The following is a 71,556-nucleotide window of genomic DNA, read 5'->3' as shown; positions in this document are numbered from 1 at the left end:
TGCACCGCAAAAGATACAGTGACCAAAATACAAAGACAATCTACAGAATGGGAAACGATATTCAACCAATACCCATTCGATAAGGGGTTGATATCAAGGATATACAAAGCACTGGTTGAACTCCACAAGAAGAAAACATCCAACCCCATCAAAAAATGGGGCGATGAAATGAACAGAAACTTTCTCAAAGAAGAAATTTGAATGGCAAAAAGACACTATCATCAGGGAGATGCAGATCAAAACCACAATGAGATATCATCTCACACCACAGAGACTGGCCCACATCCAAAAGAACAAAAGCAACCGGTGCTGGTGCAGATGTGGCAAGAAAAGGACCCTCTTTCACTGCTGGTGGCAATGCCTACTGGTTCAGCCCTTTTGGAAAACAGTATGGACTATTCTCAAAAAATTAGCAATTGAGCTCCCATTTGACCCAGCAATACCACGTCTGGGAATATAGCCTGGAGAGGCAAAAAAAGTACAGTCAAAATGACATCTGCACTTCTATGTTCATTGCTCCACTGTTCACAATAGCCAAAATTTGGAAAAAACCCGAGTGCCCGAGAACAGATGACTGGTTAAAGAAACTTTGGTACATCTACACAATGGAATACTACGCAGCTTTTAGAAAAGATGAAGTCATGAAATTTACATACAAGTGGTTCTACATGAAAAGTATCATGCTAAATGAAAAGAGCCAGAAAGAGAGGGACAGACATAGAAAGACTGCACTCATCTGGGGAATATAAAGTAACAGAATGGGAGTTGAACACCCAAGAATAGTTGAGATAAGTACCAGGAGGTCTTCTGCAGGGCATGGAAGCCAGCCTCACATGCTGGGGGAAAAGGCAGCTCAGATAGAGAAGGAAACATCAAGTAAAGGATGTTTGGAGCACTCGCTCGGGATGCAAGATTCGTGCTGAATGTAGACTATAGACTGAACATAATAGCCACTCAATACCTCTATTGCAAACTACAACACCCTAAAGGAAAGAGAGAGCAAAAGGGAATGCCCTGCCACAGAGGTGGGGTGGGGTGGGGGTGGGGGATGGGGTGTGGGGGTGGGAAGGCGACAAGGATCATTGGTGGTGGAGAATGGGTACTGGTGGAGGGATGGGTACTCAATCATTGTATAACTGAAACCCAATCATGAAAGTTTGTAAGTCTACAACTGTACCTCATGATGTTTTACTAAAAAAAAAAAAAGAACAGTAAAAAAAAAAAAGAAAAAGAAAAGAAAGAATCTTTGGTACATCTACACAATGAAATACTATGCAGCTGTTATAAATGATTAAGTCATGAAATTTGCGAACAAGTGGTTCTACATGGAAAGTATCATGATAAGTGAAATGAGTCAGAGAGGGACATACATAGAAAGACTGCACTCATCTGGGGAATATAAAGTAACAGAATGGGAGACGAACACCCAAGGATAGTAAAAATAAGTACCAGGAGGTCTGGCTCCATGTCTTGGAAGCCAGCAGCACATGCTGAGGGAAAAGGAAGCTCAGATAAAGAAGGGAATACCAAGTAAACGGTGTTGGGAGGACTCGCTCGGGATGCAAGATGCATGCTGAAAGTTGACTATAGACTGAACACGATGGCCACTCAATACCTCTATTGCAAACCACAACACCCTAAAGGAAAGAGAGCGCAAAAGGGAATACCCTGCCACAGAGGCAGGGTGAGATGGGAGGGATGGGGGGTGGGAGGGCTACTGGGTTCATTGATTATGAAGAGTGGGCACTGGTGGATGTGATCATTATATAACTGAAACCCAAGCACGAAAGTTTGTAAGTCTACAACTGTACCTCATGGTGTTTCACTAAGAAAAAAAGCTTAGCAAGAGGAAAGAGAGACTTGAATTATGCACTCATGGGGACCCATAAAGAGATAAAAATGGCACGGTTAATTTGGTGTTTCCAGGAAATTATATAGAAATTTTATTTTATTTTTAATTTTTTTATTGAACCACGGTGAGATAGACCCTTACAAAGCTGTTCATGATTGGATTTCAGTCATACAGTGTTCCAACACCCATCCCTCCATCAGTGTACATTTCTCAGCACCAGTGACCCCAGGTTCCCACCCATCACCCCCCTGCCTGCCTCTTTGGCAGGTCCTTTTCTTCTCTCTCTCTCTCTCTCTCTCTCTCTCTCTCTCTCTCTCTCTCTCTCTCTCTCTCTCTCCCTCTCTCTCCCCCTCCCTGCCCTTTTGGGCATTGTGGCTTGCAATATTGGTCCTGAAATGTTATCAAGAAAATCCATTTACCCACTTTTAACCCTCAGATCTTGTCTAGCATGATCATTCTCAACTATTACTGTCATACTGGTCTCTTCTCTATGTTCTCTATCTTACCTACCCTCAGCCCTCCACACACTTGTTGTTAGTTTCAATCATTGACCAGTCCTCCTAACCCATGTTTTACCCTGGCCATGGATATTAGTCTTCTACTATGTATATTTTTATATATCACAAATGAGTGCAGTCATTCTATATCTGTCCCTCTTCTTCTGACTCATTTCACTCAGCGTGATACTCTCCATGTCCATCTATTTATAGGCAAATTTCATGACTTCATTTTTTTCCTAACAGCTGCATAGTATTCCATTGTGTATATGTACCATTGTTTCTTTATCCATTTGCCTGTTCTCGGGCACTGAGTTTGTTTCTGGATTCTGGCTATTGTGAATAGTGCTACAATGAACATAGACGTGCAGATGGTTGTTTCTGCTGTGTTTTTGGACCCCCCCCCAAGATATATTCTCAGAAGTGATATTGTTGGGTCAAATGGCAGCTCAATTTCTAAGTTTTTGAGATGCATACATATTGTTTTCCAAAAAGGCTGGACCAGTCGGCATTCCCAACAGCGAAGGAGAGTCCCTTTCTCCCCACATCCATGCCAACACCAGTTGCTTTTGTTTGTTTGGATGTGTGCCAGTCTCTGTGGTGTGAGATGATATCTCATCGCTGTTTTGATCTGCATCTCCCTGGTTATTAGTGATGAAGAGCATTTTTATGTGCCTTTTGGCCATTCAAATTTCTTCTTTGAGAAAGTTTATTATTTTGAAATTTTAAAAGTGTGGTTTCCAGAAAATAATAACAAAACTTTGGAGGAAAAGACTTTGTACTTAAAAGAAGGAATTTGGGAGTGGGAGAGATAGCTCAATGGGATGAACACATGCTTAGCAGCTGACAGAGGAGTGACCCCAGTACTCAGCAGGAGTGATCCCAAACCAAATCACTAAGTAAATAAATATAAGATGCTGGTTATATTTGTATGACATTTAGCTGATCTCTCTCTCTCTCTCTCTCTCTCTCTCTCTCTCTCTCTCTGTATTGCAAACCCTGGCAAGCTCCAGATGGTAGAGATATGTGTCTCTCACCTAAAGTCACCACCAACATTTGCTTTCTGTTTTTAGGGAGATAATTGGGTAAAACGTCATTCTTGGATTTTCTGTTTTTCCCTTGACTTCGATTCAAAAACAATCTGCATGTCACTTGGGTTCATGGGTGTGCAGCCTGTCTCAACTCAGAGGAGCCGGGGTGTTCTCCTCTGCTCCAATGTCCTTTCCAGAGTTCTACCGAACCCAAGATGATCAAGTCATTACAACTCACTGCTCGTCCAGAGAGGTAGGGCAGTTTTTCTTCGGAAGGCTTGATGAGCAAGTCCATCTTCACTGGAAACTATTTTCTACAGCTCAGATCAAAGCCGGGACTTGGGCGGAGCAGAATGGCACGTTCGGAGTGTCTGAGTAATGCTTGTTCTGCAAGAAGAGCTTCGCTTTAATTTGTAGGAAAACAATTTTGTGTAAAATCTAGAGAATTAAAAATAAACCGCATGAATGAACTAATTCCCAGTTCCAGAAAAGTAATATCGTTTTTCCCAATTTACTATAGTTGGGTGGTTGAAATGGTATTCATATTCATTACATTCCCGACTACCTACTAAAATTTAGTCATGTGTAATAAAGTTTGAGTCAAAAATATATTTAGAATATATTCTAGTTATATATTTATGGGCTATTTAATATACAATGTGTTTTATCTCTTAAATAGTAAAGTTCTATCACATAATACTGAGCTTAATAAAAAAATAAATAAAATTTAAAAAATAATAAGGTAAAGGTAAAGGTAAAGGCCCTCCCGTTGATCGTCGATTTGCTCGAGCGGGCCCAGTAACATCTCCATTGGAGACTTTGTTGTTACTGTGTCTGGCATATCGATATGCAATAAAAAATAATAAAAAATAAAATTCAAAAACATTAAAAATTTTTATTTTTTTTCATTTGGGGGGTCTTTGGGTGACAGCTATTAGTGCAAAGCAAGAGCCTTAACCCCCAGACTATCAAAAAATGAGTTCTTTTAGCACATTAAATCTGTTGTGTGTTTTATTTTTTCTTTTCAGTCATACCCGGCGATCCACAGGGGTTCCTCCTGGCTCATGCACACAGGAATTACTCCTGGCGGTGCTCAGGGGATCATATGGGATGCTGGGAAATGAACCCGGGTTGGCCATGTGCAAGGCAAATGTCCTACCCACTGTGCTATCACTCTGGCCCCAAGTCTGTTGTGTTTTCTTTTAGTTTGGGGCCCACATCAGACAGGGTTAGGGTTACTCTGAACTGAGCATGCAGAGGTTACTTCCAGCAGTACTATGAGACCATGCAATACTGGGACTCAAACTTGGGCCTCCTGAATACAAAGCATGTGTCCAGCCCTTCGAGCCACTGACCCAGCCAGCCCTATTCTGGGTAAATAGATATTTGTTTGGGGGCCACACCCTGCAGTGCTCAGGAATTATCCTCTCTCTACGCTCAGGAATCACTCCTAGCAGTGCTTCGGGGATCATGCGGGCTGCAGGTCAGCTGCATGTAAGGCAAGTGCCCTACACTGTACTATTTTTCTGACCCTTCTTTCATGTTTTTAAGGTGAGGGGGTGGGTTGAGTTTCCCTCCCTGCCCCGACCAGAGCCCTGGCAGCTGGAAACCTCCAGAACCAGCCACAGCCATGCTTAAGACCACTCTCCACATGCCCGGACGAGTCTCAAGCATGAAGGAACTGGCAGAAAAACCCAGGTGTGCGGAACCCAGGACTGAGGTCTCCAAGGCTGCTGGGATCAGGACTGGGCCTCCTCCACCCAGATCCCCCCTCTTCCAGTAGCTAGGCTACTGCCCCCCCACTGCCCACCAACTGCCCCCCCCCCCCCCGGCGCTGTGTAATCCCATCAACGGCCAAGACCCAGAGACTATACAGCCAAGCTCCCAAGGCAAGCTTCTTACTGTCTAGTTCTTACTCTCTGAGAACCCGGCAGGCTACCGAGAGTATCCTGCCCACACGGAAGAGTCTGGCAAGCTCTCTGTGGTGTATCCTATATGCCAAAACCCAGTAACAATAATGGGTCTCATTCTCCTGACCCTGAAAGAGCCTCCAATGTGGCACTTGCTAAAGTCTCAGGGCTGGAACGAATGGAGGGCGTTGAGCGAGCTCAGCTCAAAATAAAACCTACGGGACAAGAGAGATGCAGCAGGCTAAATACAGGCTTTGCGTGCTGGAGACAGAGTTCAACCCCTGGAACTGAACAACTCCCCCTATAGACCCCTGGCGGTGACCCCCAAACACAGAGCTGGGTGGAGCCCCTGGGAGCTGCCAGATGTGGCCCCCAAACAAAAACAAAAAAACAAAAAAAACATATGCCACAGTGGTATGTTTCAGTGGTATGTTTTGGGGGGACCTATCTAAATACGTTGGGGAGTTCTCTGAACTGAGGAATAAACGAGATGAAGACAGGTCAGGATGCAAGACCAGTGCCTAAACCCCCCTCAACCCCAGCACTTAGCCTCTACTTTACTTTATGGGATATGGGATTCCCTCTTTTCTCTCTACTATTTCTTTCTTTTTTTTTTTTTGCTTTTGGGGTCACACCCAGCGATGCTCAGGGGTTACTCCTGGCTCTGCACTCTGCACACAGGAATCACTCCTGGAAGTGCTCATGGGAGCATATGGGATGCTGGGGATTGAATCCAGGTCGGCAGTGTGCAAGGAAAATGCCCTACCCATTGTACTATCACTCTAGCCCACTCTCTCCTATTTCTTAAATAAAAAATTCTTTGTTTCAATTTTTTTTTCTTGCTCTCATTAAAGTTTTGCTTATGTTGGATTTTCTTGTGCTGGAAACCTTTTGTTTTGCTTTGCTTTGGGACCAGACATGGGGGTGCTCAGGGGTCACTCCCAGTGGTGCTCAGGGTACCATGTGGTGCCCGGGACTGAATCTGGTCATCCTGCATGCCAACAGCACCGTCTAGCCCACCATCTAGCCATCTCCCCACCTCCCGAGGGAAACATTTTCATCATTTCCTTTTAGTCAATTTGATTCATTTTGGTTTGTTTCTTGTAAAGATATATACCTTTTGTGTCAGGTTTAGAAAAAATTAGGGCCACTACCAGACCATAGAAACATCACCAACATTTTCTTCTAGCTCGTTTTTGTTTTATTTATGATCTTTTTGTTGATTTGGTTTGGTTGGAGGCTCCCCCTGAGAGTGCACAGGGCTTACTCCTGGCTCTGCACTCAGGTATCACTCCTGGTGGTGCACAGGGCATTCTAGGGCTGCTGGATTCCAAGTCAGCCGTGTGCCAGGCAAGCACCTTACCCACTTATCTCGCTGGCTCTCTGTTTATGATCTATTGGTGTCTTATTTCTTTTCTATTAGTTTATTTTATTTTTTTAAATTTGGGGGGCCACACTCGGCGGTGCTCAGAGGTTACTCCTGGCTCTGCATTCAGGAATTACTCCTGGTGGTGCTCAGGGGACCGTCTGGGATGCTGGGGATTGAACCTGGGTTGGCCGAGTACAAGGCAAACACCCTCCCCGCTGTGCTTCCCTCTGTCTTATTTCTCTGAAGATTGATGTTGATGTTTGATGGAAACGTAAGGTAGAAATCAGCCTTTGTTTTTCTCTTAAGTTGTCTGATTTTCTCACCTTGCATCACTGGATGAGGGCTTTAATGATGCGTATTTCCGTTTAAGGGAACTAGGGTGGCAATTCCCGCTGCAGCCTCCTTCGGGACCCAGGATATTAGAGTTCAAGTTTCAGCTGCACCGTCTGTGCTCCTGGGCACCCGAAGCCACTGTGGTGCCTCCTTTTCCACACTTCCCAGCGATCCTGGGAAACAAGGTGGTGCAGGGGGTTGCCACACCATCGACCCAGCATTAACAACAGCCACACACGGGCTCATCCTTGGTTCTGATTTTATTCAGGGGCCACGCTGGGTGGTACTCCTGGCAATACTTGAGGGGCCATATGTGGGGCCAGGGGTAGAACCTGGGTGTTCTGCATCAAAGTCTGTGCTCAGTTCACTGAGCTCTCGCTGGTCCCCAAGTTGACTATTCCATAAGCCAGGGAGATTCATCCAACAGGAATAACGTGTGTCAGAGCAGTGCAGACTGGGGCGTGGTGGAAACGGAAAGGATGATCCACACGCATGACTGTCTACGACCCAGAAAGCATGTCTTTGAATCAAAGAGAGACTCTCGGGGGGTATGGTGCCGCCAGCAGGTCAATTTGTACCTGTGAGGCAAGTGCATCAGCAGCCTCATGGTGCCTTCAGACTTCCAGATATCTACCCCAAAATTGCTGCTATGCCTTTGGCCAGACCCCAAAAACTTGGGGCAAAGTTTACCCAGAAAGTAAACGGCCAAAAGTTAGGTATGTGAGAAACACACCCACAAACCACCTCCGGCTCAGCTATATAATTAGAGGCATGGCCTCTTTTGTTTCTGATTGAACTGCTTAATGACCATGATCCCAGAGACTCAGAAACAAATCTCGAAATTCAGTGGCTTTTGGCAGAAATGTGTCTGGTCCCTACAGTAGGTTACCGGTGCTGGGCCAACCCAGGTGGGAATTGGTTTCATGCCTTGGCTTGGACCCCCAGGCGGCCCGGTGGCCACCATCCTTCAGAAGCCACTGGACAGTCAGGTTTGGGCCCCCAGTGATGAAACATGCAGGGCCTCATGGGATGAGGGGGGAGCCGCGCCTGTCCTTCCCATCCCAATGAGACCCCAAGTCATCGCCCACGAACAAACGGCCTCTATGGCTTCTGATCAAGCTGCTTAACGGCCATGATCCCAGAGACTCAGAAACAAATCTTGAAACCCAGCAGCTTTTGGCAGAAATGCGTCCGGACCCCACAGTAGGTTACTGTCGCCGGGCCACCCCAGGGGGGAAAGGGTGTTGTCCCTCCACCTGCTCCCCCTTGGCAGCTCGGTGGTCGTCATCCTCCAGAGGCCATTGGACAGTCAGGTCTGCGCCCGCAGTGACGAAACTTGTTGGGCCTCAGAGGATGGGGGTGGAGCTGGTCCTGGTGTCCCTGTCCCAATGAGACCCCAAGTCATCGCCCACGAACGGCCTCTCTGGCTCCTCATCAAGTTGCTCAATGGCCATAATCCCAGAGACTCAGGAGCAAATCTCGAAACCCAGTGGCTTTTGGCAGAAATCCCTCCAGATTTAAGTGTTAAAATTTCGGAATTTCAAAATCACATGGCCCTACTGCAGCCACGAGACATCATATGTTATTCATAACAAGCAATACAACACAAATTGTCTACTGTTGCCTTTTCAGCAGATCTGATCTGAGTGTTGGGGTAAAAACTCAAATAATAATGGTGGGTCTGGTGACGAAATATTGAATGTGATCAAAGTAGAGAGAGAGTAATGTGGAAATCATCTGCCCCACAGGTAGGGGGAGGGTGTGGGATGCAGGTATACTGGGGTTTTTGGTTGTGGAGAATGGGCACTGGTGAAAGTACGGGTGTTTCATTGTATGACCGAGACTTAGACCCGAAAGCTTTGTAACTGCTCTCACGGTGATTCAATAAATAAAATTATAAAAAATGAAAAAAAAAGTAAGGTGGAGTTCATGCACAATTCAATCAGCTAATCAGTGGCTAAATAATAAATAGCAGTACTCCCACATTTAATCACTTAATCACTTAACTTCCCGTTAATCGTCAATTTGCTCGAGCGGGCACCAGTAACGTCTCCATTTGTCCCTTTCGCATGCTAGTGTAGCCCAATGGTGTCTGCTCACTCCAGGAACACGAAGAGCCTAAACCATTCATTCAGGGTCTTGAAGAAGTCTGACCATCTGGTAGGTGGGCGGCCACGCGGTCTTTTGACATCCCGTGGAATCCAGTCAGTAACTGCTCTAGTCCAGCGGTCGTCTTTAAATCTCATTATGTGACCAGCCTATCTGATTTTCGACACCTTGGCAAATGAGACAGCGTCCCTGATTCTTGATCGTCGACGGATGTCAGAACTCCGGATTCTTTCTCTCATTTGAGTGAAACGTGATATTCCAAGCATAGCTCTTTCAATTCTTCTTTGGGAGACTCCCACATTTAAAAAAGAAAAGAGAGAGAGAGAGAGAGAGAGAGAGAGAGAGAGAGAGAGAGAGAGAGAGAGAGAAAGAGACTCTCCAGGGGCTGGGCAGGTGATGCCGTGCGGAAGCCCCAGATTGGATTCCTGGCTCTGGATGGTCTCCTGAGCACCACCATGGGCAATCCTGGTGGTCTCTAGCACTGCTGAGCCCAAGACACCATCTAGACCTTCTGAGCACTGCTTGGGAGACAAAAAAAAAAAAAACAGGAAAAACAAAAAGCAGGATAAAGACACAAGTGTTAACACTGTAGCAGCCTAAACAGCAGGAAAAAAATCAACAGAAAATGGACGACATGCCAATACATGGAGATTCTGGGGTATCAGGAGACATGTGTTTTGCATGTGTTGGCCCAGGTTTTGATCCTAAGGGAACAGAGTCCCCTGAGCACTGCCAGGAGTGTCCCCTAAACCAAAGCCAAAACAAAGTATGTTGTGGAATATACTACATGTATTTAAAAAAGTAAGAAGGGAGAAATGGGGGAGAGAGAGCGTTAACATTATTAAATTAAAAGCTGGAGAGATAGTAGAGTGGAAGGTGCTCTTCTTGCATGTAGCCTACCCAGGTTTGATACCCTCCATAAGGTCCCCCAAACCCTGCCAGGAGTGGAGTATAGAGCAGGAAGTAAGGCCTAATCACCCCGAGTCTGGCTCCCAACCCAATATATACGTGTACACACACACGTGCGCACACATAAACTAAGTTGGAGCTGGAGAGATAGTGCAGGGATTGCTTTGCCTGTAGTTGAACCAGGTTTTTTTTCCTTTGGGTGGGGGGTCACACCCAGCAATGCTCAGGGGTTACTCCTGATTTTCACTCAGGAATTACTCCTGGTGGTGCTGGGGGTAACATATGGGATGCCGGGGATCGAACCTGGGTTGGCCGCGTGCAAGACAAACACCCTACCAGCTATGCTATCACTTCAGCCCCAGTTGACCCAGGTTTGAACCCCAACACCACATATTTCCCCTGGGTATAACCGGGAGACACAACTGACCATAGAGTCAGGAATAATCCCTGAGCAGCACCATGTGGCCCTAAAATCAAACAAATGAAAAATGAACAAGTCATAGAATAATAACAAAGCTCTTGTCTTGCTAAGAATAAACACGCATGCACACACACACACACACACACACACTAGAATATATATATATACACATACACATAAATAATACATAAGTATATGAAACATACCTATGTATACATGCCAATAAATACAAAATATTCAATCCCCAGGTGCTGGGGATTGAATATTTTGTATTTATTGGCATGTATACATAGGCATGTATACATAGGCATGTGTAGGGCTGCATGCAAAAGAGCACCCTTCCACTCTACTCCAGCCCTTAATTTAATAATGTTAAGCCTCTCTCCTCCCATTCCTCCCTTATTATTTTTTGTAATACATGAAACATATTCCACAATAGACTTTGCTTTGGCTTTGGTTTAGGGGACACTCCTGGCAGTGTTCAGGGGACTCTGTTCCCTTGGGATTGAAACCGGGGTTCACACAGGCAAAATAAGAACAAAAATATGTCACGTATGTGAGTATTTTGGTCTATATTTCTAGAAAAGGTGCTGAAGATATATCCAAATGCCACTTTGAAACAAGAGAATGGCGCCGATGGGGGAGTGATGGGAAAAGAGAGAGCAGAAGAAAACTTTTTCTGTTTTGTGCTAAAGCACACTTGAAAATCTTTCATATGAGAAATATTTTCAGAAAGCACTTATGCAATCTTTTAAATAGACAACCAGGAATATATATATAATATGTATATATATATATATATATATATATATATGGAAGTTCCTAGCAAAAATCCTAAACCCACTTAACCAGGGATTCGAGCTTTTCTGGAGTGGTCACTGGCTGGGGTGCAGCCCCCCCGCCCCGTTACCTAGAGAATTTGTCTCTGCAGGAACAGTTGAGGGCAGCCCGAGTCTCAGGGGTGCTTTTATCAAGAACCAAGTGAATCCTCCATTTTTTTTTCTTTGATTCACTGTGAGGTACAGTTACAAAGCTTTCATATTTGAGCTTTGATCATAGTCATCAAATACCCATCCCTTCACCAGTGCACGTGTTCCACCACCAAAATCCCCAGTATCTCCCCCCACCCCATTCCACACTCACCCCCGCCTGTGTGGCAGGCAATTTGCACAACACTCTTTTTCTCTACTTTAGTTACCTTCGTTATTTTGAGACCAGTCCCATCACCACTGATACCTGCCGAAAAGGCAATGCTAGACAATGTATTTTGTATTGCTTGTTATGGACACACTATAATGTTGCCCTGCTGCAAGAGTGGCTTCCCGCTCTAGGGATTCTAAAATTTTAATAATTAGAGCACAGTCGTAGGGCATTTGCCTTGCACGCAGCCAGCCTGGCCGAGCTGGGTTCGATTCCTCTACCCCTCTCGGAGAACCCGGCAAGCTACTGAGAGTATCTCGGCCGCACGGCAAAGCCTGGCAAACTACCTGTGACATATTCAATATGCCAAACACAGTAACAACAAGTCTCACAATGGAGACATTACTGGGCCCGCTCGAGAAAAATCGATGAACAACAGGAGGACAGTGACAGTGACAGAGTCTGAAGAGATCGTTGCAGCAAGTTGCCCAGGTTCGATATTCATTTGTGTGTCTGGATCATGGCCGAGTGGGAGCTTAAGTAGATGGTGGCCGGAGGTGGCGTTCATCTCAGAGTCCCATGGGGTGGGGGGAAGGAGACAGGCCCACTCCTCTCCTGACCCGTGAGGTCTGGCGTTTGCAGCCACTGCACTCATACCTGGAGCTTGTCCCTGACTTCTAGAAAATGGCAGCACCGAAGACCCCGGAGGGCAGGCAGAGGGTCTGCATCTGCCCCCGTCTGGAGCAGCCCAGTGGAAACAGCCTATTGCAAATCCAGGGCCATCTCTGCAACAAGTTGCTTGGGTCCGAGATTTGTTTGTGTGTCCTGAATCCCCAAATTTAAAACATAAAAGAAGTCTGACTTCCATCCAGGTGATGATTCATCATCACCAATGGAACAGCCTCCATGGCTTATTGTTCTGGGTTCAACTTAATTACACCAGGGCATGAAAAAAAAATCACATACTTTTTTTTTTTTGTCTTTTCACTCCCTCAAAGAGGAGAAGAAAAGAAGTGCTCCAAAGTGCCAGAAACTGCATTTTATTTTTAAGCAATTCTCTGTTTGCTATTTTGGCATATCTTATGATGTACTGATTAGATTCCCCAAACTGATGGAAAGACTTAATCTTTGGCTCCTGCTATAATTTCTAGTGGCTGCCAGATCAGGCTAGGAAACAGGCCTGAAAAACACATAAAATACAACTGTCTGGGCCTGCCGGGACTGTGGGTGAGAGCCAAGCGTGTGCCGGGTGCTGGGAAGACCCTCCAGAAGGAGGGAGACAGTCTCAGTCCTCCCTGGTTTGGAGACTCCGACATCAGGATTCTGTGCAGGAGGCGGGGCGGGGGGGGGGGGGGTGGCGAGAAGGGGGAAGAGGACAGTAGGGGATGAGCTGGGCATCTCCACCTTTTCTTTCCATCTTTTTCTCAAAAGCATTCTCTTTCCTACCTCCCCACCGCATGCCTGCCCAGGAATGCTCAGAGATACCAAAAATGACTTGCCTTGACACTTTTTTTTTGTTTTTTTGGGGGGTCATACCTGGCGATGTGCAGAGGTTACTCCTGACTCTGTACTCAGGAATTACTCCTGGTGGTGCTCGGGGGACCATATGGGATGCTGGGAATCGAACCTGGGTTGGCCGCGTGTAAGGCAAACGCCCTCCCTGCTGTGCTATCGCTCCAGCCCCTGCTTTGACACTTTTGGGTGCGGCAACACCAAAATACTTGGGGTGGGACAATCCCCAGGGCTGCTCAGGAGCTAGTCCTGGCTCTGGGATGAGGAATGACTCCCGGCTGCGTGCAGGGGACCACACACGTGGTGTTAGGATGGAACCCGGGTCACTCAAGTGTAAGACCAATGCCTGAACACCTGTGCTGTCTCTCTAGCCCCTGGCCACAGGATTTACAGAGTACCTAAGTCAGGTTGAGGCCAGAAGCTAGGTCCTAAGCCACAGTGGTTGATGCTCTTTAAATAGGGTCAACTGGGCACAGAGACAGCGACAGACAGAGGGAAGATGATGTGAAGACACAGGGAGAAGGTGCCAGCAGCGAAGGCAGCACAAGGCCAGCCGTGCCAGATGGTCAGCAAACACCAGGGGCTAGAAAGGAAAATTTCTTCCTGGGCCCATCAGTGAGAGTGAGAGTCCACAAGCACCCAGACTTCTGGGGTTTCATAGCTATGATCATAAACTTGTTTTCTTCACCCAAATGTTGGTATACTACCATCGTGATCCAAGAAAGCCAACACCTCCCATTATTTCTATCTTTTCATTTATTTATTTTTAGGTTTTGGAACACACCTGGTGGTACTCAGGGCTTATCCCTGGCTCTGGGCTCAGGGATGATTCCTGGAAGTGCCCACAAGACCATATACAGCACTGGACATGGGAACCAAGATCAGCCACGGGCAAGGTAAGCACCATGCCCACTGTATTAGCTCTCTGGACCCTCTGTTGTCTCTTTTGCTTTATCTTGGTTCAGAATTTTTGTCTATTTGTCTGTTTGTCTGCCTTGGTGAGGGGACACACCTGGCAGTGCTCAGGGCTTATTTCTGGCTCTGTGATTGGAGATGATTGGGAGAACCATCCCAGGGATTGAACCCCAGTCGGCTGTGTGAAATGCAAATGCTCTACTCAGTATATTATCCCTCCATCCCTAAATAATTTCTTTTAGGGAGCACCAAATAAAGATGTTGGGAGGATCCTCCAAGGATGGGAGATGCATGCTGAAAGTAGACTAAGACCGAACATGATTGCCACTCAATTTTGCAAACCACAGCACCCAAAGGGAGATAGAGAACAGAAGAGAATGCCCTGCCACAGAGGCGGGGTGGGATGAGGGGGTTGCGGGGTGGGAAGGATAGTGGGATCAGTGGTGGTGGAAAATGGACACTGGTGGAGGGATGGGTACTCGATCATTGTATAACTGAAACCCAAGCACAAAAATTTGTAGTCTACAACTGTACCTCATAGTGTTTCACTAATAAAAAATTTAAATAAATAAATAAATAACTTTTTTTGTTTGTTTTTGTCCCACCCTGTTTTTTTGGAGGTTAAAAAAAAAAACCAAAAAAAAAACCATTTTGACTCATCAATAGTTCTCCAATCATTATGGGCTGCCCTTGGACTCAGTTGTAAGGATTCATCCTGATGAAAATTAGTTACAGCAAATGCTTGGGCTGGCAGAAGCTTCAAATGCTAACTTCTATACTGCCAGCTACATTAATCACATTTCAACTCAAAAGGAATTAAGGTCTCCGTAAATATTGAGGCATATTAAGAATAAATTGAAAACCAGTGGGAAAGAGAACATGGTTTTAGAAATTCCATGAAACCAACAAACTAAAACCAAAGAATATCCATTTTTTTCCTACAGATCAAATTTCAGGATGCCCCTCAAAAGCAATCCTTAGACTATTTCAAGGTCTTGAATTATATTCCTGGGAAGGCAAACAAATAATTGTGTTTAGATCTGCTTTGGACCAAATGTGGAATGAAAATTCATCATTCCCAGGGAATCAATGTATTTTTTCCTTGATTGCAATATTTTAAAATTGCAATTTTGAGAGAGTTGAAAGCATGTTTCCTACTCCTTATTTATTCTCCTTCTTCACTGTGAACTTAGGTTTTGCCTTTAGGGTCATTTAGGTGGTGGGCACTAAATATTTTCAAATATGTCTTCTAGAGAACAAAAGGGAATGCCCTGCCACAGAGGCAGGGTGGGAGGGGGGATGGAGGGTGGGAGGGATACTGGGATCATTGGTGGTGGGAAATGGGCACTGGTGGAGGGATGGGTACTTGATCATTGTATAACTGAAACCCAAGCACAAAAATTTATAAGTCTATAACTGTACCTCATGGTGTTTCACTAATAAAGATTTTTTAAAAAATTAATTAAATATGTCTTCTGGGAATGCATCAAAAACACTCATTCCAATTGCATCAAAAATTCTTTACTCATACTATTTATCTAAAATTAAGAAAAAAAAAGAAGAATGCTCTAACTCTCAGTCATGGATGATAAGCTCATGGCTGCCTCCAGAGAACATATATGACATCACTTATACAAAATCTTCTTTCCCTGACTCCATATGGCCTCAAAAGCAAAGGATCTACCTGCAGTCACTTATAAAATAAAATGTTACCTAGAAAATATTTTTGGGGATCAATAAATAATTAAAAATCGTAGTGGGAGGGCATCGGAGACCTCCTTAGAGATTTTTGTTTGTTCTGGGAAGTTAACATGAAGAACTATCAAAGGAAGAATAGATTCAAAACGCCAAGTAAACGCCATTGGAAATTAGTTACATAAACATGAGTAAGTATCCTCTTGCTCTTTGTCAAAACGATCCTCTGATACCAACAGCCCCTGTTACATGAGTAGTACCATTCAGGCACCATCAGATGGCAGACCTAGATTTCTCGATGATAGCCTTAAATGTGGAAATCTACCGGTTGCTTTGCAATATTGCGGCTGCGTCTGACTGGCAATGACATTAAAGGCATCTAGGAGATTAAATTTGTAAGTTATAAAACATGAGAACGATTAACAAGATCACGCCTCCTGTTACTGTCGTCGGAACCCCCAAATAGGCTAGCCTGCAGGAAAGTCACTATCACCGTTTCCAGACCTCTCTGGATAGATGGAAGTCAGGTTGGTCCACTCAGCCCCGCATCACACGGCAAAGGCAGGAGCCAGGAGGGAACCGGAGTCCTTGGCTCCTCCATCCCCACCTACGTCCTCTGCGTTTCCCCAACCCATCCTGGTGGAGCCAACGCCCCCGGCCCGCTCTGCCACACCATTTGTTCTTTTGCACTTTGCGCGTCTCCCTAGACTGTCTTTCTTCACCAGGAGGTGCCACACTCTTCTGTTGAGCCCTCAAAGCTGCTTTCCAACACTCCCTTCACAAATGGGGACGCGTGTTTCTCAGACCGGGGTGCGCTGAAGGACAGGGATCTCTGTGGTTTATGTCTTTGTTTTGATTATTTATTTATTTATTTATTTATTGGCTTGGGGACCACACCCAGCAATGCTCAGGGGTTACTCCTGGCTCTGCACTCAGGAATCACTCCTGGTGGTGCTCAGGGGACCATTTGGGATGCCCAGGATAGATCCCAGGTGAGTTGCAAGCAAAGCAAGCCCCTTCCCTGCTGTACTGTCACCCCTCCCCCAAGGACAGGGATCTTTGAAGCCACCAGAAAATAATTCCTGTCCTTTGGATGATTTGTGGGTGGGAACAGGACATCTTTAAAATTAAACCAAAAAAATGAAATCATGTATGTAAGTCTGAAACATGAAATCCAATATGTAGCTTCGTCTAGGCTCACTCAGGCCACTTTCTCAGCCTGCAGGAATGTCTCTTTGGTTCCCCAAGCTGTGAGAGACACTTTGGTGGCAATCTTAGAACAGCACCTGCCCAAAGATGCTGTCTCCGGTGGCGGAGATGTAGCTCGAGGGTGAGAGAACACAGCATGAGGCCCTGGGTGTGATCCCGAGCACCTCCCCTCAGCCCCAATAAAGATTTTTCTCCTCAGCAATGGGGCCCACTTTGTCTTTCTGGAAATAAGAGGATGTTACATTTGTATTTGAACGGGTCCTAAGAAACACTGAACTTCTACATAAGTCAAGAACATCTTTACAAATATTATAGTCGTGGGACTAGAGCAATAGCACAGTGGGTAGGGCTTTTGCCTTGCACGTGGCCGACCCAGGTTCAATTCCCAGCATCCCATATGGTCCCCTGAGCACCACCAGGAGTAATTCCTCAGTGCAGAGCCAGGAGTAAACCCCCTGTGCATTGCCAGGTGTGACCCAAAAAGAAGTAAAGTAAAGGCCCTCCCGTTGATCATCGATTTGCTCGAGCGGGCCCAGTAACGTCTCCATTGGAGACTTTGTTGTTACTGTGTTTGGCATATCGAATACGTCACGGGGAGCTTGCCAGGCTCTGCCGCGCGGGCGAGATACTCTCGGTAGCTTGCTGGGCTCTCCTAGAGGGGCGGAGGAATCGAACTTGGGTCGGCCATGTTGGCTGCGTGCAAGGCAAACGCCCTACCGCTGTGCTATCGCTCCAGCCCCCAAAACAAATGTAAAAAAATATATATATATTATAGTCGAAATCAACTCTCAACTATTTTACAGGGCAAATCAGTAGCAGATAAAGGTGACCAGCAAGCAGATCTCTTACAGGGAAAACCAAACCCAGGAGGTGAAATTAATAAGAATAAACTTGTGTGAGCCTGGGAGATAGTTCCACAGACCGGAGCACCTGCTTCCTGGAGCAACACCTGAGGGGAGGGAGCCCCAAGCACAGAGCTGGGCATAGGCCCTGAGCACCCCTGGATGTGGGCCCAAGTCCCCAAATAAACAAAAGAATCGACCAATGTGCAACTTGGAGAATTTATGAATTTTTCTTCCCTTTCCCATAATACTACAGAGAAAAATACAGGAATTCGGGAAGCGGGAGAATGGGAGGAGTCCTGCTGAATCATCCAACCTCGGTCTGTTTCTGCTATTTTCTCTTCTGTGAAAAGGAGATTGGGCTGGGCTAATAAGGGGGGCAGTCTAGAATGCTAAATTGCTGTTTTCTCACCCTTTACCATTTCTTTTGGTAGACTTTTAATGACTGTAACAGATGATAATTAGCACCTAAACCTTTTCCTGCATATCTTGACAGTGATTAATTCCATTACTGGAAATATGCTTACTTCCTTTACAAAAAAAAAAATAGAAAAGAAAAATCTCAGCACATTGATGGGTTAGAAGTCAGCAAATTTGCCGGTGTTGTCAAAAACAGAGCCAGAGGAAGGATTGCAGCTGAAATGAGATTAGAGGCAGGAATCTAAATGCAAGGCAGGGCCTAGGGTTTCATTGTGCTAAGGAACCTCTACAAAACTCAAACAAGGACTAGAGATTAGGCAGCGAAGCACAGTAGCATTATGTCCATTTTCTGGTTTGACAAGCCCGTCGAGTTAGGTGATAGAATCGCGTCTTTCTGGAGTTCCCACACCTCGATTCCAGACACGATGGCGTTGGTGGGCAACAGAGTTCAGGCCAAGAGAGGAGAGTGCGTGTGAATGAGCTGCGTGGTGAAGACGATGCTTTGGAAATATGGGAGATGGGTCAGGAGAAGTTCTTTAAGTCTATTTGTGTGATTTTTCTCTAAGTCTGAAATTATATCAAAATTAAAATCTCAAATTGGTGACTCTACATGGAAATCAAACTGGGGATTGTAGCACTGTAGCACTGTCCTCCTGTTGTTCATTGATTTGCTCGAGCGGGCACCAGTAACATCTCCATTGTGAGACTTGTTGTTACTGCTTTTGGCATATCGAATACGCCACGGGGAGCTTGCCAGGCTCTGCTGTGCGGGCAGTATACTTTCGGTAGCTTGCTAGGCTCTCCGAGAGGGACGAAGGAATCGAACCTGGGTTGCCCTGTGCAAGGCAAACACCCTACCCGAAATCAAACTAGGGACAGGAAGATAAGTAGGTATGGCAAAAGACCCTCACAAGGAAGTCTATTCATTTACAAGAGTACCTTTCCTTAGACTAGATGAGTTTAGAATATTAGTTGCAATTCACCATCCTGGGAACTGAAGGAAGGGTAGTACTGTAGCACTGTCCTCCCGTTGCTCATTGATTTGCTCGAGCCGGCACCAGTAATGTCTCCAAACAAATTGTGAGACTTGTTGTTATTGTTTTTGGCATATCGCATACGTCAGAGGTAGCTTGCCAGGCTTTGCTGTGCGGGTGAGATACTCTTGGTAGCTTGCTGGGTTCTCCGAGAAGGGCGGAGGAATCAAACCCAGGTCAGCTGTGTGCAAGGCAAACGCCCTACCCGCTGTGCTATCACTCCAGAAGAAAGGAAGGGTATGGTGGTAAAACAATTCATTGGTGTGAGAACTTCTGTCCTTTTGGGTTTGGGGGTCACACATATTGGCATTCAGCAGTTGCTTGCTCCTGGCTATGTTCCCGGGGCCATGCAGTGCAAGGGATCGAACCCGGGTCTCCGAGATGTGCTCAGCCCTTTGAATCATCATCCTGGCCTGTTGTAAGAATTCTTCTCGTTTGTCTTTGTTTGGGTGCACACCCAGCAGTGCTCAGGGAACCAAATTTACATCAAATTTTCCTTGCTTCTATTTACTTGACTTTATTAAACAGACACTATTAGCACTGTCCTCCTGTTGTTCATCGATTTGCTCGAACGGGCACCAGTAATGTCTCACAACAAATTGTGAGACTTGTTGTTACTGTGTTTGGCATATTGAATACGTCACGGGGAACTTGCCAGGCTTTGCCATGCGGGTGAGATACTCTCGGTGGTGTGGGATAGAACTTAGGCCTGTAGGAAAAGCCTGTCCTTCAGCCTACTGAGTTATTTCTCTGGCTCCAAGGTATAAGAAGTGTGTGTGTGTGTGTGTGTGTGTGTGTGTGTGTGTGTACTTTGCTTTCTTTTTTTGTTATTTCTGTTGTATTTGATCTCTGCACTCAGAAATGACTCCTGGCAGGACTTGGGGGGGCCCATGTAGTGCTGGGGATCAAATCTGGGTTGTGTATGCAAGTCAAGCACCTTACCTGCTCTATCTCCCTGGTCCCAAAGATTCTTTTTTAAAAAATATACATATAGTGTCTGTTTGGGCTGGAGCAATAGCACAGCAGGTAAGGCATTTGTCTTGCACGTGGCCGACATGGCCAACCCGGGTTCAATTTCTCCACCCCTCTTGGAGAGCCTGGCAAGCTACTGAGAGCATCTCACTCGCATGGCAAAGCCTGGCAAGCTCCCCGTGACGTATTCAACATACCAAACACAGTAATAACAAGTCTCACAATTTGTTGTGAGATGTTACTGGTGCCCGCTTGAGCAAATCAATAAACAACTGGAGGACAGTGCTAATAGTGTCTGTTTCATAAAATCAAATAAATAGAAACAAAGAAAATTTGATGTAAACATTCATCTCTAAAGAGCAGCCAAGTGAAAAACCTTGACTTCTATCCAAGGAAGTGAGAAAGAGTTAACAGAAATATTGACTTGCTTAAATTTTCTAGACAATGATTTGACACATGAGCTTTGATATAAAATTCATGGGGCTGGATAGCACAGTGGGTAAGGCATTTGCCTTGCATGCAACTGACACGGGCTCAATTCCCAGCATCCCATATGGTCCCCTGAGCCCCGCCAGGAGTAATTCCTGAGTGCATGAGCCAGGAGTAACCCCTGTGCATTGTCAGGTATGACCCAAAAAAAGCAAAATAAATAAATAAAATAAAATTAATGGCGTAAAAATTCTTATTTGAAAAGTTAATTAATTAAAGGTTAATTGCTATAAGAACAATTGTTTCTTCTAGGTCTTGCTTTAGTAAATCTTTGTCTATAGTTACTATTCTAACTTAAACTCTCATCATAGACTTAAACTCTCAGGAAGGTGTCCTTCGGAATCCAGGTGAGAATGCACCCCAGGCCTAGAGAGGTAACTCAGTGGACCATCATCCTGTAGGACCCAAACAGCATCAAATCCGTCAATTCTTTTTTTCTCTTTTTTTAATTTTTATTAGTGAAACACCATGAGGTACAGTTGTAGACTTAAATTTTTGTGCTTGGGTTTCAGTTATATAATGATTGAGTACCCATCCCTCCACCAGTGCTCATTCCCCACCTCCAATACTTCCAGCATCCCTCCCACCCCCACAGCCCCCCATCCCACCCCACCCTTGTGGCAGGGCATTCTCTTTTGTTCTCTCTCACCATTTGGGTGCTGTGGTTTGCAAAAGAGGCATTTAGTGGCTATTATGTTCGGTCTACAGTCTACTTTTAGCATGCATCTCTCATCCTGGGACGATCCTCCCAACACCCTTTATTTGGTGCTCCCCTCTCTATCTGAGCTGCCTTCTCCCCCAGCATGTGCGGCTGGCCTCCAAGCCCTGGAGTGAACCTCCTGGTACTTGTCTCGGTCGAATTCTTGCATTGAACTGCTGACCCAACTCACTGAGAATTGCCAGTAGGACCCCAGCCTCCTGAGTCCTTCTTGGGAGTCCCCGAAATTATATTCGATAATTGATATTATTAACATCGTTGTTATGTATCACATGTATTTGAGAGAACCTAAGATAATATAAACTATTTTTTAAAGCTACTTTAGAGTGAATGGAGGTACAGTGGCATTTGTCTTGCATGCAGCCAATCAGAATTCAATCTGTAGCACCCCATAGAGTCCCCCTAGCCCCGCCAGGAGTGATCCTTGAGCACAGTTGGGTGTGACCCTAAAATAAGACAAAAAAGCACATAAGCTCTATATTAGAGGCTGGAGAGGTAGGTCAGGTAATAAAGCACTTGCCTTTCATGGGGAAGAGCCAAGTTCAATCCCAGCACCCCATATGGTCTCCCAAGCACCACCAGGCTGGTCTCTGAGCACAGAGTCAGGAGTAAGCCTTGAGCACAGATGGGTGTGGACCCCAAACCAAAATAACAACTGTCACTGTCAGTGTCCTCCCGTTGTTCATCGATTTGCTCGAGCGGGCCCAGTAACATCTCCATTTTGAGACTTGTTGTTACTGTGTTTGGCATACTGAATGCGCCAGGCTTTGCATTGTGGGTGAGATACTCTCCGTAGCTTGCCGGACTCTCCGAGAGGGATGGAGGAATTGAACCCAGCTCGGCTGGGCTGGCTGCGCACAAGGCAAACGCCCTACCGCTGTGCTATTGCTCCAACCAAGATACAGTGATTGTAAGATAGTGGTTTTCCATCTTTCCTTGAACTCTTTCGGACTAGCCTACTTCAACTGACCATCGACTCAGCTGTTCAACATGTATCGTATAAGCTAGGAGTAGGGATGCTGAGCAGTTTGGGTCTAAGCAATAAGAACTTTGCAAACCCAACACAAATAAAATCAGGGTCCTTGCCTCCAGTGCTTCAGTCTAGTCATGGGCACCTGATGGTCAGTGGCAGGTCCAAATTTGCAGACACAGGGCCTTGCAGAGTGCTCGGCCCACATATGAGCTTTAGTGGTGCTCATGGAGGTTGTGATGTTTGTACTGTCTACAGGGCATTAGCAGAGAGGAGAGAAATTCTCTTGTTTATAGGGGGGCCACACCCAATGGTGCCACAGAGCCAAATCAGATCTTTGCCTGGCCTGGGTACTTGCTTTCCCACGATCTCCAGGCCCAGGGGAGAGAATCCTGACCCCAGGATCAGATCTGGTTAAAATGCACTTCCTCAAGAGAAGGACAGACATAGAATGGTGACGTTCATTTGTGGAATATAAAAAAAATTAAAAATAATACGAGATCAATACCCAAGGACAGTAGAAACAAGGGAAAGGAGAATTAGTCCACAGTTGGAAGCCTGCCTCAACTGCTGGGGGAGAAGGCAATTGGGATAGAGAAGGGACCGTTATGACAACGATGGTTGGAAATGATCAGTCTGGATAGGAACTGTGTGCTGAAAGTCGGTAAAGGAACAAGCATGATAACACGATAACCTCTCAGTATCCGTGTTGCAGACCATAGTGCTCAGAATGGGAGGTGGTGGGGGGGGAATAGAGAGAGAGATAGAGAGAGAGAGAGAGAGAGAGATCGAGAGAGAGAGAGAGAGCGAGAGCCTGCCACAGAGCCATAGTGGCAGGCTGGCTGGGGGTGGGGGTGGGGGGTGGGAGGGATACTGGGGTCATTGGTGGTGGGAAATGCACACTGATGGAGGGTGGGGTGTTGACTCATTGTATGACTGGAACCCGATCATGAACAGCTTTGTAACTGTGCATCACATAGTGACTCAATTAAAAAAATAAAAAAAAAATTTTAAATGTACTTCCTCTGTGTAAGGGAGAAATCTGTCACCCTGGGCTCTGAAAAGCTTCCTTCAGGGAGAGCATCATTTGTGGGGAATCCCCATATGTAGTCTTTGCTTACTGGACTCAGCATCATGGAGACACGGTTACAGGTAAAGGAAAGCAGAGTGGACACTGGCAGAGTTTGTGTCGGTGCCCCATCGTCTCATTGCTCACCAGTCACAGGGGAGAAATTCTCAGCGTTTTATTATTTCCTGAGGGGGAGAAAATGAGTTTTTGTTCCTTTCCATGCCATTTGACATACACAGGGTTATTTCTATTTTGTTTTTGGTGTGGGGGCCACACCTGGACGGTTGACTCTCGGCTCTGCACTCAGGGACCACTCCTGGTGGGGCTCACGGACCCTCTGGGATGCTGGCGATCAAACCCCAGTTGAAACCGGGTTCAGTTCCGTGCAAGGCAAATGTCCTATATTCTGTAGTCTAGCTCCAGCCCCTAACATAAACATTTTCTACAAATTTATCAGTAGCAGGTCCTAGAGAAAAGAGGGTCCTTTTGATCAGTTCTTTCTGGAATAAAATGTAGCAATTGCTGCTAGGAAGAGCAGCACAAGGAAAAGAATACCAAGAAACCTAGTGACAGGCTGTTCTGAAAATAACTCATGCACTCACTACTCATTCTCTTCAAAGAAAAGACTTTCAAGACAGCAAACATTAATCGAAATATCAGTGGGACTAAATCTCATGGGGAAATGTTCTGTGAAAAATATCACGTCTCTCCTTCAGCTCCAGGTTGGAATTTCACTTTACGTAATTAAAGTAAGAAAACTGAAGAGAGCCAAGAATTTTTAATTTACAAGACTCGGTTTACCAATGTGTATCTTAGCATTTGAACCATGAAGAATAAGAATGTTTACCTTAAATGAAAAACCTATACTGAAGTATAATTTGCCTTGCAAATTCTCATAGCAGTAAAGAACAACAACAAAAAAAAAAACCCAGAAAATAGCAAAAACAACCAACAAAACCCTCCCTGCCATTTTTGGCAAGTTTCAGGATTAAAAAAGGAAACAAGTCGGGCTGGAGTGATAGCACAGTGGATAGGGTGTTTGCCTTGCACGCGGCTGACCCAGGTTCGATTCCCAGCATCCTATGTAGTCCCCTGAGCACCGCCAGAACTAATTTCTGAGTGCAGAGCCAGGAATAACCCTTGAGCATCACCGGGTGTGACCCAAAAAGCAAAAAAAAAAAAAAAATCAAGTATTCATTCACCGTTGAATATTACTGAACATCTTCATGTCTTCAGAGAGATAAATGTCATTCGAAATTATAAAGCTGGAAAAAATGAGGGCAAATGACAAGACATTGTAACTACTTCTGCAGGACTATGGTCTAGCAGGAGAACTTCCTTTTTTAAAAGGAATTTGTTTTGAATGAACTTATGATCTAGTCAGAGTGCTAAAACATACACAAAATGAGGCTTGCATATTAGCAAAGAGAAGAGGGTCGGCAATGTGGTATGAAATGCATAGAAGATGATAGAGGAGGAAGAGGAGAGAGTTGACCTAGGGTTGAGGGGGGCATTTGGCATAGGGATGGGGCTACTTATCCATCTATAACCAAGAGAAAATAGAAGGAGAAAGGCAAGAGGAGAACTAGAAGGAGCTGACTGTGGTCAGCGAAACTTCCCGGGCCCTGATGCTCTTTGACCTGCAGTCTTGGGTTACTGGAGAGACAGTGGCTTAGGGACACACAGCCCAGTATCTCCTGGAGAACACAGTCACGGTCACGGTCCTCCCGTTGTTCATCGATTTGCTCGAGCGGGCCCAGTAACGTCTCCATCATGAGTCTTGTTGTTATGTTTGGTATATCGAATACGTCACGGGTAGCTTGCCAGGCTCTGCCGTGCGGGCGAGATACTCTTGGTAGCTTGCCAGGCTCTCCAAGAGGGGCGGAGGAATCGAACTCAGGTCGCCATGTTGGCTGCTTGTAAGGCAAATGCCCTACCGCTGTGCTACCACTCTAGCCCAGAGAATACAGTCATTGGTCCTTTTTATGCTACTTTGATGGAAGGGAACTGGGCAAGACGCTGCTGATCTCACTTCCAGGGTCCTGCATGGGATTAAATATCTTTCTTTGGGGGTGATTCTGGTTCTGGATTCAAGAAGTGACTCCCCCCACTCCAGATGGGATCATGGGAACCCTCTGTGGTGGCCAGAGTCTTAGGGATAGAAGGCAGGCACCCTAAACCCTGCACTCTCCTCTGATCGGTAGGGCGTTTGCCTTGCACGCAGCCAACATGGCCGACCCGAGTTCGATTCCTCCGCCCCTCTCGGAGAGCCCGGCAAGCTACCGAGAGTATTCGATATGCCAGACACAGTAACAACAAAGTCTCCAATGGAGACATTACTGGGCCCACTCGAGCAAATCGATGAACAACGGGAGGGCCTTTACCTTTACCTTACCTCTAAGCTCACTGTCCTTGTCTGTGGGGCTGGAGTGATAGTACATGAATAAGGCTCTTGCCTTGCACGCAGCTGACCCCAAGTTGAAACCTGGTACCCCATCTGATCCCCCAAGCCTACCAGGAGTGATCCTTGATCTCAGAGCTAGGAGTAAGCCCTGAGCACTGCTGGGTGTAGCCCCAAAACAACAATGTCCTTCTCTGTGAAAAGGAGTAAACAACTTTTGTGAGTAGCAGCTAGGCTATGCATAGCATCCCATAATGGCCAATAAACATTAGCATTAGTTGTCTTGTTATTATCTTTATCAGTCTTTCGCACTACATGTCTCTGTCCTTAAAATTAAACTCCTCTTGGGGCTGAAGAGATAGCACAGTGGGTAGGGCGTTTGCCATGCACACGCCTGACCCGGGTTCGACTCCCAGCATCCCATATGGTCCCCTGAGCACTGCCAGGAATAACTCCTGAGTGCAGAGCCAGGAGTAACTCCTATGCATCGCTGGGTGTGACCCAAAAAGCAAAAAAAATAAATAAATAAAAATTAAAAAAATAAAATTAAACTCCTCTTTCCCGCCACATAATTATTCTCAGATAACTTTTGATTTTTGGCAGCCTCTTCTCTAAAATTTCCAGTAAATTCCATTCTCTCACATTTCCAGTAAATTCCATGCATGCTGGGTAGTTCTTACCATCTTGCCTGATGCATAAGACCATTTTTTTTTTTTGCGGTTGTTTGTTTGGGGCCACCTCTGGTTGTGCCCAGGGATTTCTCCAGACAGGAGGATCACAGACAGTGCTCAAGTATCTCACGTGGTGCCAGGGGATCAAACCAGGGTTGACTGCATGTAAGGCAAGTGCTCTACCCACGCTAGTAATTTTCCAGCCCTCTCAATCAAACCTCAAACCAAGGCTCTGCTCTCTCCTGATGCTCCTCGGCAATCCATTAAAGTTCCTTTCCTCCCTCAACACACATATAAATGGAAGGTGTTCTCCATGTAGATCCATGGGGCTCCTCCCAGCTAGCTCAGGTGTATCCTGCCTCACCACACTTTCTCTGATCCCTCTACTGCACAGGATTTCCCAAAGGGGGTGACAGCACCCCGGGGGAAGGCAGTAATGGCCACGGTACAATTGAGGGATGCTTTATATGTGTTTGTGTAAAGAAGGTAGATTTCCAAGGGGCACAGAGTAATTTTTCTTTTTTTTTTTTCTGAAACAGGGGTTGGTAGGTCAAATAAGATTGGGAATGCATCTCTGCTCGCGCAGAGTGAAAACTCCCTCTGGACTCTGAAACATTGCATTTTCTTCTACCTTGAAAAATAGTTACTAAGGTTCATATATTCTTCCAGCCTAAAATAGAAGTCATTTAAAAAGCCAAGGTACAGTGCCGGAGAGAGGGCAAAGAGGACTTGCCTTCCATGAGGCTGACCCAGTTGGATTCTCAGCACCATGTATGGTCTCCCGAGCACCAATAGGGGTGATCCCTTAAAAAAAAATAGGAGTGATCCCTGAGCACAGAACCAGGAGTAGACCCTGAGCACAGCCAGGTGTGGCCCCAAAACTAAAACCAACCAAGCAAGCAAACCCTCCCACCCCCAACAAGAAAACAAAGTACCGGACTTGGAGAGAGTACAGGAGGTCAGACACTTGCCTTGTTTAGAGTGATCCCTGAGACCTGGTTTGACTCTCTGGTACCACATATGATCCCCTGAGCTCCACAAGGGGTCACTCCTGAGCACAGAACCAGGAATAGCACAGCCAAGTATGGCCCACCCACAAAAAAAAAAAAAATTAAAAAGACAAATCAGCTTCATTTTATATCCCCATTGTCCCTGGCACTGGGCCATTCAAGTAGGTACTTGAGAAGTATGTGTGGGAATGGGTAACTGCATACCTGTGAGAGTAGAATGCAGTACCAGAAGAGGGTGAAATAAGGAACTGAGGGGATGGAGGGGAGGAAGAGAAACTTTCAGCTGACGGTGCATTTGAAAGACACCTTCAGCTAGTCGAGACCTTGGTGAAGGATGCTAGGATGCTGTCTGAAGAGGAGGTGAAACTCAGAAACCAAGGCCACGAACAGTGGGAGGTGGCAGGAGGGAAACTGGGAGCCTTGGTGGTGGGCAAAATACACTGGTGAATGGATGGGTGTTGGAACATTATAGGGCTGAAACCCAGTCGTGAACAACTTGTAGATGTGTGTACCACTGTGATTCAGTTTATTTTTTAAATAAATGGGAAAAAAATTTTAAATAATTAAAAAAAATTGTTTTTTTTAAGGAAAAAGAACTCAAGGCCAAGAGAGCAATGGGAATGAGCCTGGGCGTGTGGAGAGCACCAAGGGAATGCAGAAGCCTGAGGGGTACAGAGTGGGGGCAGGTAGTAGATTGGCATTGGAAAGGCAGGTCGTGGGTGGGGGCGGGGGGCGCTGGGCTTGATCCTTGGGATGAGAGCTGGGGAAGCCAGGAGGTATGGGCAGGGTCAAGACAGATGTTTAGGAAATTACTCCAGCGGGACTGCTGTGCTGGCCGCCCGCCTGCTGCCACTGTGACGCGCAGAGAGGGCCCCCTCCTCCACGCAGTCCACCGCCACCACTGAGACCCAGGCCAGCACCGGCCAGGGAAGGGCCAGCTGGAGGAGGAGGAGAGTTGGAAGCTCCACATCCTTCAGGCTGCAGAGTACAGGCCCCAGGTGGTGGCCAGGGGGGGACCGCTTCATCAGGGCTCGTGCACCTCCGAGTGTTCCGGAGTCTCGCGCAGGAAAACAAGCCCTTGGTCCTGGCCAGCCACCAGACGAGCAGAGCCAGGCATGACGAGCTGACCTACTTCTGGTGGCCACCCGGCGCTCTGAGCCTGCATCTGAGCCCCCGCTCCACCCCCACGTGATCTGCTCCGAGCCACTGGAACCACGGCGGCAGGTGCCCTTCAAATACAGCTTTTTAAAATGTTTGCAAAAAATGACAAAAAAAAAGAACAGAAGAAAAAAAGAAAATTACTGTTAGTTGGGCACAAAAGGGAACCAAGGAAAAGATTTTTTTTTTTAAATAAGACCATTTGCAGTAGCTGGGAAAAGAACCACAGGCAGACAGTGGGCAGGAGCAGGACCCCTCCACCCGCACTGCACAGGCAGAATGCAGGACTCCGTCGTTTGGATGCAAAACCGGAAGCTCCTTATTTCACTAGCTCTCAGTGAAATGGAGCATGTCTACAACCAGGAGTGTGGGCAGCAAACCACGCCCACATTAGGTTCTGACAGGCTGGCATCAAAAGGGGTGTGTGGCATCAAAAAAGATCTAGGACTGGTGAGATAGTTCAAGCCGATCAACCAGGATTGTAAGTCCTGAGCACTGCTGGGTGTGGCCCCCAAACAAACAAAGAATCCCAGTACTGTCAATCATATAATCTCAATTTAAAAAAGGGGGGGGGCTGGAGAGATAGCACAGCCGGTAGGGCGTTTGCCTTGCACGCGGCCGACCCGGTTTCGATTCCCAGCATCCCATATGGTACCCTGAGCACCGCCAGGAGTAATTCCTGAGTCCTGAGTGCAGAGCCAGGAGTAACCCCTCTGCATCGCTGGGTATGACGCAAAAAAAAAAAAAATGAAGTGACCAAAGATTAGGGAAAAAAATGTATGTATGTATATATATGTGTGTGTGTATACATGTTCTGATTTTGCATCCAAGTTATACATGTAAATAAATGTGTATGTAACATATGTGTGTATCCACTCCTTCCCTTCCCTCCCTCTGTTGGTATGTACGAGATGGCATGGCATGCGTTGTCCCTCCTTGGTTGGAGTGCTTGCATGCTGCTGGGCCACTCTCTCCGGACGGTGCTTCCAGTTTTCATTTCAGCTGCGGCGCTGTAGTGACCCACACTTTAAGCTCGCAGGCACCTGGTGATGGTGCGGCCAGGAATCACCTGCAAAGCCAGGCCCCAGGAGGCAGCCAGCCAGCTGCTACTTAGCACCTAGTCAGGGCAGAGTGGCAAGCTCTTGGGCTCGAGCTCGCAAAGCAGGCATTAAGACAGAGTCATCTTCCAGTCCCCTGAAAAATAAATTTAGGAGCCAGAGAGATAGTGAAAGGGTTAAGGCACTTGCCTTGATTAATTTTGGGGGGTCCCCAATGCACATCTATTTATATACATATATGTATACAAATACATCGATGCAATTTTATGTGTAAATATATATAATTTACATATAAATATATACATTTGTATAGATGTATATATACATGTGTGTATTGAAAACCAAATATATATGTATTTGCATATGCATATATATATATATATATATATATATATCCTGGTGTGGGACTGAAAGGAATAAAGCTGGAGAAAATAATCCCTTTGGGCCAGAGAGCACGCACAGGGGTTAAGACGCTCGCCTTGGATGTGGCAGACCCTGGCAATGCAACTGGTACCCTGGGCACTGCCAGGAGTGAACCCTGAGCACAGCCGGGTATGGCCCAGCTCCCGAGTCCACCCAGTTCATCTTTGCTCAGGATGAGTTTCAGGTGTCAGGACACCATTTCCTTGTAGCTGGAGCTGCAGGAACACTTAATCTCCACAGAGCAGGAATCTCCATTTCCCCATCTGCTCATCGGTGCACTCTCCCAGCTTGTGGCACTGAAAACATCCCACGGGTGACCAACTGTCCTGGTTTGCCCGTGACAGAGGGGCTTTCTAGGACATGAGCTTTTGAGGTCTTAACTTCAAGATCTTAAATGCAGGGAAATTCAAGGTAAATTGATAAGGCGGTCACCCAACACCCGCCCCCCCCCCCATCTGACACTGCATGTTAAGGCTATTTTAATACTATGCCATCAATTAAGAAAACACTGTGCTATTTAGGGTTTGTCTCAGATCTGCATTTCTCCCTCTGTTCATCCCACAGAGTAAAAAATGAAAATCTCACAAGGCAGAGGGCATGGATGTAGGCACCCCCCCAAAATAATAATAATAATAATGCTTTAGGGACGAATGCCATTTTTCTGTAGACTGGACAACATACACAGAGCTGCTCACATCTGAAGCAATCCTGGGGTCAGCTCTGCAGGTGAGACTTGATTCTCTTCTCCTACAAGAAGGGAGGGATCCAGGCTCGGCAAGCTCTCCTCTGCTCCATCTCGCAAAGTGGCCAACTCCAAGCACTGCAGCTGCGAAAGAACACTGAATCCCTGTGTGTTCCGCCCAGGCCTGAGTGGTTAGTTGCTACATGGCGATTATGCAAAACTGCACTTTTCTTTCTCATGCAACGTCCGTGAACTCAGCGCTCGGGCATTTATATAATGATACCCAATAAAATGGAGGGTTCAGTGTTAGGCAGGAGGCGCTTCCTCAAGCAAGGTACCACCGGTGGGTGGTTTGCCGATGGGGGGGGAGGGGGGAGTAAAAAAAAAAAAAAGACATAAAAATCAAATAGGCACTATCCCAAACGGGCAAGATGAGTAGGTTCGAGAAGCACCAACTCGGCAACCGACAAGCTCAGAAACAGGCACAGAAACAATGCCTGCGTCTCCATGCGAAATCCACGCGAGGCGGGGGAACACGCCCACACAAGTTTGCAAACCGACACCGCCCGGGAGTGCCCGTATCGATCAATTCAGGAAATCTTGGCAGCGGCTGGGAGAGGGGCCGGCCAGGGATCCATAAACCAGTCAATTACTAGAGAGGCTTCAGACATCCGGGGCTCGGGCTCGGGCTGGGGAAACTCTCCCACTCTCCCCGTAGCCATGGCAACGCCCACACCTAGGCAACGCCCGGCTTCTCTCGAGCGTGCATCTCCACCAGCCGGGGAGCTTGCACCTTTGCAGCTCGAAGGAAACAAAGGCACCCCTCCCGCGGAACCAAGATAACCCTGCCTTTTTTTTTTTCTTTTTTTTCCGTTTCCCTATCTCTAACTCGGCCAGGGAACAGGTCTTTCTTTTCACCCATATCCGCTGCAGGGAGGGTGCGCCCTGCACAACGCATCGCTTGCTTTCCACATACTTGGGCCCTGGTACAGAAGGATGTCAGATAACAAGCAGATTTCCACCCCCCTCCTTTTTTTTTTTTTTTTTTTTTTGCTGGGGCGGACATCAGAGACGACGGAAACCTCATCCACACACAACCTCACAGTTGCCTAAAAAGGCAAATAAAGCTGATAGGATCAAGATGATTTTCAGCCAACGTCTCGCAGCACGGTCTGGCAGGCAAGCTCCGTTTGGCCCCTGCAGGCCACGGTCTCTACAGACGAAAAATAAAAGTCTCCGAGCCGCCGGCTGTTTGATTTCCAGTTCTTAAACACGCACACGCACATGCACACACACACACACACACACACACACACATTCCACGCGGGGTGGAACCGCGCGCGCGGCGTGCGCGAGAAACCATGACGTATTCGAGAGAGCTTTCCAGAACGGCTTTCCAGCGCAAACTGCCCAGGAAGCAAATCTTATTATTTTTTTTCCTTTTTTTTTTTAATTTTTAAACGTCTTGCAATCGAGAAGCATCCAACCGCGCGCGCCGCGAGAATGCAAATCAGGCGGCTCGCTGCAGGCGGCAGCTGAAAAGGGCCGGCGCCCTCTCCCCGCGGGGCCCGGAGCAAAAACGACCCCCGGGCCTCCGGATAGGAGCCCCCGACAAAACTTGCTGTCGCAGCGCTGCTTGCTGGTGGCCAAAGAAGGCCGAGATCCTTAGACCCAAACGCGACGGGAAGCCCGACACCGCCGGCGCCGCAGAGCCCGATGGCGCTGCCCCTAGTAAAGATGGCGGCCAGGGGGCGGGGCCGCTCCCGCCCGCCGCCCCGCCCTCCACGCCCCGCCGCGGCTTGACGCATTGCAGGTGCCGCGCAGCCAATCAGGACGCCCGGCTCCTTCCGGCCAACCACTGCAGGGTCGCGCGGGCCAATCACAGCGCTCCCGGCCGGGGCTGAACGAGGAAAGGAGCCTCGGCAGCGCCAACTAAGCAACCGGCTACCGCCAGCGGTGGGGACGCGGTGTGCGACCGACGCCGTCGTGTGCTCCTCCGCCGGGAGATATAGTGCCCCGGCCCCGCCCCGCCCGCGCGCGCTTGAAAGGCTGCAACGCCGGGCGGCCCGCTGCGTCCTGCTCGGCTGCACACGGGGCTTGGCGTGGACACGATGCCCGCTTCTTCCGCGGGGTCTTCGGCCCTGCCGGCCTCCCCTCCCCCTCCCAGCCCCCTTCCTCCAACCCGGCCCAGGGAGGCGGCATTCAGGCGGCCGCTTCTCTGGCACCTTTTGTCAGAATTGCTGCGTGCAGGGAAAGGAAGCGGCCCCTTATCTCGCTGCCCCACCCCAGCCGACCTCGGAGCTGACCACAGCCGTGCAGGAGAGCAGGCCTGCAGCTGCCTTGCCGTGGGCCGGCCCCGGACCTCCTGCGGGCCCCAGGCCAGGCTGACCCCCCCACCCCCGGAAAGCCCCTGGCTACTGCAGGATGATAACGCCCCTTAGGCGGGCCAGGGCAGGTAGCGTGGTCGGGAGGTGTGTGGACTCGCCTCCCATCACAGCCGCTTGGTTGACGCCTAAGCCCTTGTTTGTTGTTGTTTGGGGGCGCATCCTGCGATGCTCAGGGCTCACTCCTGGCTCTGCGCTCAGGGGTCGCTCCTGACGGTGCTGGGGGGACCATATGGGATGCTGAGGATTGAACCCAGGGGGGCTGTGTACAAGACAAACGCCCTACCTGCTGTACTAAGGGCTCCGGCCCCCAAGCCCTTGGTTTTCATACACACACACACACACACACACACACACACATGCTCTCTAGTGACACCCCATCTTTCTAGAGTTGACCTTAGAGCTGTGACTTGGCTGTGGGGAGGGGGTGGATGGGCGAAATAAGGGACTCTTGCAGCTGACAAGACAGTAGAGGGGAAATGCAACTTGATGATTCTCACAAGTCTAGCAATCTGAGGGAGGGAAGTGAAGTCTTGGGGATTTCTGAGTCCTGTCCTTTCCCGGCACCTCGATCCCGGTGACTTAGGCCCCGCAGCCCTTGGGGGAGCTAGTGAATTCGGGGCTTGAGCAATTCTGGGTTCACCTTGTTTCTTAGACAGTGCTGAATGGTTTCCCTGGTGGATTCACAAACACCAGTGGTCTCAGCACCGGACCAGGGGAAGGTGGACCTTGGATCTGAGGCCACGGATGGTTTGCTGCTGCTTCCTAGACTGGCTGGAAGTCTTGTCCAAGTAGAACAATTGAGGTTTTCTTTCTCTAGGTAGGAGCAAGTCATCCCCAAAGGTGTCTGCCAAGTATGCAAATACGTGAAACCCTGAATGAGCATCTGGCCCTAAAAACCCCTGCCCCAAGAAGCAATCCACCAGTTCCTTTGTGGTGCTTGTGGTATAGGAAGTACGTGCCCTGACTTCTTGTTTTGGAGATGAGACTGCCACTGGCCAATTGGGAATTCTTGGGTAAGTCCCTTTGCTCCTGGGAACTTGGTTCGCAGATCTGTACATTGAGGATAGGTGACACGATTTCTGGAGTTAACTTCCAGCGCTGAAACTCGATTCTGCCGTCCAGACATCAGACCAGAACTTAATTGTATCATGATGTTTAGGTGTACCTGCTTCTGCTCACAATGCCGAAGGCTTTTTAGGTCATTTTTACACTGATTTTTCACATTTAATCTCGTAAATATATCCTGAAGGAGAGACCCCTTTACAAAGAAGGTGGATTTTCCTATAAAAGGTGTTGCCGGTTTCTCTAAATGTGCAACAGTATTTTGGGGGAGGGGAGGTGGCCCAGCCATGCCCAGGGGCTATTCTCATTCTTTGGAGCCATCCCTGGTGGTGCTTAAAGGGACGATTTGGTGCCAGGGATCAAACTTGTGGCTCTCACATGCAAACCATTCACACTTGCTCTTTGAGCCCCGTTCCTGGGGTTTACTGGAACAGGAAATCAGGGTGCCACAAACACTTCTCTGCTGGCTGGGAATGTAGCTCATCAGTAGAGCACCTGTCTGGCTCAGGTGAGTGCCTGGTTTGATCCCCAGCCCTGCAAACATCGGTAAACAAATAAATGAAAACTGTGGGTACATTACTTCAGTTCCAAAACTATTGCTCTTTGGTGGGCAATAACTTAGCTTAATTGTGAGCTCTGGCAGGATTGGTTTATCCAATTCATTTTGTTTTTAATTTTTCATTCCACCCCTCCAACCCCGGCTTTTTGTAGTTGTTGTTGTTGTTGCAATGATTGGGGGTTGCCCAGAGGTTTGCTTGCTGGTTGCTGGGTTGTTGGCTGCCACACGTACACCTATCTGATTGTGGCAGGCTGGAGTGTTATATTCTTTGGTCTGGTGGTAGGGGGTCCCCAGTAGAGCTTCTGGGACCCCACTCGTGTGGATAGTGCCAGGGGATCCAACTGGAGCCCTCAAACCTGCAAGGTAGACATTTTGCCACCAGGCAATCCCAAACCCCTGGTGTATCTCTATGTTTAGTGAATTTTGTACCGCTCTAAAGAAGGGGCCCGGGGAGAGAGCTGGAGGGTTGGACCACAGTCTGACTTGCACAGGAGCCCAGTTAGATCACCAGCCTGCTACCTGCTGAGATGACTGGGTGTGAGCCTGGGGGTTCTCATCATTTCTGGGGACTCCTCCTCCCCTCCTAAAAAAAAGATGTGTTGAAGGAACAAATGAACAATGATTAGGACGGTAATAGCAGCTCCTGGATATGGAAGAGTGTTTTTGAGTCCCAAGAGAAGTGATCAAACAATACTTCCTGAGGCTACAATGTAGAAGATTCCATTTCCACTTCCATTATCACACTTTTTCTCCATTTGCCTTGTCCTTACTTTTTATTTTTAAGTAACAAAATGTCATCATTATGGGACATTAATATCTTCTTAAATATCAGGGCTTATCCAAGTCTTCCTTTGTATCTGTTACATTCTTTGAAGAATACAAAGATTTGGAAGAAAATGATTTTTTTTTTTTTTCAAAATCTGACTCACTCAAAATTGCTCACTTTCTCCTCCTATTGTTGCTTTTCTGGTCTTTGTAAAGAGATAATGTCCTTTCACCAGCTTTTGAGTTCTTGCGGTAATTTCTGGGAATAAATGTCAGGTTTGATCAGTCAGTTTGAGTGGGCCTGGCCCTGTCTGTTCTGCTTTGATAGAATAGCATTCAACAAAGTAGGAATGCTATAGTGATCTTAACTTTTGCTGCTTACAAAAAGATGGAAGTCTGGAGATGCAAGTTGCCTCAGACCTAAACTCTATTTTTTTATACCCACTTGGGAATTCTGCATACATTCCTTACAGAATTCACGGGTATCATAAAACTTGAAACCCAGGAGGACCCTGAGAAAGTCCATCTTGTGTCTCACACACACACACACACACACACACACACACACACACACACACACTTCCATTTTACAGAAGAAAACCTGTCTGGGGAGACAGCTCAAAGGGCTGCTGGATAGGCTTGGCTTTGCCTGTGGGGGTTCCAGCCTCGATTCCCCGACCTGCATGGGGTGTGACCCCCAGTACTGCGGGTGTGACCCCAAACAAAGCGAAGTTCTAAGAAGTGACTAGTGGAGGAAGAACAGGTTCAGTTTGGCCCATCACTCGAATATTCTCTTCGACCTTTGAAAACATTTAAACCAAAGTCTAATCCTAGGAAGGTGAGCAGAGGAACTTATCATCTCCCAAGCCTCCACGACTGGAAAATCTTGAGATGACTTGCTTTGGACTTTGTTATTCCACTTAGGGATTGGCTGTCCTGAATTGTTCTCCAAGCCAGGCCTTATCTATACAGCTTGTTTTAAATCTTTGACCTTCAGTCAAACTGCTGACAATTCCCGAAGGTTACACCTTATCATAGTTTCTTTACCTACCGACCTATAGGTCTTCAAGCTAGCAGTACTGTCTTACTCCCAAAGGTGCTCTGAGACAAATGACAAAGAAGGTAGCTATATAATTATAACGAAAAGCCTTCCAAAGTATTTGCCAGGGGTTGCAAAAGTGCCATTACAAAATAATTATGGAGGGCTGGAGAGATAGCACAGCAGGGGAGGCACTTAACTTGCACATTGCCAACCTGGGTTCAACCTGGGTTCAATTCCTGGCACCACGTATGGTCCCCTGCACCCTGCCAGGATTGACCCCCTGAGCACAGAGCCAGGAGTGAGGCCTGAGCACTTCCTGGTGTGGCCTCTGGAAACCCAAAAATAAAGGGGGGGGGGAAGAAGCATGGTTCTATCTTCATTTCTCTCTATGAGTCTGCTTTGAGTCTGCTTCTTCACAGAAGTTTCTCTTACAGTGATCTAAACAGCTAATGACTGGACATGTCTAGAGCTTGGTGCTGTTTCTTTCTTTCTTTTTTTTTTTCCTTTTGGATCACACCCGCTGTTGCACACAGTTTACTCCTGGCTTTGCACTCAGGTATTACTCCTGGCGGTGCTCAGGAGACCATATGGGATGCTGGGAATCGAACCCGGGTCGGCCACGTGTAAGGCAAATGCCCTACCCACTGTACTATCGCTCCAGCCCCAAGAGCTTGGTGCTGTTTCAGAGAAAGGAAGACTTATTCCATGCCACAGCAGTATGTCAGTTATTCACTCAGCTGATGGCCTAGAAAGAGTTCACCTGCTGGACAAAGTTCGCAGGGAAGACTCCCAGCCTGGGGTCTGGGCAGACCAAAACGCAGGCAGAAGCCCCTGCTCAAACCTCTCAGAGTTCCCACAGGTACAAAGCATGAGAGAGCTGTCATACATTCTTCCCCTGGGTTCCAGACCTTCCTGCAAATGCAAAAAAAATAAAAAAATAAAATAAAACAAAACAAAACAAAACAAAACACTCCTGCTACAGTCGGTTTAATTGGCCATGTAAAACCCAGTGTCTGCCTTGTACTGATGTTTGGTTTTAAGGTCCTTTCCTGGATTTCCGACTATGAGCTAGACAGGTGCAGTGGGGAAGAGCTGTGTCAGGGAAGAGCTAGAGCAGTGAAACATGAAACTAGAAATCCGGTCTCTGAGTCACAGGTCTCGGAGCCGCTCTAGAAGAGGGTGATAATTCAGCAGCATTCCGCAGGGGTGGAGGAGGCGATGAGATTGCAGAGGGCTTGGGGCTCGGGTACCAGGCTGCTGGGGGCTCTAACCCTTCTGGCATCCTCCCCACTGCTGAGTTGTTGCATGGATGCCTCAGTTTCCCAGACAGGTTCTCAACTGACTTTTTTTTTAGGGGGGAGTCACACCTGGCAATGCTAAGGGTTTACTCCTGGCTGTGTGCCTGGTGGTGCTGGGGACACATTAAAAGAGGCTGGGGGTCGAACATGGGTCAGCTTCATGCAAGGCAAATGCCCTACCCATTGTACTGTCACTCTGGTGCCTCAACTGATTTCTGACCCTACTTTTAAGTATATTAATCTGACTGGACATCAAAAAGAATTTCAGAAGCCACAGCTCATATATTTATCTAAGATTTATTGTTTGCAAAAGACCTTGCCACTTAATTTTTCTCAGGTAGCACACAGGCCCTTGAGGTATGCTGCTACTGAATTCATTGAGAGAGTTGAGTCTGGCAAAGTAGCCAAGGGAACAGCCGTTCAAATCAGCAAGTGTTCTGTAGTATTGGCCTCTTCTTGGGAAGTAACCATTTTCTTTTCTCTTCTTTTCTTTTTCCTATTATTTTGTTTTTGTTTTTGGGTCACACCCAGTGATGCTCAGGGGTTGCTCTTGGCTCTGCACTCAGGAATTACTCCTGGCAGTGCCCAGAGGACCATGTGGGATGCAGGGGATCGAACCTGGGTTGGCCATGTGCAAGGCAGGCACCTTATCCACCTGCTGTACGATCGTTTTGGTCCCAGTAACTATTTTTTCTTTTCCAAAACAATAAGCATAGAAAAACAAAACATTCCCTAGAACAAGACAAAACTGTCTGTTTACTCTCTTGTTTACAGGAAAGCCATTGAGAAAGGAGAGGACACACCAATACTACGTTGTAGGTCTGGAAATTTCTCCTACAAGCAGATCTGGAACCGGGGAATCCAATCATCCTGATGTGATCCTAAGAGCTGGTTTATTAGCTAATGACTCAGAGTCTCTACTTAGAATAAACAAAACTGAAGAAGCATCTTCCCTGGTCTGAGAGATAGTCCCAATTTTTCTATCCAAGTACAGCTTTACCTTTGGCTATGTTTTCTCCATTACAGGAAGTAGAAAATGGGTCCAGTTAAGTGAAAAGAGGGGAGAGAATTGCTAAAGATCAGCCCAGGTCTCTGCTCGGGTGCTCAGGAGGATACACAGGGGTGAGGACTAAAGCAAAAGCATCCACAGCCTTGCACATCCCTGAGGAGATGAGACTAGCCACCAAATCTAGGGAGGCTGGTTTCCAGGTGGCAGTTCAGCTTTATTTTTTTATTTTATTTTATTTTATTATTTTTCTTTTTTGGGTCACACCCAGCAATGCTCAGGGGTTACCCCTGGCTCTGCACTCAGGAATTACTCCTGGCGGTGCTCAAGGGACCACATGGGATACTGGGAGTCGAACCCGGGTCAGCCGCGTGCAAGGTAAGGCAAATGTTCTACCTGCTGTACTATTGCTCCCATCCGTCAGTTCAGCTTTATTTTTCAATTAATTTATTTCATTTTGATTTTTTGGTCACACCCGGCATTGCACAGGGTTTACTCCTGGTGGTGCTCGGAGGATCCTTTGGGATCCTGGAAATTGAACCCTGGTCAGCCACGTGCAAGGCAAATGCCCTACCCACTGTGCTATTGCTCCAGTCAGTCCCAGCAGTTCAGCTTAAAAAGCCAAGAATTTCATTTTCTTCTCTCTCCTTTTGAAAATCCATACCTGATATCTTCCCTGGTCCCAGGACCAAACCCACTGCCACATCAGTTGATTAAATAATCAGCACGCACTGAGTCAGGTGCTAGGCTGAGTTCCGAGTAGAGAGGACGGTGGCCTCTGCTCCAGTGTGGCTGAGAAACAAAATATGTGGAAAGACCTCTGGAGGTAGAAACCGAGGAGAAATAGATGCAGGAGTGCAGGAGATAGGAAGTTGGTTTGGAACTAGGCGCGTCAGTCAAGCTTGAGTTGAAAACAGGCTTTCCCACACTGACCCAGCGTATCCCCCTGGTGGTTCACATTGCACTGTGGCTTTATTTATTTTTATTTTTTGCTATTTGGGTCACACCCGGTGATGCTCAGGGTTTACCCTGTCTCATGCACTCAGGAATTACTGCTGGCAGTGCTCAGGGGACCCTATGGGATGCTGTGAATCAAACCCGGGTCGGCCGCGTGCAAGGCAAACGCCCTACCTGCTTTGCTATCACTCCAGCCCTGCACTGTGGCTTCATGGACACAAACTGTAGTGCTCTCCTGAAGGAGCCGCAAGAATTGAGAGACGGTGAGAGGGCAGGGAGGCATCAGAACTGGGCAAGGCAGGAAGCACAGCATGTCCCAGGGGACAGAGTGCCATCTGCCCGAAGCAGAAACTATGTATTTGTACAATAACAAAAGTAGCAGCAGAAAAGCAGAACAAACTCTTTGACACCTTTGGGTGCTGGGCACAAGAGCAGTGTTCCCTCTCTGCCAGCCACCAGGAAGCCACAGAGGCTTCTCAGCAGAGAAGTGACGTTCTTGAAACATGGTGGCTTGCATCAGAAGGGGACACACTCATTGGGATGAACAAAAGTCATGGTGCTCATATTAAAATCGTTGGGATTTTGGAGCCTGAGCGATAGTACAGTGGGGAGCGCATTTTCTTGCATGCAGCCGACCCAGGTTCGATCCCTGACGTCCCATAGGGTCCCCCAACCACCACCAGGAGTAATTCCTGAGTGCAGAGCCAGGAGTAAACCTTGAGCGTCACCCGGTGTGACCCCAAACCAAAACAAAATAATAAATACAACTGTTGGGACTTTTTAGCCACCTGGATCAGGTGAGCAGGATATATTGCGAACTGATGAAAAATCCCTAGGTTGCTGCTGTCCTGGGGGTGTTTTGAAAGAAGGGAATGTTCTGTGCTGTCCAGTGTGGGGGTTACAAGTCCTTCTGGGCTATTGAATGTTCGAATTCAAGAACTGGAGAGGTAGGACACCAAGTAAGACACTAGCCTTGCATATGGCTGACACAGGTTCAATCCCAGGCATCACATATAATCCCTCCACACCAATAGAAATCCCTGAGCACAGAGCCAGGAATAAGGAGATCTGTGTGTGCCCCCCTCACAAAACTACAAAAAAGAGTATTAAAAAATAGTACTTTGCGTCTGTAGCAATAGTACAGCAGGTAGAGCATTTGCCTTGCACGCGGCCGACCTGGGTTTGAGTCCCAGCATCCCATATGGTCCCCCAAGCACCGCCAGGAATAATTCCTGACTGCAGAGCCAGGAGTAACCCCTGAGCATTGCTGGGTATAACCCAAAAAGCAAAAAAAAAAATGGTACTTGAATTTTGCCAGTGAGACTGAAGGACTCAATTTCTTAATTAAAACAATTTTTTTTATTATAGTTTAGGTAATGTGGTTACCAACGCGTTTGTTTATTGTATTGATATGCAGAACAACTGCACAATCCCCAAAGTTTTTGCTCCTGCCCCTCAAATATCATTACTTCTGATCTTATGTTCATTCCCATCTACTCCTAATTTTCATTCATTTTGATTTAAGGAGTCAAATTTGAGGATCGGAGAGATAGTCCAGGGGTTCAGATGCTTGTCTTTTGTGCAGCCAATCCTGATTCAGTCTGATGTACTATGCATGCACCACCGCCACCTCCAGCATGGCCAGGGCCTTTCCTGAGCACAGAGCCAGGAGTACTCCCTGAGCACCTCTGAGAATGACCCGTAGTCCCCCTACCCCAAACCCGAGATAAAAAAGATATGGCTTGTAGCTAGTAATGCATTGGCTAGCATAGATCCAGGAGGGAGGCCGAAAACTATTCATTATGATTCAAAGCCAACCCTCACAATCACCAAGCTAGATTTTTAACTTAGTTAAAATTGGTGAGGCCCATTGGTTGGTATCCAAAATCAGCACTGATTTATCTGGTTTATCATTATGCCCTGATTTTCTGCATAGCAAGGACTCAGTGAAAGCCTCAAATGTGTGTCATTGCTGATTCTTTTCTTTAGGCACACTGAGTAACCCTAAAACCTGTCCTTCCAGCTCTCCACTGGAGCCACCTGCCCCTTAACTGAACATCGGTTCGACCATTCATAAGCTGCTAACACCAACGTTTGCTCGGATGAATCTTGGCATTGCTCTCTGGTTTGCCCTTTAGTCCAGTGCATGTAAGAGAAATGAAAAATCACTGGTTATCCTTTGCATGTTGGTTAAAGTAACATTTGCACATGACTTTTGAGTTAAGTGGTACCTTAATGTTACCCCAAGGGCCGAAGAATTAGTACGGCAGGTCGGTCACTTGCCTTATGCACAGTCAACCCTGATTCGATCTCTGGCACCATATAGAGTCCCCTGAGCCCCACCAGGAGTGATTCCTGAGCACAGAGCCAGGAGTAAGCCTTTTTTATTTTTCTTTTTGGGTCACACCCGGTGATGCACAGGGGTTACTCCTGGCTCTGCACTCAGGAAGTACCCCTGGCAGTGCTCAGGGGACTATATGGGATGCTGGGAATCGAACCTGGCTCAGCCGCATGCAAGGCAAACGCCCTACCCGCTCTGCTATTGCTCCAGCCCTCAAGGAGTAAGTCTTGAGCACTGCCAGGTGTGGCCCAGAAACAAAACCAAAAACAAAAAAAAAATCCCATATTGTATCTCTTAGAGAATCCCTTGCTCAATCGTTAATCATGCTCTTTAATCACACTCAACTAAATCAGCTTGAATTCAGTGTCAGTGGTGATGATTCTACCCCACTGGATAGCTTTGAGCCTGACTATTCGCACAGTCGGTCCCTGAGTCTGTCTAACCCCCGGTGACTTCAGAGCTCAGTAGATTGAAGCAGAAAGTTAGGAAGGCCCAAGTCATGGGTCCAGTTTCATGAATGACCCTGATTTTGCTCTGTTCTCTCTCCCTGCCCCTGGCTTGCTGTGTTGCATATTCATGCCCTTGATCACAGGGCAGACCAGGCCAGAGAGGGAAGAGTGCAAATCCATCACCACAGCTACTAGGAAAACAAGCGCAAGCAAGCCTGGGAGTGGAGGGCAGGTGTCATGCTCCACAAAGGGAAGCGTTTTCGAAAAGGCAGCGGGGCACACATGGGGCAGAAGCAGAGCCACTTGGAAGCGTCGCATTGTAGATGGTTAACTGTACTGATGGACGCGGCCAGCTGAAACCCGCAACAGGGCAGTCAGTCTTGTCTGAGTCACGTCACGTTATAGATGCTCTCAAGAAATTGAGGAAGGGATGACCCTTCCAACCCCAAAGGAAAGGACCCTGAGATGCAGTCTGTAGAATTGGCATATGAGGGTACAGAGAGGTGGCTGGGACAGTAAGGGGAGGGCTCGGGATAATGTGAAGGGACCCTGGCACTCTGGTGATGGGCATGGTGGGTACAGAAATATTGCTACCACTGTAGAGGAAATCTGGATGCTAAACAAATGCACTGTGTCAAAATGGGCCGTACATTTTTTTTTTCTTTTTGGGTCACATCTGGCGATGCACAGGGATTACTCCTGGTTCTGCACTCAGGAATTATTCCTGGTGGTGTTCAGGGAACCACATGAGATGCTGGGAATCGAACCCAGGTTGACCGCATGCAAGGCAAATGCTCTCCCCGCTGTGCTATCGCTCCAGCCCCAAATGGGCCATGCTTTACTTATTTTCAGAGGGTAATGTTTTCAAATTTAAATGCAATAGAATTTCCCCTCTATTTGTATTTATGTCACTGTCACTGTCCTCCCATTGTTCATTGATTTGCTCGAGTGGGCCCAGTAACATCTCCATTTTGAGACTTGTTACTGTGTGGCATACTGAATACGTCACGGGTAGCTTGCCAGGCTTTGCAGTGTGGGCGAGATACTCTCGGTAGCTTGCCGGGCTCTCCGAGAGGGGCGGAGAAATCGAACCCAGCTCGGCCGGGCTGGCTACGCACAAGGCAAATGCCCTACCACTGTGCTATTGCTCCAGCCCATTTATTTATGTATTTTGTTTTTTGTTGTTTTTGTTTGGGGGGGCACACCTGGTGATGCTCAGAGGTTCCTCCAGGCTCTACACTCAGGAATCACTCCAGGCCATGCTCAGGGGACCATATGGGATGCTGGGGATTGAACCCTGGCCAGCCGCATGCAAGACAAATGCCCTCCCCACTGTGTTACCACTCTGGCCCCTTATTTATATATTTTGTTTTGGTGTCATACCTGGCAGTGCTTGGGGAGGGCTACTCCAGGCTTGGTGCTCAATGGTCACTCCCGGTGATGCTCGAGGAACCTTGTGGTGTCTGGGGATCAAACCCTGGGCTCCTCCATGCAAAGCCCATACCTCAGACCTTTGACCTCTCTCCCAGAACTTTTTGGGGTGTCCCTAGCAGAGGTCAGAGGCCCAGGAGCCGCTGGATTCGATGATTCAATTGAAGACGCAAGGATGTGGTGCAGCTTGGGCACGGGGGTGTCAGGGACTACCAGGGCCACTCCAGTGTTCAGGAGGACACCACCGGATGACACCTGCAGTGCTTGGGGGGTTAGTAAGGGGGATGCCTGGGATTGAGTTGGGGGCACCGATCCCTGTGCTGTCTCCTGAGCTCTATCCCACTATTCTTTTTTGTTTATTTATTTATTTATTTATTGCTTTTTTGGGTCACACCCAGCACAGGAGTTACTCCTGGCTCTGCACTGAGGAATCACTCCCGTTGATGCTCGGGGGACCATATGGGATGCTGGGAATCAAACCTGGGTCGGCTGCATGCAAGGCAAATGCCCTACCCGCTGTGCTATTGCTCCACCCCCTCTCCCACTATTCTTTACCTGTGAGTTACTGGAAGAAGATAATAATAAAAAGTAAAATGAAAAAGAAAAAAAACAGTAAAATTCTTTCTTTCTTTATTATTATTTTTTTAAGTTTTAACCCACTCCCAGAGGTGCTCAGGGCTAACTCCTGGCTCTGCACTCAGGGAACGCTCCTGGCAGGGTTCAGGGGACCCAGGTGAGGTGCCTGGGGTGGAATTCCGGTCAGCCACATGTGAAGCTAATGCCCTATGCATCGTGCCTTACCCATCTCCAGCCCCACAATAGCAAAAAAAAAAGTAAATGAAAATATAGTGAAGTATTTTGTTACTGGACAGGGTCACACCCAGCAGTGCTCAGAGCTTACTCCTGGCTCTGTGCTCCAGGATCACTCCTGGCAGGGCTCAGGGGACCAACCATATATGGTGTTGGGAAGCGAACCCATGTCATTTGGGTGCAAGACAAGGGCATTTTTTTTTTAATTTTTAAATTTTTATTAGTGAGACACCATGAGGTACAGTTGTAGACTTAAAATTTTTTGTGCTTGGGTTTCAATTATACCATGATCAAACACCCATCCCTCCATCAGTGCCCATTTCCCACCACCGTGGGTCACAGTATCCCTCCCCCTCCCATCCCCCCCATCCTACCCTGCCTCTGTGGCAGGGCATTCCCTTTGGTTCTCTCTCTCCTTTTGGGTGTTGTGGTTTGCAAAAGAGGCATTGAGTGGCAATCATGTTTGGTCTATAGTCTACTTTCAGCATGCTTCTCCCACCCTGGGAGGATCCTCACAACACCCTTTATTTGATGCTCTCTTCTCTACCTGAGCTCCCTTTTCCCCTAGCATGTGTGACTGGCCTCTAAGCCATGGAGCAAAATTCTTGGTACTAATTTCTGCCATTCTTGGGTGTTAGTCTCCTATTTTGTTACTTTATGGGGCCTGCACGAGGCAATCGACGAATAACAGGATGGTCGTAATTCGTGATTCGTGATTCGTGATGTTCCCCAGATGAATGCCATCTTTCTAAAGACAAGGGCATTTACCCCTATACTGTCTTTCTGACCTGGATAGAAGAGCTTTTATACCAATCCTGCAGAGTTTATTGATGAAATGCATATATATATTGTAGCACTGTCATACTGTCCTCCCGTTGTTCATCGATTTGTTCGAGCGGGCCCAGTAACATCTCCATTGTAAGACTTGTTATTACTGTGATGAAGCAACTATACAGAGAAACAAAAAATCTGTTTTAGCTGTTGGAGCTGGTTAGTGAGGGAGAGTGCAGAGAGCAGGAACCATCACTGCAGTTGGACTGTGGGACAGAGAAGGTGGGCGGGACGGGAGAGTGATGGAAGGTATGGTTTCCTGCTCGTGAGAGTTCAGGAAAGGAGTTCCAGCCTGGTGTTACATATTACTTGACAGTCCTCAAACGAGGACTAGGGGATCAGGCTTGGCATGGGGGAAGTCTGGTGTGACCTCTGGCAGTGCATGGAGCACCACCTGGAGTGACCCCAAAGCACAGAGCCTCTAAACCAAAAACCAAATTAGGTAGAATGAAAGAGAAAAGGAGATTATCTAAGTAGCGAATTCATTTTACTCTAGTTATATGCAGTGAATGTATTTTAGACTGGTTATTTCATAAAAGCCATGAATCAAAGCGAAGCTTCCTCCAGATACACACACACACACACACACACACACACACACACACACACCCTAAAAATGATTTCATTTTTTACAGGAAGGCAATGAGATACCTGTCTGTGTGCTGTATATTGTCATAGTGTCTAGAAGAATGTAGGTACAGTAAATATTTAACTGGATGGATACTTGTTCTGAGGTTGATTCAAATATATACATTTATTGTTGGTTTTTATTGTCCTTTGGTTTTGGAGTCAAACCCAACATTTCTCAGTGCTGGGAGACTATCCCAACTCTGCGCTCAGCATTCATTCCTGGCAGTGCTCATGGGCTCATTTGTGGCAGTGCTCACATGCGGTCCCAGGGCTCAAACCGGGAGCTCTGACGTGCAGTGTTCCTTCAGTTTGGCAAGTTTATACTGAATATGCTAGGAAACATAAGGGTGACATTTCTGATTTTGATTGATTGATTGATTGATGTCTTAAATTTAGGTTTTGCAATGGAGACCTATTTGCAACAAAACAAAGCCATTTCAAATCCTGGGTGTGCAACTTGGAACAGGAGTGGCAAGAGAGAGCCCAGGGTTGCCGTCCTCCAAATGCAGAGAGCCGTTCGCGAGTGCCTGATGGTAAGCCAGTCTCCTCACCTTCTTAGTCAGTCGCTTCTGCAAAATGAGGAATGTCACCCAGCTAGGAAACATCTCAAGGTGGATGCTTTGCTTTGGGTTTCCACTTCCCACCCTACCCCAGCCCCCCAAATAATGTCTTCTTGTATGGGAGATAAAGCTATCACTGCATTCTCATGATCCTATTGTGATTAAAAATCACTGGGTAGATAGAGAAGGGAACACCAAATAAAGGGTGTTTGGAGGATCCTCCCAGGAGGGGAGATGCATGTTGAAAGTAGACGATGGGCTGAACATGATTGCCACTCAGTGCCTCTTTTGCAGACCACAACACCCAAAAGGAGAGGGAGAACAAAAGGGAATGCCCTGCCACAGAGGCAGGATGGGATGGGGGGGATGGGGGTGGGAGGGATACTGGAATCCGTGGTGGTGGAAAATGGGCACTGGTGGAGGGATGGGTATTTGATCATTGTATAATCGAAACCCAAGCACAAAAATTTGTAAATCTACAACTGTACCTCATGGTGTTTCACTAATAAAAATTAAAAAAAAAATCAGTGGGTACAGAATATAGAAATGGTCATGGTCCTCCCATTGTTCATCGATTTGCTCAAGCAAGCCCAGTAATGTCTCCATTGTGAGACTTGTTGTTACTGTGTTTGGCATATCGAATACCTCACGGGTAGCTTGCCAGGCTCTGCCGTGCGGGCGAGATACTCTCGGTAGCTTGCCGTGCTCTCCGAGAGGGGCGGAGGAATCGAACTCGGGTCAGCCATGTTGGCTGCGTGCAAGGCAAACGCCCTACCACTGTGCTATCACTCCAGCCCAATATAGAGATGAGCCACATTTATTTACCTTCATTAGCACATCACTCCCAGCAATGGACTTGGGCAGGTGGGACGGATGACTGTGAGGTCATGGCTGGAACCCAAGGCTTGGCATTCTGAACATGTGCCCCAACCCTGAGCCATCCTCCCAGCCTCTCCAAACACACTTTAATCTCATTATTTGCACCTACCCCAATACAAATTAAACTAAACATTTTTGGGGAGTTGGTCACAGCTGGTGATGCTCAGAGATTACTTCTGGCTCTACACTCCTGAATCACTCCTGGCAGTGCTCGGGGGACCATATGGGATGCCGAGGATCGAACCCAGGTTCGGCTGCACACAAGGCAAGTGTCCTCCCCTCTGTACTATCTCTCCGGCCCCTAAACTACATTTTTTCAATGAATTGAAGGAACTACTTTTAATACTGAATGCTGAAAATGTTGCTTCTTGGGGTGGGTGTTTGGGGTTCACCATTTAAAACAGCAGGATTGTCGAATCCTTCACTGCTCCAATTTCCACATCAGGATAATGATGCAGATGATAATAATAATGATGGCTGCCTTACAGGATGGGCAGGAGAATAAATCAGGACATTCAGCACAGGGCCTGGCCATATCAATACTCAGCAAATGTGAGTTTATTTTGGGATTTGGGACCACACCTGGCAGTGCTTAGGGGACCTGTGTGCTGAGGACACACCTAACCCCTTATATTAGCCCCGTGTCCAGCAAATGTTATTATTATTAGTATTATTATTGAGCGATAGCACAGCGGTAGGGTGTTTGCCTTGAGTGCAGCTGGCCAGCCCAGCCGGGTTCGATTCCTCCGCCCCTCTCGGAGAGCTCGGCAAGCTACCGAGAGTATCTCGCCTGCACATGCCAAACACAGTAACAACAAGTCTCACAATAGAGACGTTACTGGGCCCGTTCGAGCAACTCGATGAACAGTGAGAGGACAATGCAGTGCAGGTAATTATTATTTTGCTTTTTGGGTCATACCCGGCGATGCACAGGAATTACTCCTGGCAGTGCTCAGGGGATCATACGGGATGCTGGAAATCGAACCCAGGTCAGTTGCATTACAAGGCAAATGCCCTACCCACTGTGTTATCACTCCAGCCCTACAAATGTTACTTTTAAGCAATTTCCATTTAACTTTTCCATCATCAACATGTGCATCCTGGCATATATACATCTATTTGTCATATACATGTAGGGTTATGAGATAAGTTAGGATCTCGGGGTTTACAGCTGGAAGAAATTTATAGATCCAGTTCAAACTTCTTGTTTTATACATGAACATATGCAACCATTGGTCAGGTGAGGACCAGAAATGGTCAGGTGAGGGGTAGAAATGATACGTGAGGTTTCTGGTTTAGGCTTTCTTTCTACTTTTCTTCCCTTCAGTATAATTTTATTGAAATCATTTATTTTCAATATTTTGAAATATTCCATAAGCTTTTGGTTCTCAGTAAATTATAGCATCACAGTTAATGTGGCTTATGTTCATGACTGTTCATCACTCCATCAACTAGGAATTTTATTCAGTAAAAAGACTCTACCTGAGGGCCATGGAGATTGCTCCAGTGGTAAGAAACATACCTAATCTAGACAAAGCCCTGAGTTCCAGCCGGAGAACTTCCTAGACCTGCCTACTGCCACCAAATGTGGTCCCTAGCTGTTTGTTTGTTTTTTTTTTTAAGTCCACTGACTTAAATAAAAAATCCAGAGGTCATCAAAGTAGTAGTAAAATGTGTTTTATGAAATAGGCAAATTCTTCACATGTGCACTTAAAAATTGCAAGTATTAGGGAGGAGCTGTGTCTCGGTGGTTAAGTACATACCTCACCTGGGTAAAACCCTGGGTTTGATCCCCAGCACTGCAAAAATAAAGTTTGGATATTGATTCCACTGATATATAATCTAATATTCAAACCCCTGAGTCAGGACTTTTGCTCTATTTTATATTCCCATAACTGACTCACGGTAAGATCTTGGGCAAGTCACTTGACCTTCTTATATTTCAGTGTGTCAAAATAGTCATAAAACTTAGCAAAGCATGACCTCGTTTTAAGTGCAATAGACTTGAAAGCAAAGATGTGCTTTGATACACGAAAGAATTGCCAAAAGAGAAGGCTAGTAAAATTTGAAGAACCAGAAAGTGAATTTTATTATAAATAAAATGATTCTGAATGCATAGTCTTTAGCAAGGAAAGTCATCTAACAGTTTCTTTTATTTGGGTGGAATAGGTTAAATAATGGGAAACATTATTTTATGGAATTCCTGGTTTTCAAAACCAGAGATGATAACAACTTAACTAAAATAACCATATGGAATAGAAGCTGTTAAACGCTAATGAACTCTATTTTGGGGGGGGAGGGTTTGGGCCATAGTAATACTTAGGCCCATTCTGAGGTCAGAGATCACTCCTGGAAGTAACCATAGGCAGTGCAGGGAATTGATCAGTGCTCTCTGTGTGCAAGGCAAAAGCACTTTAACCCCTGTACTAAGTCTCCTGCCCCTAATGGATCCTTAAAAATTTAACATATCTTGTTTCTCAGTCAATATTGTAACGTATACTTATATATACATGTGTGCACATGTATATATATGTGTGTGTATTTTTTTTAAATCTGGGGGCCAAGGGAGAGGAGTATTTCATACCCTGTACTTGGAAGGCCCTAGGATTGAACCCAGGCTTCCAACATGGAAAGCATATGCTCAGTCCTTCAAGCTCTGCTTTTAAATGCACTTAACTAATGACTTTATAGAAAGAGTGACCAAAAAATACAAATTCCCTTAGTAATGGAGCTTTTTAAAATTACCCGTGGTGTGCTTGGAGGACTGTGCGAGTTCAGTGCCAGGGACTGAACTTGGGACTCCTGCATGCAAAATCTGAGCTCCAGCTGGTGGAGTTTTCTCCTCTCCTGGGCCCAGAAGGAGATGCAGTTTAACCAAGTACTTGGCCGTTCAGACATGTCGCTCACAGGATTATTGAAATTGACTTTATATAAATATTAGTCCTTCCTCTATGTTCTTATTTCCAACTTGATGGTGACAGTGATGGGGATGATTGGCAGATTGGCAAAGTAAGTACAGCCTTTCCAATCTGCAGAGGGAAGGTCGTACCGGTCCCTTGTTGGCTGCTGTAGGCTTTGATTGTTGTTCTGATGAATGATGAATGCTTTGAGGTCACCCCTGATGGGCTCAGTGGGTTATTCCCAGTTCTTTCCGAGGGTGTGAGGGGTCATGCCTGGTGCAAGCACTCTGGTGGCTGAACTACCTCTTTGGCCCTGCTTTTGAAATTGAAGAGCAGGCTAACCCTTTCTGCAGCATTCCAGGAGGACTATCAGCCAGAACATTTCCACAGATGCTTGACCGGGATTACCCAGGCAGTCCTCTGGCATCTGCAATGTGCCTGAACAATTTCCCATTCTTTTAAAAACATCATTTTGAAAAAAGAACCCCCCCCCCCCAAAAGCATCATTTTTGCAGGCTCCGTGAAAGTCAGAACTGTGGAAAATCAAGCAAAATCTTTTGGAACAGAGCTGCCAATCTCCACGTTCCCAGAAGGGACAAGCAAGTGATAACTTGGAACTGTTGTCCAGACGCTGTAAACAAAAGATCAAATTCTGTGTTCAGCCTTGGCCAGGAATGAAATGGCTTAATTTTTTTCTTTTTTGAAGGAAAAAAAAACCGACTTGGGCTTCAAATGAAGAACTGACCACGCTTTTTCTGTACTACAAAAAAAAAAATCACCCAAGCCCCAGGAAAATCAAGGATGAAATAGTATTTAAAGGGGAACCTACTAGATTATGCGTTAAGCGGTGGTCTGATGAAGCTGTGTGCTAGCTAGGGCCGTCAGGGAGGGGAGGGGATTCTGTTTTTCCTTGTGTGCACGGATCTCTAAATTCAGATCTGATCAACTCAGAACCAGGAACATTCAGAGAAACAAAACGCACCAAAAAAATAAACACATAAACGTTGCAAAGCTTGGGCTGTAGAAGATGCATGGTTCAGTTTAGAGCAGCTCAGAATGAACAGTGCTTTCCATAGGGGAGGAAAAAAAAAAAGAGAGAGAGAGAACAGAACTGGTGGGGTGGGGGGGTGGGTGGAGAGTTACTATTCCGGCAAACCGGCAAAAGTATTCCGTGGGAACGTGAAATACATGAACGAGTGGCTAAGCCCACCCCGAGCAAAGACACGAATTCCGCACTACTCAGACACACACAGGCACCGGGCTCAAGCGCCTTCTTCCCGGGGGAGGAGGGCTCTGGCCCCTTCCAGATCCTTCTGGGCGGTTGGAGGATGTGCGGTCAGCGCGCCTCCCGCCCCCGCAGCCCCGGCGCCCAGCGGCGGCCCCCCGCCCCCCAAGCGACCCCCCAGCCCAGCACGCGGGCCGGCGGGCGCGGGACCCGGGGCGTGCGCGGCGGGGCCAGGGCGGGGCCGGCCCCGGGGAGCGGCGTCCCCCGGCTCGGCTCTGCCGCCGGGGCGCGCGCGGGCGGCGGGCGGCGGGCGCGCCGGGGGGCGGGGCCAGCGCGCGAGGCCCGGCCCGGCGCGAGGCGCGCGCCGGCGGCGGCGGCGGAGGGATACGGCGCGCCGTATATATACGGCGGCGCGCAGGCTCGCGCTTCGGCACTGGTGCTGGCAGGCTCGCGGGCGCGGCGCCGTTACTCGCGGTGGGGCCGGAGCGCAGGCGGCAGGCACAGGCGGCAGGCACAGGCGGCACAGCGCCCCGCGCACCCCCGCGCCCGAGCAGCAGCGGCAGCAGCGGCAGCGGCAGCAGCAGCGGCAGCAGCGGCAGCGGCCAGCAGCAGCCACCGCGGAGGCCCCCCGCCGCCGTCTCAGCCCCTGAGCTGGTGCAGCCCCCCTCGCCCCCTCGGCTCGTCCTGCGCTCGCCCGCACCATGGTAGGTCGGGAGTGGCCGCGGGAGCAGCCTCCGGCTCGGGGGTGTCGCCCCCCACTCCACCTCCCGGATTTTGATTTCTGGGGTATCGGTGTGCGTGTGCAAGTGCCGAGAGGGGAAGAGAGAGAAAGGAAGGAGAGAGTAGGGGGTGGGTGGGGGGGAGCTCTCTATTAATATTATTTTTTTCCGGGTGTTACGCAGCAGTTGCGGTTAGGAGGGATGCATTCCGGATTTGCATCTCGGTTTCCTCGTCGTTTCCCCCCCCCCCACCCCCGGGGCTTCTCATTTAAATTTTGGTCTGCCCCCCCCCCCCCCCTTGGAGCTGGACTTGGCCTTGGGCTGACCGCGAGCGGGATTGCGGGGTGGAGGAGTGTGTGTGTGGAGGTGGGGGGGTCGTCCCAGGCGCGACCGCACCGGGCCCTGGCGCATCCACCCCCCCCCTCCCCCAGCCCCGCACCGCTGCACGCAGCGCGCCGCACCCGGGCAGCCCGCAGCGCTGCGCCTCGGCCGGGGCCCCGGAGGGGGGGGGGGGTGGGGAGCCGGGCGGGGCCGCGCTCCGGGTCCCCCCCCACCCCTCGCCGCCTGCTTCCCCCGCCCTTGCCTCTCCCAGTTCCGAAGGCGGCCGCGGGCCCGGGCGCACGGCAGAATGAATGGGTGGCCCGGGAGCCGGTGGCGCACATTGCTCCCACCGCGCCGTTGGGGTGGCGGGGTGGAAGGGGGTGGTCGTCGTGAGTCCCCGCCTCCCCCCACACCACCACCACCACCACCACCCTTCTTCCCAGTACCGACCCCGCTCAGCCGTCCTCCCCCCTTCCCTCTGCTCCCGCCCGGTTGTGGGGGGGGGGGGCGCGCCACGGGCGTGGGCTGGGAAGGAAGGAGCCGGGGAAGGGTGGGGTGAAGGCAGGAAGGCGAGGGGTGGGGGGCCCGAGAGGGCGGGCGGAAGCTGCGGGCCGGGCTTGGGCCCCCCCCCCCCCCCACACACACACAGAGACCCCACCCCGCTCGGGTGGCGCGACCGGCACCCGGCGACCCCCGGGCGGGCGGCCCCGCGGGCGGCGTTGCGGCTGCACCCGGAGGCCCCTTCCCGCGGGAGGCGCGCGCGCGCCCGCGGCCCGCGCTAATTGGGGCGGGGGGGGGCGGGGGAGGAGGCGGGAGCTGGCGCGCGCCTCGGTTTCCATTAGAGACGCGAAGTTTCTGCTCGGGGAGGAGGAGGCGGCGGCGGCGGGCGCGGCGCCTGGGGGAGCAGCAGCAGCCGCGGGTGGGAGGCAGGCGCGGGGCGGGCGGGCGCCGCGTGGCCCTGGAGTTGGGGCCGGGGCGCGGCACGGCGCGGCGGGCGGGCGCGAGGGGGTGGTCCTGGCGCCCCAGCCCGCCCTCCACTTCCCCATCCTCGTTGTCCTCGGCGTTTCCGCTTTCTCCGCAGCCTGCGCGCTCGCCAGATGCGCCTGTGCGCGCCCCGATGGGCGTGTTGGCCACGGCCCCTTCCTCCCGGGCCCCGCAGGGCTGACATCACCCTCTGCCCGCAGGTTCCCATCACCTTTGCCCCCGGGGCTGGCTCTGCTTGGGGGAGGGGGTCGGGGGGGGGTGATGCTTGCACAGCCCTCCCCCCCTCCCCATCCCCATCGGAAGGAGAGTTTGGGGGCGAGGTGGGACTGATCCCCCCCCGCCCCCCTCCCCGGAACAGCGACAGTTTTCTCCTGCAAGGTGTGGCCGTGCTTCCTGTTGTACAAGACAGACGGAGCCCTGGCGTTACATAAATCATCATCGTGTCGCCGCCTTTTAGCAAAAGAAAACCCAATTTGCAGTGACTCGGCGGCTTGGGAAGGGAGGAAGCCCAGTTTGGAAAAATTACTTGAAACAAAGAAGCCCCCCGCCCTCCTCCAGTCAACATAGCAGAACCCCATTTCTATGGAAAGTTTTCATTTAGGACTTGGACTGGATTTGTGGTTGGCTTTCTCTTTGTAACTGGCTTCATTAGGCGTCCTTCATTAAAATAAAAATACATATTAGCTCTCCTTGAGAGCTGAATTCCCCTGACTGGAGGCGCAGGCTGTGTGTTGCAGAGACCAAATAATGCAAGTGAGAATTGCCACCTCCAGTAAAGCGTGCTTATTATGAGCAACTCTTATGTCATCCTAGAGGTGGGGAGAGTAAATATTTTCCAGCGAAGTTTTCTCTCCCAGAAAGAAAGAGAGGGTAACCTCGGAATCTTTTGGGTTTTTTTTTGTTTTTTTTTGTGTGTGCCGTCCATAGTTTTTTTGCAGTTCTGAAACGGCTTCCGAGCCCTGCTTCACAGGATAATTTGACTGAGGGCATTAGCCATAGTAATTGTTGGCCTCCAACAAATAAGTGCCTCATTTAAATGATTGGAAAGCATTCATTACAGCAGAATGAAGTGGGAAGGGTAACCCCTTGCTATGTATTTATTTTTTTTCCTGCTGGATGTAAAAGCCCCTTAATTCGACACAATGCCATTATGTAACTCCAATTTGGAGATTGGAAGCGCCCGCAGCAATGCGCAAGGTGCGGTGAGTGAAAGCCTACCCTGGACTCGATCCTGCTCGCAGTTGGCTGCGGTGCCAGCGGCGCCTGGCTGGATCCCTGGGCGCCTGCGGGCGCTGTGGGGGCTCGGGCCGGTAGGTGGCGCTCTCCCTTCTCCGCCTGTGATGCTGCAGATGCCACGGGGCCTGTTGCCGCTAGAGGAGCCCTGTTTTCAGATGAGGCGGTCCCCCCTCCCTCTTTGGACAGGAGGGCGCAGGGCCACAGGCCCGGGAAAGTGACATCCTTTGTCTTCACAGTGTCACCTGGGGCTCTCATAATTCTGATGGCTGTCATTAAATGGCAGTGGAAAATTTTCGGAGGGTTGGTCCATAGGTTGTGCTCCCAGACCTCCCTGGGCAGAGAGTAATTGGAGAAGAAACTGTAGCAGTTGGGTTTGAACTGTAACCTTTTCTTTCTCCTGTAGGCCGATCAGCTGACCGAGGAGCAGATCGCTGGTAAGTCCGGGGTGGTGCAGGTCCCCTTAAACCAGAGCTAGACGGGACTCAGCTTGGGTTCAGTGACGCCTGTCTCCCCTTCCTAAAATCTGAAGTGCTCTAAGCACTTAAGTGGCAACTAAGTAAGCAGAAATACTGAGGCCGGATATCATTGCCACTAATTGGAAGATTATGTGAAAAGGAAAAAAAAAGTGGGACCAAGACAGTCCATTTGTTGTACTCTGAAGTATTTGTTTCAGCAGGTTGGCTTGCAAATCAGAAGAGGAAACAGCCTTTTGCTCAAAGAGGTCCTTTTAGAATTCTTGCGTCACTGGGCTTGTAAGGAACCACCCTAAAATCTTGTATTGGCCAGGTGACAATCAGTGAGGGTGGGTGGGAGAAAACGAGAGTTAGGGCACCTGTCATAGCTGGATGGAAGTTACTCAGAGAGCCCGGCAAGCTACCGAGAGTATCTCGCCCGCACGGCAAAGCCTGGCAAGCTACCCGTGACGTACTCGATATGCAAAACACAGTGATAATAAGTCTCACAATGGAGACATTACTGGGCCCGCTCGAGCAAATCGATGAACTTTAGGTTTTAAGGTATTTTTTTTTGTGCTTGTTTTGGGGGCCTCACCCAGCAGTGCTCAGGGCTTACTCCTGGCACTGTGCTCAGGGGGTCACTCCTGGCAGGGCTCGGCTTGGAGTATCTGAGGTTCCTGGAATTGGACTGGGCTCGCCGCAGGCAAGGCAAGGCCTTAATCCAAATACCGTCTCTCTGGCCCTCGGTTTTAGCTTGCATTACTCTCTGGAGGATATATGTAGATATTTTTTGGAGGCGGTTTCTCTTGAGGAAACTCGGAATGCCTCTGAGAGGCGCTGAGTGCCTTTGAGGTAGGCTGGTTGCCCGGGACTCCTCCTCACGTTGCTATGGAACAAGGCGTTCTTGGGGCTGGCGCGTCCAACAGGAAGAGGCCTTTAGGGACGGTGTGGGCCAGTCTACACTCGGGTGGGACTCAGGACCAGTTCGAGCTCAGCATCCTTTAAAGACAAGAGAGCATCGCGGTTTTCTGGAGCGGTTGCCAGGAGTGCTATTTGCTCGATGGCCTGTGCCCGCGAAGGGCCAGTTCAGGGGCGACTGGAGTCTTGTCCTCAGTGGCTAGAGACCGGGCGGGTCCTGATGGATCGCGCAGCTGGACTGGTGGCAGCCAGTCCCGGGGAAGCCAGTCCGGTGGCGCTGGGCGGGGTCAGTGACATTCATTCTCAAAGGTGAACTTTTGTTTTCAGAGTTCAAGGAAGCTTTCTCCCTGTTTGACAAGGATGGTGACGGCACCATCACCACAAAGGAGCTCGGGACCGTCATGAGGTCACTGGGCCAGAACCCAACAGAGGCCGAGCTGCAGGATATGATCAACGAGGTGGATGCTGACGGTAAGGGTCTGAGGGCTGCGGAGGAGCAGCAGCGCGGTGCGAGTCGGGTCCAGACGCATCCCCGGCTTCCGGGGGCCTGGAGCTAAACACGCCGGGGTCCTTGCTGTGGTGGTCCCCTTGCAGCCTGCTCCTTGAGCATTTCCTGGCTGAGATCGTCTTACTGCTCGTTTCCACTTGCTGTGACCTCGAGCTCAGTAGTCGTCTTCTCCAGTGGCTAGTAGATAAAATGCCTAAAACACTTGCACTAAATATCAAATAGCCTCAAAAACTCGATCTCTTAAGAGTAGAGGAAGGACCTCTTCTTGAGATGTTAGCAGGTACAGACTGGGGTGGGGGGGGGGCGGCTCAGAGGCCTTACCCGCCCCCTGAACCACTGGGCGTGCTCCCTCCGACACCCCCCCAGATTAGCAGAGAACTGAGCGCCATGTGAAGTACGTGCATGTATGTGTGTGCGTGTATGTGCCGAGAGCTTGCTGAGGATCAGGTGAGGTGCGTGACGATGACAGGGCACAGCCAAGAGTGTAAGAGAAGGGGAGGAGGGGAGAGGTGGCCCTGAGGTAATGCTGCTGTCACCGGCCGGCCGCTCCCGAGGCCTCCCGCCTGATGGACAGCTGACCTTTTCTTGCTCGCTTCCTTCCAGAAGCAGCTTTTGAGCAACCCCTCCGCCGGAAATCTGTACTCCGCACGAATACACCGCAAAGCCTGGCGCACGGTCAAGCTGGAAGGCTGAGCGGAGAGCAATTTGGGGCTTAGATGATTTGAGAGAGGGTCGACTTGAGATTCGCCGTTTGACACAAACGGTGTGAGGTCATTGAAAGAACAACGAGTTGTACTTGCTAGAAGAAGCAGGGGTTTCGGTGACGCTCTTAGCATAGAAGTCCGGTCCCTTGGAGCTTAATCACTGATTTTGGAAAATGGGATTGTTCACAACTCGAGGCTGCCGAGAGGAGCAGCCTGTCTGGAAGCGGTGGAGGGTCCTGGCTATGTGCGGGGGCCCCAGGAAATGGCACTTGGGGTGTCAGTGTAGGAAGGGCGGAGCTCTGGCACCTTGCTGAATGAAGGGGTGCAGCACCAATAACTCTGGATGTCCCTGCATGATTGTGAGCAGACGCTCCGGATCATATTTGTCTTCTACGAAAGTAGCACTTTACGGTTGTAGAAACCAAAACTACTTGAAGGACTCGCTGACTATTTTCAAGTGAAGGGACTAGTGAAAACAAGTAACCTAACCCTGTAATTTCAGGTCACAAGACGGCTTGTCTTTTGGGCGTGTTCATCTGACTTCGTTTTTTTTGGGGGGGTGGGGTGGGGCATTGAATCTTTGGAGAGCTTCAGGCGTAGCATCTGAAATTTTAATGAGCTGAGCTGTGAAAACAATTCTGGGGCTTTCTAAGCTTTGCCCTTTGTGGAAATAGATACTTGCTTGGCAAGAAAAGAATGAAGTGGCCTCTCAGTGGCTGAGAAATAACTCCCCTCCCTTGGTTTGGGGGTAGGGGTGTAGGTCGTGTCCAGCTCTGCTAAGGCTTGGTTTCGTGATGCTGTGGGTGTTGGTTGCTTGCGGAAAAGATCTCAGCCGTTTCTCTGGCCTCAGGACTTTGTAACCCATTCTGGTCTTCTGCATAACAAAGTCAAATTTCCCAGGTCACCACTACCCTAAAAACAGATTTTTGGGGTTTTTTGGGGGGGTGCGGGGGGTCACACCCTGTGGTACTCGGGGCTTACTCCTGGTTCTGAGCTCAGGGATCCATCTTTGCTGGAGGGCTCAGAGAACCATGTGGCTGCCAGGAGATCAAACCCCTGTTGGCCGTGTGCAGGGCAAGCGCCCTCCCCACTGAACTATCATTCCAGCTCCCTAAAAACAGTTTGGACTTGTAACTTGGTGGCCCAGTCCTAGGTCTTCCTCAGTGTCACTAGCCTAAAGCAGTTTGTCCCCTTGGTCTCAGGGAACGTGCACCCCAGCCCCTCGGGAGAAGGTCGTCGAGTGGGGGTGGAGGGGCACTGTGTGCTTGAACAGGGAGTTCCTCCTTGAGTGGTGAGGGGGGTCTCTGTGTGTGCCTTTTCCTTTGTACCCGCAAATGCTGTCCCGGTTGTCGGCCTGAGTGTTGTGAAACCTGTGGGCCGTGGGAACAGTTCAGCCTGCCGGTGGTGGTCTCTGAGAAAATCAGGCTGTCATGGGGCTCCCAAGTGACCCGCACCGGGAGCATCACTGGAGCACTTAATTTACACGCACTTCTTTTTTTTTTGTAATTTGAGGAAATGGCACCATTGACTTCCCAGAGTTTTTGACTATGATGGCTAGAAAAATGAAAGACACAGACAGTGAAGAGGAAATCCGTGAAGCATTCCGAGTGTTTGACAAGGTAATTGCTGTCCACGTTGCATATGGCGTTTTACTGGGGTTTTTTTTTTTGTTTTTTTTTTTGGCGGGTGTGTGTGGGAGGGTGGCAGTCCTTTTAGGTTGTTTCTGTTTTGGGGATGGACCCAGTGGTGTTCAGGGATCACCTCAGACTGTGTTCAGGGATCACCTCAGACGGCTTCAGGGGAACCCCATGGGGTGCCAGGGCTCGAACTCGGGTTGACATTGTGCATGGCAAGCACCAGGCAAGCACCCCGCACTATCTCTCTGGCCCCCTGTTGGATTTTGAAAGGGCTGGAGCAGTCCTTGTTAGAGAGCTCGCAGCACGCTGCTGGCCCCCGTTGGGGAAGCCACACTCCTCAGCACCCTGGCTTAATGCAGAGTGACCTTATCAGAGCAGACTTAAGCGTTACAAAATAGCAGAGAAATTGGAGTCGGATTTCTTGGTGGTTACTTTGGTTTTCTTTTTTCTTTTTGGGTCACACCCAGCAATGCTCAGGGGTTCCTCCTGGCTTTGCACTCAGGAATTACTCCTGGCAGTGCTTGGGGGACCTTATGGAATGCCAGGGATCGAACCCGGGTCGGCCGTGTGCAAAACAAACGCCCTACCCGCTATGCTATCGTTCTGGCCCCTACTGTGGTTTTCTTGTGGCTTATGAAATCCCTGCTCTGGTGCTCAGGCGGTGTGAGTTAGAGGCGGGGGTGGGTGGCGGAGTGGCCGGGCACACATGCCGGCAGCGGCCCCCACCCCCGGCAGACCGCCTTGCACGAGTGTGGGGCCCCCTCCCCTCGGCTCCCTCCCTAACCCGTTCTGAACCTTCCCAGGACGGCAACGGCTACATCAGCGCTGCAGAGCTCCGTCACGTCATGACAAACTTAGGAGAAAAACTAACAGACGAAGAAGTAGACGAAATGATCAGAGAAGCAGATATTGACGGGGACGGACAAGTCAACTATGAAGGTAAGCCCCGCCTCGCTCTTCCCCCTCAGGCTGGAGACTCTGTGTCTGTGCTGGGCTCTCCTCTCCGGCGTGTGGTCTGTCTGAGGGAAACTGTGCTCGCTAACCTTGCCGCTGCCTTGGAAGATAACAAACTTATGATTGTTTGTCTTTTCAGAATTCGTACAGATGATGACTGCAAAATGAAGACCTACTTTCAACTCCTTTATCCCCCCCTCTAGAAGAATCAAATTGAATCTTTTACTTACCTCTTGCAAAAAAAAAAAAAAGTTCATTTACTCATTCTGTTTCTATATAGCAAAACTGAATGTCAGAAGTACCTTCTGTCCACACACACCCAAAATCTGCATGTCTTGGTTGGTGGTCCTGTCCCCTAAAGATCAAGCTACACATCAGTTTTCCGATATAAATACTTGTACTACCTTAACGATAAGGAAGCACTTAGTGGATCCGCGCAGTTCCATTTGCTAATGATTACTACACTGTTTGGGCTGGCCAGTTTTTCATGCATGCGGCTTGACAATTGAGCACAGTCAGGCATTTGTATTAAAAAAAGAAAAAAAAACCAAAAAAAAAGAAAAAAAAATCCGAAACCTAGTCCAATGGGTTCTAGTTCCGTTTGTTAGCATAAATTGTCATAGCTGGTTTACCGGAAGGAAAAGGAAAGGAGAAAAAAAAACCCAACCCATTAAAAATTGGTTTACCTCGGGGTGCTGTGCAGAAAAGGGGGTGAAGGAGAAACTGTCTAGTTAGAGTTGCCCTCGAAGGATGGTCCTCCTGTACTTCCTGAGTCCCGGGCCATGGGGCGGTGACACCCCGCAGGGGCCAGGCCCGAGGGCTGGCTGAGCACGGTCCGCATTGTGCCAGGATGAGACGGGTTTCAGGCTGTCACTGCTGACACAAATTTTTATCAGACACCTTTTCTCAAGGGAGCATCTTTGGACTCTCTTTTTAAAAACCTTCTCAACCTTGACTTGGGGCCCTAGAGTAGTCGGCTGGGGGCATCGCTGTTCGAGAAACGACAATTTCTGTCCATTCCAAGTTATAAATGCTAGTCCTTTTTTTTTTTTCCCAAATAAAAAAAAAAAAGACCATTAACTTAAAAGTGGTGTTAACTGCTTTGTAAAGCTGAGATCTAAAAGGGGACAAGGCAGGCGGAGGGGGAGCGCGCCTCGAGCCGCCCCCCCCCCACCCCCCCCCCCAGCCCTTGGCGGTGGTCGGGTTCCCGTCACCAACCTCAGAGCGGAGACCTCGCCTACAAGGCAAACAGATTCGCAATTGCTTCATCCTATTTATGGACATAGGTCTACTTGTACTTGGGGAGGGGGGGAGGGCGGGCGGGGGGGGGGTGGTGGTGAATTACAGTAACTTAATAATTCAGGCAGTAGAGCTCTGGAAGGGGGGGGCAAAAAAACACTTTCTCAAGCATGTATTTCGGGGTTCTTCTCAGTCGTGCTGCTGATAACCTGTTGTATGTCACTATTTGAGACCATCCGTGCAAGAGACATGCTCCGCTGTGTCCGTAACTCGATCTTCTCGCTGTGCGTGGTAGCAGTAGTCCCTTCTCTAGAGCCAGTCTCATGCCTAAAAGACACTACGAGCCGTCACCTTGGGATTCGGGAGTTTCCATTCGTGATTCTTACTTACCTTTGCCTCGACTTTTTAAAAAGAAGAAAAAAAGTTTTTTTTTTTTTTAAATGTCTCTAAGTTGGCTTCTCGCTTTTTCTCCAGCCCACCCCCACCCCTCCTCCTCCAGCAAGCAGAACTAATGCTGGGCTCCAGCCTGAAAATAAAACTGCAGCCCAGAGTGAATTTTGTGTCTAATTATAAACCAGTAACCCACACTCAGATGCGGGGCCTCGGAGCTGCCTGGTGGGGGAGGCCCTGAGCGGCAAAATTGCGTGTCGTGGCAAACTCTGTGAAGGCTGATGTGCATTATTTTTTATTGTTGTTATTATTTTTCCAGGGTGTTTATGGACTATCTTCGTAGCAAGGAGATTGGGGTTTTGAGAGTGTGTCGGGGGAGGTTTGGATTTGCCAGGGAGACGAGGAGTCGCTCCTGGCAGCCAGCCTGGCAGTCAGCTGCGTTTCCTGAGCCCCCTGACTGCTTCCTCTCCTACTCCCGGTTCCTCTGGCGATGCGGAGCTTGTCCGCCTCCCGCCGGAGGGCGAGGTCAGAGCCGTGGAGAGGAGCTGCCCGCCTCTGCCCTGGACCCGGCCGGGCATTTGCACGGCAGAGGCAGATGCCAGGAGCTGAGGGTCGGCTTCCACGGGCCCCTGAATCTAGCCCTGGCTTGGGGCCTCTGGCGGTGTGTGGGACCCTGGGCTGGGTTCCTGGAAGTGTCGGTTTCCATGGTACCTGATGGTTTCTCCTAGGGTGCCCCTAGTGGCCTGACTGTTGACCCAGCCCTGGGCCCGGTGACCTGGAATAGCTTGGGAAAGGATTTTTGGGTGCGGGTGCTTGTTTTCAAAAATTTGCCTTTCACTCCGTCTTTCCGGAAGCTGGGGTTAGGGAAGGGGTTGTGGGGGGGGACTTTTGTGGTCTCAGTCTTCCAAGACTACCTTTGGGTCCACGTTCTTGTGTGGCCAGCATCCTGCCTGGCAGCCGGAAGTATCTCCCCTCCCCTCCCCCCACCTGGGGGATGCTGAGTGCTGTTGGGTGCACAGGTGAAGCCTCGTCCACAGAAGCCTTTGCTCCCCCCGGCTGGCAGTGGGCACGGTCAGCGCCGGGGGCAGGGGGCTGGTGTCTGCAGGGCGTGGGAGTTCGTGCGTAAGGAGAGGGCCGGGCCGACCTCACCTCCGGGGTTGCGAGCACCTTCCCGTCCACTCTTGCCCCTCCTTAGAACTAACTGCTCTATAAATAATATACATAGGTTTATATATACAAAGTGACTAGTTTAACTGGCATCCCGCTTGAGCCTGAGTCTTGCCGTAAAAGACTGCTGAGTTCTTGGCACTCATTCCCGCGGTCCCGTTCTCCGTCCGACTGGGGCAGGTGGCGAGGCAAACGTGTTGGGGGGCCTTCCTGGGGTCTCTGCCCCGCCGCCGCCAAGAAAGGCTTTTTTTCTGATCTTTTGACAAACCGAACTTTTTGCACACATCAATTGGTGTCTTTTCGGCAACTTAAAAACACATCCGAAGATTAGCGACTGTACATATTTTTATATTCTCTTTATAAATGCATGTCTGACTATACCAGTAAGCAAATTGTGACCCGTGGCTGTCCCGTAGACCCGGCTCTGCTGGGGCCGGTCAGCGTAGCAGCATATCTAACTAACCCCTCAGCATATTGGGAACTTCTTCCTAAACAAAGAATGTAAATTTGGTTGTCTGCTCTTTGTTCTTTCAATTATTTAAACCTTTGGAATTATTGTATATCCTAAAGATTCTGATCTCCTCGGCAGTGACTAGATTTCCACAAATGTGTCTTAATCTCTCCCTTCAACTGGCAATTACTCTTTTCTTTTTTTAAAAAAAATGAAACAAAACAAAAACTCGAAGTCGTCCTGTAGGTGACAGAAATCCCTTGCTGTCCCTAACTTCCCCGGGAGTCGGAAGGTTGTGGCCTGGGTGGAGGGTGTTCTCTCTCCAGATCTCGCCCGATGTTCATTAAACACGTCCATGGCAAAGACGGGTGGTTGTTGTTTTGTTAGCGCGCGCCGCGGCTGTCGAAAACAGATGGACTTGCAAGTTTCTGTCAATCTTGAGATCAACTGTCTGGAGATTTAACCACCTCTCTGATGGGGGACCAACTCTATGGAAATTGTAAATACGTTTTATTTATAAACCTGGCACTGTATTCAATAAACATTTCTGCAGCCTTTCATCTCTACCTGCGAACTGTGTAGGTTCTTAGCTTGCAGTGTTTTCCGTCTCTGCTGGCCCCTGGACCGCGGGCCCCATGTGCGCTGAGGCGGTTCCAGCCGGCGGAGGTGAGTGAGTAGGAGGCTGGGCTTTCGCACTCAGCCCACCACGGCCTCGCTCGGATATCAGGGTTCGGGTTCTACTAGCTGACATTTCCACGCGATTTCCACATTTCCTCCTCTTTCTCTCACCCAGGGCCTCAGATAGACAGGCCAGGCAAATATACTTTCGCCAAGTCAGATTCCAACTCTTCGACACAAGTCTCTTGACCTAGCAATGTGCTCATGCGTGCTTTTAGGCCAGAGAACAAGCTCAAAGGACTACGCACATGCTTTTGGGAGATCAGGGTTCGATCCCCTGCACTGCATGGTTCCCCGAGCACCACCAGGTGTGACTCGAACTCCCCCTCCACCCCCAACACGAAATCTCCCGTGGTTTTCAGCGCTAGTCTAGGAATCGTGTGTCGAGAGGAACACTTTGAGACTGAGGGTTGCTCCAGCTCAGCGGTTGAATGCCAGCCTGGAGCGGGTGATGTCCTGGGCGCTCTCTCCTCTTCCACGGCCCCCCTACCCCCGGCTCCCACCCTCAGCATGGCGTGTTTGAAACCAGACCGGCTAGGAAACGCTGCTGTGCCATATGCATCCTAGCCAAGAGCAGGGCAGCTGCGGAAAGTGGAGTAGGTTGGAACTTGCAACCGGAAATAATCCTCCTCCACTGCTCTAAGCTCGGGCTCCCATGCAGACGAGGTTTTCTGGGTTTGGGTTTGGGGCCGCACCTGATGGTGTCGTGCTACCTTTCCCGACCCCCCTCTTTGCCTTGGATACCTTACGTGGTTTCGGGGATCAAACCTGGGTCCCCTGTGTGCAGAGCATGCATCCCTCCCGTGAAGCACTGGGTGCTGAGCAGTGACAGAGCTGGGAGTTGCGGGGGGGGGGGGGGGGGGGAGAGGGGTGAGCCTCTGGGATGATGCATCTAGAGAGGAGTTGCCAGGGAAGTGATAACCGGGGCAGGGGCAGAGCCCTCTGCCTTGCAGCTAGGGGAGAGCCTGCTTTGAAAAGTACGATGATGAGGGGTTGGAGCGATAGCACAGCAGGTAGGGCGTTTGTCTTGCACGCCGCCGACCCGGGTTCAATTCCCAGCATCCCATATGGTCCCCCGAGCACCACCAGGAGTAATTCCTGAATATCACCGGGGTGACCCAAAAAGAAAAAAAAAAGTACGATGATAGGGCTGGAGCGATAGCACAGCAGGGAGGGCATTTGCCTTGTGCACGGCTGACCCAGGTTCAATTCCCAGTATTCCAAATGGTCCCCCGAGCACCGCCAGGAGTAATTCCTGAGTGCAGAGCCAAGAGTAATCCCTGAGTATCGCCGGGGTGACCCAAAAATAAAAAACCAAAAGAAAAGTACAAGAGGGGGATGGGGGGAAGCAGAGAAATAGTGCCCCAGGTCGGGTGATGGTCTAGCACACAGCCGATCTGGGTTCTGGGTTTGGTCCCCAGCACCCCACGTGGTCCTCTGAGCCTGCCAGGTGTGATTCCTGAGCATCACTAGGTGTGGTCCCCAAACCAAATAAGGTCATGAGACCAGACCCACCCATTTCAATGCCTTTCTCCTTTTCTGACCAGCCCAGCTTGGCACCACTGATGGGTGGGTGGGGCGGGGGGGTGGTGTCTAAATAAAAATCGCCACCCTGAGGGCAGAAGGCCAAGCGGTGGGAGTGCCAGCGACTCTGAAATGACACACAGGATTTTTCGAGTCTCAGCAGCTCCCACTTGGGGGTGGAGGAGAGGGGAAGCTTGTTATTAAGTCTGTGATGTCATAGTGGAATGTGGGTCAGAGAAACTGATCATTAAGTGACTTCCAGCCTCCTCCCAAGATGGAAAGGGGAAGCTCCCGCCCAGCCGGGGCCGCAGGAGAGAGTGACAGCAGTGACGTCACGGGGCCGGTGGCGCTCTGGTTCAGAAGCACACGCGCACGCATATTTCCGACTGGAGCCCAGCGACTCCCCCGGGCCCCGGGGGCTAGAGCCCCAGTGACTCAGAACGCCTTAGAAGGAAAGCAAACTTCCAGATTTTTATAGCTCGGAGCACTCGCCTGCTGCCCTCCGCCAGGAGTGGGGGGACTTGACTTGGCTCAGACTCAGGAACCCCAGGAAAGCTGGCGGCCGCCCACCCGCCTTCCTGCTCGTGGGGACAGGGCCTGAGTTAGGGCTGCAAAAATTTTAAAAAGTGGCAGCTTCCTCCGAAGAATTATTTCTGTCCTTCCTGTATGTCAGCAGCCTTTGGCTGAGACTCTGTTTACATGTCCCCGTAGTATTTCCAAGTTTTATTTTCCCTTTTTGTAAGACGAGAGGCAGAGAGTCTGTCCTCTGGTAAGATGGTTTCTTGACCATTTTGTGACAGTAACCTCTCTCCTGGCTCGAGCATGTGCACTTGGCTTTGGAGCTCATTTTCTCTCCCTTTTCGGGTCTTTGCCTTCCAAGCGGTGATATTTTGGAGAGACTAGAGGCGGGCGGGTACCATGTTTTATAGTAAAAGGTGGATGTTTGTTTTTTTCATGCATATTGATGCCAAGTCAACGTTTGAGATGGCGGGGAATGGTGGGGTGGGTTGTTTTGTTTTGGGGTCATACCAGTGGTGCTCAGGGCTTCTGGCTTTGGGGTGTTGGAGATTGAACCTGGATCTGCAGCGTGCAAGGCAACTCCTTAGCTGCTGGACTCCCTTCCTAGCCCCATTTTTGTATTTTAAATTAATAGTATTTACTTCTGGGGGGGGATGTTTTTTTAAAGGAATGTATGGGGAGATTAGTAGAGTGGATAGAACACTTGCCTTGCGTGTTGTTGACCCTGGTTCATTTTTTAGCACAGCAGATGGTTTCTTGAGCACCAGCAGGAGTGATTCCAGAGCAGGCAGGACTAAATCCCGAGTCAGGCTGGCTGTGGTCCCAAACCAAGAAATAGCAGGATCAGGGAGATTTCTCATGGGGCTGAACACAGGTTCTAGCCCCAGCTACACCCTGATCCCTTCCACACCACCAGGTGTGGCGTAATAACCAAAAAAAAAAAATTAAAGTAATTAGGAAATCATATTTTTAGTTAAACGGACTACGTTAGGGCTGACGGGATCGTGCAGCTGATAGGGCACCGGCCAGGCTCAATACTCGACACCCCCTACGGGGCCCTGAGCACAGAGTGAGGAGTATACTCTGAGCCCCAGAACAATAAAAAGAAGTAGGTCACATTCTGTAGGTCAACGCCCCGGTACAAGGACCCATTTTTGGTGGTTCTCAAACTTGGGAATACTTTCCATGACAAGCCTATGAACTCATCAGGCAGCCCAGACCCAGTTTTTATAAAAATATTTTTCTGATTCCAAAAGAAATGTCACTTGGATTAAATTTGTTCTATGTAGTGACTCCGTTGCACGGTAAAATTTAGGGTCCTTTTTTAGCACATTTTTTTATTATATGTCTTGAGATCTGTTTACTCTTTGTGCTCTTTTTTTTTTTTTTTTTTTTTTTTGCTCCTAAAGATTTCATTTTTCTGGAATTGTATCATTCAGGGCAGGAGTTAAGGCACCTGCCTGGCATGTGGCCAGTACCAGTACCCATCCCTGAATACCGCGTGGTTCCCCAGGCATCACCTGGGGTAACCTGAGTACTAGTGGGAGTTCTGGAGCAGCAGGGCAGAGTGGAGGGGACTGGCCTTGCACTCAGCTGACCTGGGTTCAATCCCTGGCATCCCATAGGGTCCCCCGTTCACTGCCAGGAATGATTCTTGAATGCAGAGCTAGGAGTTACTCCTGAGCATTGCTGGGTGTGTGCCCCCCCCCCAAAAAAAACTAGCAACAGCAAAAGGTATAACCCCAAACAACCCCTGCCCTTACAGAGCGTTCAATCCAGTGGAGTATGATACATCCACAAGACTACAACAGTCTCCTTAATCTCATCTGAGAATAGCGTCATCTTCCCCTGTATGAGGCTTTGCACCCCATCCTCCCCCTCGCCAGCCTCAGGCACACCCTTGTCTGCCTCCCAACTAGATTTTCCGGGCACTGTACCTCTTCATGGAGGGGCCCTTCCAGGCTTTTCCCCCTCGTGCCTTTTCTACCCAGCATTTATTTCCGCATCGGCTTCCACCCCAGGTATCATTCGTCAGAGCAGGCTGTATGAAACGGCGTGAATTAACTCACCCTTCCCCTCACCACCACCGTTTGGCACTTGCTATTTCGAGCAGTTCCAAGTGTGAGAACATCACGGATCGAGTGAAACCTGCTTCCCTGTTGCTTCCACGGATTGGCTGTACTTAGGCGCGGTGGGATTCCTTCGCGCCCAGCCCGATTCCACAAGGCACTGCTCGTGGTGGTGGTGGTGGTGATGGTGGGGTGCAGCCTCACACCACCACCCTCCCCCGGGACTTCAGGCTTAGTATTTGTTCTTTGGGGGGTGGGTCACACCCTACAGTGTTCAGGGATCCACTCCTGGTGATGCTCGGGGACCCCTACCAGGGTCCTGGGATCAATCCAGTGTCAAACACATGCAAGACAAGTGCCTTAACCTCTGAACTCTTTCTTTGGGCCCCTTCTTAAAACGCCCCATTTTGAGAGAGATCAAGATGGGGTGAAGTAGATGCGGGTTGGATGTTCTGATTTCTGTATTCAGAAATGTGATAGCACAGTGGGGAGGGCATTTGCCTTGCACGCGGCCAACCTGGGTTCGATCCCCGGCATCCCATATGGTCCCCGAAGCACCGCCAGGAGTAATTCCTGAGTGCAGAGCCAGGAATAACCCCTTGAGCATTGCTGAGTGTGACCAAGAAAGCAAAAAAAAAAAAGTCTGGCCCTGCAAGTATTCTGACTCGACCCTGAGCATCGGGGCAGTAGTTGATTCTCCAGTAGACTCTTCTTACATTCTAGTCAAGGCAAAGGCCATTACCTCTTGTGCTCTTTTGGCAGTGCTCAGGGGTCTCTTGAGCTTGTGCTCAGGGGACCAATTGTGGTGCTGAGGCTCAGACCAGGATGACACCCCCCCCCCCCCCACACACACACACACAAACCCAAGGCAAATGCCTTGACCCCGTACTATCTCTCCAGTGCCTCAATCAGCTTTTGGTTTTTGTTTCATTTTGTTTGGGGACCATACCCAGCGATGCTCAGGGGTTATTCACGGTGCTGTGCTCAGGGATCTCCTGGTGCTGCTCGGGGGACTAGATGGGATGCTGGGGATCGAACTCAGGTCCACCATATGCAAGGCCAGTGCCCTCCCTGCTGTGCTCTCCCTCCAGTCCCTCCTGCTCACAGGAGCTTTTCTCTGCGGGTAGTCAGGCCTCACCTGGGCTGCTCAGACCCTGGCGCAATGCAGTCACTCCCACCTACTCTCTTCTCTGCCATGTGTTTGTCTGCAGCTGCGGGATGGCCGTCCGGTTGCAGGTCAAGTCAGAGACCCTGCCCTGAGCCTCAGACAGGGCGAGGACCCGAGGGTTGGTTACACCGTAACACGCTGATCCTTCCTGAAGGGCGCAGAGTAAGGAGCGCTGGGTCTGGGCGGGTAGCTGCTGATGCCCACGCTTCCCTGCCCACGGCTGCTTGTGCCAAGGAGGCCCTCGAAAGTGCCACTGTCATTTGTTCTTGCGGAGAGGACCAGCCTGTGGGAGGAACGAGTGAACAAAACGCATGGAGATTCGTTCCCGTGCCTATCTACAGTGCTTCAGAGCCCTGGGTCAGAGGGTTCCAGAATACTCCCAGCTCACTCACTCTGCGTCTGGGCAGCGTGTGCAGGAAAAGCCTGAAATATCACTCCCGAGTCGAGTGCTGATGAAGAACACCTCCAACCTGAGTACATAAGAATCCTGTAACATAGGGGCCGGAGCGATAGCACAGTGGGGAGGGCGTTTGCCTTGCACGTGGCCAACCTGGGTTCAATCCCCGGCATCCCGTATGGTCCCCGGAGCACCGCCAGGAGTAATTCCTGAGTGCAGAGCCAGGAATAACCCCTGAGCATCGCTGAGTGTGACCCAAAAAGCAAAAAAAAGAAAAAAAATTCCTGTAACAGTATAGAACACACAGAGAGAACCCACGGCGGCCAGAGTAGCATCATGGAGGGTTTTTTTGTTCATTTTGGGGCCACATCCAGTGATACTCAGGGGTTACTCCTGGCTCTGCTCAGGGATCCCTCCTGGTGGATCTCTGGGGACCATAAAGGGATGCCGGGCATTGAACCCAGGTCAGCTGCATGCAGGACAAGTGCCCCTGCACTGGTATCACTCTGGTCTCTTTAAAACCACGCAGATTGTTAGCATAGTATTCCCAGTACCTAAGGAGTTGAGCAGCTAATAGTGCATTTGACCCACACAGTAAACAAGTTTGATCTCATGTATATATAGACCATTACATCCAATAATTAGATAATTCACATTACAGTGATTAATATGAACAATGTCAACAAATTAATATTAACTGTAATTCAAATGTAGGATTGACTGCATATTAGTTCATAAAGTAAATTTCTCTATGGACCAGGTTATGGAATGGGGTTAAAAATACAACTTGGGCACCTGAATTGAGTAGGTGCTTGTCTCGTATCTGGCCGACCTGGCTTAAATCCCCAGTATCCTATATGGTCCCTGGAGCCCCACCAGGAGTGGCCCCTGAGTTCAGAGCCAGGAGTAAGCCTTGAGCACTGCTGGGTGTGGTCCCCAAACCAAAATAAAACATTTAAAAATACCCATTTGTTTTGAAATTTGAAGTCCATTACTAATAACACATTGTCTAAAAGGCAGTAATACTGAAAACGCAGAAAATGTTCGGACGGAATGAAAGCAAAATTCTATACTTCAAAAAACGGTTGGACTTAGCTAAACAGTACTTAGAAATGTATAGCATAGCATGGAAGTGCTTATAATGGAAAAGAAGAAAGACTAAAAATAAATAAGATAAACATCCAACTTGAGCTGAAAAAGAGGAAATTAGTCATCAGTAGGAAAAGAATGGGAGAAGCCCAAGGAAAGTCAAAGGGAAGTAGCAAAGAATACCACAAAAAATGAATGAAGTTAGAGACAAAGATACCGTGAAAGACTTCAATGAAGGCAAAAAAAATGGCTATGTAGAGAAATATTAGAAGTGATATTATAGTTTAAAAAAAAAACCAGGGCTGTAGAGAGAATGTGGTGGGTTAGGCGTTTGCCTTGAAATTTTTTTTTTTTTAATTTTTACTAGTGCGACATCATGAGGTACAGTTGTAGACTTAACAAATTTTTGTGCTTGGGTTTCAATTATATAATGATCAAATACCCATGCCTCCACCAGTGCCCATTTTCCACCCACGGA

General features: G+C 48.9%; 1 protein-coding gene across 1 annotated transcript; it reads left to right on the top strand.

Moving 5' to 3' along the window:
• Positions 1 to 52,513: 52,513 nt before the first annotated feature.
• Positions 52,514 to 64,200, top strand: CALM1 (calmodulin 1). Its single transcript, XM_056134343.1, has 6 exons — positions 52,514 to 52,655; positions 55,615 to 55,645; positions 56,912 to 57,055; positions 59,309 to 59,415; positions 60,237 to 60,372; positions 60,527 to 64,200. The coding sequence occupies exons 1-6, from the start codon at positions 52,653 to 52,655 to the stop codon at positions 60,553 to 60,555; spliced, it is 450 nt and encodes a 149-aa protein (XP_055990318.1). The 5' UTR covers positions 52,514 to 52,652; the 3' UTR covers positions 60,556 to 64,200.
• Positions 64,201 to 71,556: the final 7,356 nt, after the last annotated feature.

Source organism: Sorex fumeus, unplaced genomic scaffold (assembly GCF_029834395.1).
Source record: "Sorex fumeus unplaced genomic scaffold, SorFum_2.1 ptg000098l, whole genome shotgun sequence".
Lineage (NCBI taxonomy): Eukaryota > Metazoa > Chordata > Mammalia > Eulipotyphla > Soricidae > Sorex > Sorex fumeus.
This window is presented reverse-complemented; position numbering and strand designations above follow the sequence as displayed.

Coding starts and splice junctions, on each gene's coding strand:
- CALM1 (XM_056134343.1), top strand. Junction 55,646..56,911: donor GACCGAGGAGCAGATCGCTG/GTAAGTCCGGGG, acceptor TTTTGTTTTCAG/AGTTCAAGGAAGCTTTCTCC. Junction 59,416..60,236: donor CATTCCGAGTGTTTGACAAG/GTAATTGCTGTC, acceptor GAACCTTCCCAG/GACGGCAACGGCTACATCAG.